Source organism: Stegostoma tigrinum, unplaced genomic scaffold (assembly GCF_030684315.1).
Source record: "Stegostoma tigrinum isolate sSteTig4 unplaced genomic scaffold, sSteTig4.hap1 scaffold_170, whole genome shotgun sequence".
Lineage (NCBI taxonomy): Eukaryota > Metazoa > Chordata > Chondrichthyes > Orectolobiformes > Stegostomatidae > Stegostoma > Stegostoma tigrinum.
In genome coordinates this window covers 454,071-526,159 of record NW_026728111.1, presented here as the reverse complement: position 1 = coordinate 526,159, position 72,089 = coordinate 454,071, and the positions used below count along the sequence as shown (strand labels likewise).

Below are 72,089 nucleotides of genomic sequence, written 5' to 3'. Positions count from 1 at the left end.
TGTTTGACACGGTCAGGGGGCATAGCTTTAAATTGAGGGGTGATAGATATAGGACAGAAGTCAGAGGTAGGTTCTTTACTTGGAGAGTAGTAAGGGCATGGAATGCCCTGCCTGCAACAGTAGTAGACTTGCCAACTTTAAGGGCATTTAAATGGTCATTGGATAAACATATGGATGATAATGGAATAGTGTAGGTTTGATGGGCTTCAGGTTGGTTTCACAACATCAAGGCCGAAAGGGCCTGTACTGGGCTGTTATGTTCTATGTTCGAACCTCAAGATGACTCAAATCCTTTACCAATCTCAAGTTGTGGCCCATTTTTTCATCAAAATTAATGGAGAAATCCTCCCAAATGTAGAACATTTCCCTTACATGGGTCGCTCTCTCTCTTTTAAGGCTGACATCGATACAGAGGTTCTAACATTACGTCCAATCTGCGAGTGGCACCTTTGGCCTCCTAAGGATGAGAATGCTCAATTGTGACATCTGTGCTGATCGCAAGATCCTTGAGTTCAAGGCATGCATCGTTCATCCTCTCCTATATGACTGTGAAACCTGGATAACATCCAGCTGCCACTTCAAGACCCTTTCAGCACAGTTTTGTCATGGATTCTCCACATGAGCTAGGAGGAAAAACCTCCTAGCATCAGCATTGACGCCATGATGATTTGAAACAAACCCCATTGGGCTGGCCATGTACTTTGGATGCCTAAGTTATGACTACCAAAGTAAATTTTTGCCAACTGATTTCAAAGACCTTGAAATGTTCCTTCAAGAAATACTACATCGAGGTCAAAGTATGGGATATCCCCATTCAGAAGAAACCAACTTGGGGGAATCTCCTGTCTAAAGACACATAATTCTTTATGAACACAGGCAAGAAGTTGAAGTGTGGGAAAGGAACTGGAGAAAGGAATGCTAGTGTTCTCAAGGCCAAGACCACTTCCATCACCCTGAAAGACCTGCTAAACGTGTGGCTCTAGTTCAGGCTAATCAACCCGCACAGAGCTCATGACCCGTGATACGGAATTTCCTAGCTGGGCAATCATACTCATCAGCCAGTGATGGCTCTTAATATTGTGCAGAATATAATTTGATCTCAAACAAGTACTGTATGTAGCTTTGAGCATTGCTATGGAAAGACCAGGTTTTATAGAATAATCAGAATGGTGCTGCATGAGAAACTGGAATTAAGAGGAGGTAGGTGATACTTAATTTTTATTTGTTTCTGGGCCACTGGCATCGCTAACTGGGGCAGCATTTATTTGCCATCCTTAGTTAGCCTTGTAATTGTTGAATCATTGTAGTCCATGTGCTGTAGGTAGACTCAGTCAGTCAGGGGTGAATTTCCTGGACTTTGACCCAGTGATAGTGAAAGAACAGCAATATATTTCCAAGTTGAGATGGTGAGTGGCTTAGACACAGGGTCTTGTTGGTGGTGCTGTTCTCATATATCTGTTACACTTGCCCTTGCAGCTGAAATTTGTCATAGGTTTGGAAAGTCCGATCTCAGGATCTTTTGCAGATTTCTCAGTGCATCTCATTAATGGTACACACTGCTGCTAATGAGCACTGGAGGGAGTAGGCTGCTTTTTACTGGATGGTGTTGAACTTATTGAGTGCTTTTGTATCTGCACCCATCTAGGCAAGTGGGGATTATTCCATCATTCTTCTGACTTGTTCCATGTAGCTGGTAGACAGGCTTGGGGAATCAGGAGGTGAGTTACTTGATGCAGTAATCCGAGCTTTGGGCCTGCTCCTGTAGCCACTGCATTTAAATAGGAAGTCCAGTTGAATTTCTGTTCACTGGTAAAACCCGGGATTTTGATAGCGGACAATTCAGTGATGGTTACACCATTGAATGTCAAGGGACAATTAATAGATTTTCTCCTACTGGAGATGGTCATTACCTGGTATTTGTGGAGTATAATTGCGACTTGCCACTTAGCAGCCCAAGCCGAGATATCGTTCTGGCCTTGTTGCATTTGGACATGGACAGGTTCAGTATCTGAGCAGTGGTGAATGATGCTGAATATTCTGCTATCACTGGTGAACATCCCCACTTCTGATCTTATGATGGAGACAAGGTCATTGATAAAGCAGCTGAAGATGGTTAGGCTTAGGACTGTACCTTCAGGACCTCCTGCAGCTGACCTCCAACAACCAAAATGCCTCCCATTAGGAGAGGCGATGACCTAATGGTATTATGACTAGACTATTAATCCAAGCACTCAGGTAATGTTCTGAGGACCTGGTTCAAATTCCACGATGGCACATAATTCCAGATTTTCATTGAATTCAAATTCCATTAAGAGTCTAATGATGATCGTAAATCCATTGCCAATTGTTGGAAAAACCCATCTGATTCACTTATGTTCTTTAGGGAAGGAAACTGGGCTAGGCCTGGTGTGGCCTGCATGGAACTCCAGATATCAGTCAGGCAATTTGGGATGGGCAATAAAAGCTGGTCTAACCAGCAATGCCCTCTTTCCCATGAAAGAATGAAAAAGCATCGTCCTCTGTGCAGATATTATTCGAACCAGTGGTGAGTTTCTGCTGGATTCCCATCAGCTCCAGTTTTGGTAGCGCTCCTTGATGCCACACTCGGTCAAATGTAGCCATCCTTAGCTCACCTCCGGAATTCAACTCTTTTGACCATGTTTGAACAACAGCTGTAATGAAGTCAGGAACTGGTGAGGTAGCAGAATTGAGTATTTTGTATAGGGATCTGAGGGATGTGGCAAATCGAGATTTCCAGAAAGAATTTGACCAGTTGCTGCATAAAAAAGTGAACCAGAAGGTTAGATCCAAGGGGATGAAGGGTAGAATATTGGTTTGAATAAAGGCCTGGCTAACTGACAGATAGCTGAGGGTCAGGATAAATGAGTCTTTGTCCGGATGGTGAATTGTTACGAGTGGGGTGCTGCGGGGTTCAGTTCTCTGACCTCAACTATTTGTCTCTGCTTACATATCATTTGTATATGTTGCAAAGTGTAATGTAACAGAATGCATGGATGATTCTGAAAGAGGTGGGAAAACAGCCTGTGATGTGAAATAGAACATACACAGCTGAATATTGATAGGCGAGGAGAATGGACCAGAATCTGGCAGGTGGTTAATGTGGATAAGCATGAGGCTTGCCTATTTTGTCCAGGAAAAAAAGGGCAAATTATTATTTAAATGGAGGGAAGATTCAAAGTGTGTCAGTGCAAACTTGTCTGGCTGTCTTTGTGCATGAATAGCTGAAAGTTGGTATGCGGGTTAGGCATAGCACAAGGAAGACAGATGGAACTCTGGCATTTATCACAAAAGGACTGGATCATTAAAGTAACAAAGTGTTTTTCCGAACACATTGGGTGTTGGTGAGACCAGAGTCTTGTGTCCAGTTTTGATCCCCTCACTGAGGATGAATGCGTTTGCACTGGAGGCAGTTCGGAGGAGGTTGAACTGATTGATTCCAGGGATGAAAGGGCTGTCATCTGAGAAGTGGCTGAGTAGCTTGGGCTTGGACTTGCTGGTGTTGGAAAGAATGAGCGGGGTGGTTCTGATTGAGGTATATAAAATAGTAAAGGGGTTTGAAAAGATTGGCATTGAGCAAATGTTCTGCATTGTGGGACATTCTTAAACAAGAAGCTGTAGCTATCGAGTGAGGCATGGCATGTACAAAATAGAGACGAGGAGTGGGTTGTGAATCTATGGAATTCATTGCCCCTGAATGCAATGGAGGCAGCACCAATCGACCGATTCAAGAAAGAAATAAATATGTTTCTGATGAAAAATAGGGAGAAAGGGCCATGGGGAGCAGGCAGGAGAGTGGAGTTGAGATCAGGAAAAGATCAGCAACCACGACTAACAAGATAAGTCAAGGACAGGATGAAAGCAAAAGAAAAAGCATAAAATGTGTTGCGGTTAGTGGGAAGCCAGTGAATTGGGAAGCCTTTCGAAAACTAGCAGCGGACAGGTAAAAAGGTAATAAGGGGGAAGATGATGAAATATGAGGGCAATATTAATGAGGGTAATATTAAAAAAAATTGCAGGAGTTTCTTTCAGCTATAAAAGGTAAGAGAGAGGCAAGAGTACAAATAAAGAGAACAAAGAAAATTACAGCGCAGGAACAGGCCCTTCGGCCCTCCGAGCCTATGCCGATCGAGATCCTCTGTCTAACCTGCCATCTATTTCCTAAGGGTCTGTGTCCATTTGCTCCCCGCCCATCCATGTACCTGTCCATAAGACCATAAGACATAGGAGTGGAAGTAAGGCCATTCGACCCATCAAGCCCACTCCGCCATTTAAATCATGGCTGATGGGCATTTCAACACCACCTCCCCGTAGCTTCAAACAATTCTAATAGGCACGACCTCCCCTTACTAAATCCATGCTGACTTGTTTTAATCTGACCCTGCACTTCCGGGAATTTAGAAATGTCATCCTTGACAATGGATTCTAGAATTTTACCAACTACCAAAGTTAGGCTAATCGGCCTATAATTTTCCATCTTTTGCCTTGATCCTTTCTTAAACAAGGGGGTTACAACAGCAATTTTCCAATCATTTGGGACTTTCCCTGACTCCAGTGACTTTTGAAAGATCACGACCAAAGCCTCCGCTATTTCCTCAGCCACCTCCCACCGAACTCTAGGATGTAGCCCATCGGGGCCAGGAGATTTATCAAATTTTAGACCCTTTAGCTTTTCTAGCACTTTCTCTTTTGTAATGCCTACCGTATTCAACTCTGCCCTCTGGCTCTCCCTAATTGTTGACATACTACTCATGTCTTCCACTGAGAAGACTGACGCAAAGTACTTATTAAGTTCTTCAGCTATTTCCTTATCTCCCGTCACAGGCCTTCCTGAATCAATTTGGAGCGGCCCAATATCTACCCTTGCCTCTCGTTTGTTTCTTATGTATTGAAAGAAGCTTTGACTATCATTTCTAATAATACGAGCTAGCCTACCTTCATATATGATCTTCTCCTTCCTTGTTGCTCTCTTTGTTATCCTCTGTCTGTTTTTGTAGCCTTCCCAATCTTCTGATTTCCCAGTGCTCTTGGCCACTTTATAGGCTGTCTCTTTTTCTTTGATATATTTCCTGACTTCCTTTGTCAGCCATGGCTGTCTAATCCCACCCCAGATAATCTTTGTTTTCTTTGGGATGAACCTCTGTCCTGTGTCCTCAATTACACCTATAAACTCCTGCCATTGTTGGTCTACTGTCTTCCCCGCTAGGCTCTGCTTCCAGTCGATTTTCATCAATTCCTCTCTCATGCCCCTGTAATTACCTTTATTTAACTGTAATACCATTCCATCCGATTTTGCCTTCTCTCTTTCAAACTGCAGACCGAACTCTACTGTATTATGATCGCTGCCTCCTACGTGTTCCCTTACTTTAAGGTCTTTTATAAAGTCTGGTTCATTACATAGCACAAAGCCCAGAATAGCCTGTTCCCTTGTGGGCTCCATCACAAGCTGTTCCAAAAAGCCACACTGCAAACATTCCATGAATTCTCTTTCTTTGGATCCACCAGCAACATTATTCACCCAATCCACCTGCATGTTGAAGTCCCCCATGATCACCGTGACCTTGCCTTTCTGACATGCCCTATTTATTTCTCGGTGCATCTTGCGCCCCGGTCCTGATCACTGTTAGGAGGTCTGTACATAACTCCCATTCCAGTTTTTTTTGCCTTTGTGTTTCCTCAATTCCGCCCACATAGACTCCACATCTTCTGACCCTGTGTCGTTTAGTGCCGTAGATCTAATTCCATTCTTAACTAACAAGGCAACCCCACCCCCTCTGCCCACCTCCCTGTCTTTTTGATGTGTTGTGAATCCTTGGATATTTAACTGCCAGCCCTGAGCTCCCTGCAACCATGTCTCTGTGATGCCTACCACATCATAATCATTCAAGAGGATTTGTGCTGTTAATTCATCTACTTTGTTGCGAATGCTAAGAGCATTTAGATGAAGTGTCTTAATGCTAGCTTTCTTATCATTATGAGAGAGGTTGGAAATCCCAAGATGTCTTAAGTTATCCTTCCTTTTTGCTGTATTCCTAGTCTGCCTCGAGCTTAAATCCACCTGTACTCATGCTATCCTGTTGCTTATCTTTCCATTTAACTCCATACTCCCTGTCTCTTTCACTTCCCCTTCCCCCCGACTCACGAGTTTAAAGCCCTACTGACCACCCTATTTATCTTTTTCGCTAGAACACTGGTTCCAGATCGGTTCAGGTGGAGACCGTCCCAACGGTACAGATCCCCCCGGTTCCAAAACTGATGCCAATGCCCCATGAAATGAAATCCCTCTTTCCCACACCAATCCCTTACCAATGTGTTGACTTGCCTAACTTTCTTTTCCCTACACCAATTGGCACGTGGCTTGGGCAGTAATCCGGAGATTATGACCCTTGAGGACCTGTACTTCAATTTCTTTCCTCGTGTTTCATAATCCCTGAACTGGTCCTCTACCCTAGCTTTGCCCATGTTGTTAGTCCCAACGTGGACCACAACAACTGGATCCTCCCCCGCCCGCTCTAATATCCTTTCAACCCGGTTGGAGATGTCCCGCACCCTGGCACCGGGCAGGCAACACACCATGCGGGTCTCCCGATGCGGCTTGCACAGGATACTATCTGTCCCTCTAATTATAGAATCCCCTATAACACCTACCTGTCTTTTTGCTCCCCCCACCCTTGAATGACCTTGTGCCCCACGGTGCCATGGTCAGCTGGCTCATCCTGTCCACAGTCCATTCCCTCAACCGTACACGGAGCAAGAATCTCATACCTGTTGCAGTTGTCTGTCCGGACAGATCTGAAAAGATACTGACGTGTCTGCGTCTACCACCTCCGCTGGCACCGCGTTCCAGGCACCCACCACCCTCTGTGTAGAGAACTTTCCACACATATCTCCCATAAACGTTCGTCCTCTCACTCTGAACTCATGACCCCTAGTAATTGAGTCCCCCACTCTGGGGGGGAAAAAGCTTCTTGCTATCCACCCTGTCTATCCCCTCATGATTTTGTAGACCTCAATCAGGTCCCCCCTAATCACCATCTTTCTCATGAAAATAATCCTAATCTACTCAACCTCTCTTCATAGCTAGCATCCTCCATACCAGGCAACATCCTGGTGAACCTCCACTGCACCCTGTCCAAAGCGTCCACGTCCTTTTGGTAATGTACACAGTACTCTAAATGTGGCTGAACCAAAGTCTCATACAACTGTACATGACCTGCCAACTCTTGTCCTCAATACCCCGTCCGATGAAGGAAAGCATGCCGTATGCCTTCTTGACCACCCTATTGACCTGGCTTGCCACCTTCAGGGAACAATGGACCTGAACACCCAGATCTCTCTGTTCATCACTTTTCCCTAGGACTTTACCATTTACTGCATAGTTCACCCTTGAATTAAATCTTCCAAAATGCATCACCTCGCATTTGCCCGGATTGAACTCCATCTGACATTTATCTGCCACACTCTCGAGTCTATTTATATTCTGCTGTAATCTCTGACAGTCCCCCTCACTTTCTGCTGCTCCACCAATCTTAGTGTCATCTGCAAACTTGCTGATCAGATGACCTACACCTTCCTCCAAATCATTTACGCATATCACAAAACAACAGTGGTCCCAGCACAGAACCTTGTGGAACACCACTGGTCACAGGTGTCCAATTTGAGAAAATCCTTTCTACCACTGCTCTCTGTCTCCTGTTGCCTAGCCCATTTTTTTTTGTGTCCGTCGAGCGAGCGCACCCTTGACCCCATGCGACTTGACTTTCCCCATCAGCCTGCCATGGGGAACCTTATCAAACGCCTTACTGAAGTCCATGTAAATGACGTCTACAGCCTTTCCCTTTCAATCAACTTTGTCATGTCGTCAAAGAATTCTATAAAGTTGGTAAGACATGACCTTCCCTGCACAAAACCATGTTGCCTATCACTGATAAGCTGATGTGCTTCCAAATGGGAATAGATCCTATCCCTCAGTACCTTCTCCAGTAGCTTCCCAACCACTGACGTCAGTCTCACCGGTCGATAATTACCTGGATTATCCTTGCTACCCTTCTTGAACAAGGCGACAACATTAGCAAGTCTCCAGTCCTCCGGGACCTCACCCGTGTCTAAGGATGCTGCAAAGATATCTGTTAAGGCCCCGGCTACTTCCTGTCTCGCTTCCCTCAATAACCTGGGATAGATCCCCACCTTAATGCCTTTTAGGAGACCCAACACTTCCTCCTTCCTTGTGTCAACTCGACCTAGAGTAAGCAAATGTCTATCCCTCACATCACCATCTGTCATGTCCCTCCCCTTCATCAATACCGATGCAAAGTATTCGTTAAGAATGTCACCCATTTTCTCTGACTCAGTGCATAACTTTCCTTCTTTGTCCTTAAGTGGGCCAATCCTTTCTCTAGTTACCCTCTTGCTCTTTATATATGAATAAAAGGCTTTGGGATTTTCCTTAACCATGCTTGCCAGCAATATCTCATGTCTTCTCTTCGCCCTCTTAATCCCTTGTTTCAGATGCGCTCGAAATTCCCCGTGTTCTTCCAAAGCTTCATCTCTCTTAAGTCGCCTCTAATCTATGCTTCCTTTTTGCACTTGGCTAGTCTCACAATTTCACCTGTCATCCATGGTTCCCGAATCTTGCCTTTTCTGTTGCTGATTTTCCCAGGAACATGTCTCTCCTGCATACTAATCAACCGCTCTTTAAAAGCCTCCCATATATCAAATGTGGATTTACCTTCAAACATTTTCTCCTGATCTAAATTCCACAGATGCTACTGAACCTTGGTATAGTTGGCCTTCCCCCAGTTTAGAACTCTTCCTTTAGGACCACTCCCATCCTTGTCCATGAGTATTGTAAAACTTAGGGAATTGTGGTCGCTATTTCCAAAGTCGTCCCCTGCTGTAATTTCAACCACCAGGCAGGTTCATTCCCCAACACCAGGTCCAGTATGGCCCCTTGCCGAGTTGGACTACACACACACTGCTCTAGAAAACCCTCCTGGACACACCTTACAAATTCTGCTCCATCTTGCCCCCTAGTTCTGAGTGAATCCCAGTCAATGTTGGGATAATTAAAATCTCCCATCACCACCACCCTGTTTCTCCAACACCTTTCCATTATCTGTTTACATATTTGTACCTCTATCTCACGCTCGCTGTAGGGAGGCCTGTAGTACAGCCCCAACATTGTTACTGCATCCTTCCTATTTCTGAGTTCTACCCATATTGCCTCAATGCTTGAGCCCTCCATGGGGCCCTCGTTCAGTGTAGCTGTGATATGGTCTTCGACCAGTATTGCAACTAACATTAAATAGTAGACAGTAGATCACTGGAAAAGGAGGCTGAAGAATCAGTATGAGGAATGAAGAAATGGAAGAGGAACTGAACAGGTACTTTGTATCAGACTTCATGGTGGAAAACACCAATCGCATACTAGAACTTTGAGAGTTAGGGGCAGTGGTGAATATAATAGCCGTAACTAAGGAAAAGGTGCTGGGGAAGCAGAAAAGTCTGAAGGTGGACCAATCACCCCTGGACCAGATGGACTGTACTGTAGACTTCTGAAGGAGATAGCTGAAGAAATTGTTGAGGCATTAGTGGTGATCTTTCAGGAATCACTGGTGATAGGGAGGATCTTGGGGGCTTGGAAAATGGCTAAAGCAACACCCCTGTTTAAGAAAAGAGAGAGACAGAAGAAGGGAAATTATAGGTCAGTTAGCCTGACCTCAATCATTGGTAAGATTTTAGAGTCCGTTCTTAAGGTTGAGATTGCAGAGACCTTGGAAGTAAATGACAAAATCGGGCTGATTCAGCATAGCTTCATCGAGGGGAAGTTATACCTGACAAATCTGTTAGAATTCTTTGAGTAGAAAGTGGGCAAGTTAGACAAAAGGGAGCCAGTGAATGGGATTTGTTTGGATTTCCAGAATGCTGTTGAGAAGGTATCAAATAAGATGAGAGCCCATAGTGTTTGGGCAAGTTACTGCCATTGACATTGAGCATTGGCTGACTGGCAGAAGGCAGAGAGTGTAGATAAAGGGGTCTTTTACAGGATGGCAGCTGGTGACGAGTAGAGTCCCACAGGGATCAATGTTGGTACCACAACAGTTCATGTAATACATTGATGATATGGATGAAGCAACTGAGACATTTTTGCTGAGTTTACAGTTGGCACAGTGACAGATGGAGGGAGAGATAGCAGTGAGGAAGTTGCAGAAGGACTTGCATAGACTCTGAGAGTGGGCAAAGAAGTGGCAGACAGAATACTGTGTGGGACACTGTGAGGTTATGTGCTTTGGTAGGAAAAATGGAGGCATAGATTATTTTCTAAATGAGAAAGGGCATTTGAAGTCTGAAGCACAACTGTCCCTCGTTGCCTTTGAGAAGGTACTAGTGAGTTTCCTTCTTGAACTGCTACAAGTACATTTGCTCAAGATAGATACAATGCCACTAGGGAGGGAATTTTGGATTTTGACCCAGCGTGTTATCAGCTGAGCCTGAACATTGTCCAGGTCAATCTGCACAAAACAACCCTTTTTTTACCCCTGGAATTAACATTGTGAACGTTCTGAAAACCGCTGTTGTAAGCATATCTTAATAGGCTTAATAGACCAATACTGTAAGCTTGTTCAAAGTCCTCTTCAGGTTAACATGCAGGTTCAGTTGACAGTTAGGAATGTAAATGCAATGTTAGCATTCATTTCAAGAGGGCTGGAATACAAGTGCAGGAATGTACTGCTGAGGCTGTATATGGCTCTGGTCAGACCCTATTTGGAACATTGTGACCAATGTTTGGCTCCATATCGAAACAAGGAGTCTGCCAGTTCTTTGCCCACTCACCTAGCCTGTCCAAGTCCTTCTGCAGCTTCCCCACTTCCTCACTACTATTTGTCCCTCCATCTGCTGACATTGGAGGGAGTCCAGAGGAAGTTGGCAAGAATCATTCTGAGTATGACGAGCTTGTCTTACGAGGAGTGGTTCAGGACTCTGGGTCTGTACTCGGTGGAGTTTAGAAGGATGAGGGGAGAATGTGGAGAGGCCTGGAGAGACATGGATGTGGGGAAGATGTTTCCATGAGTAGGAGAGACTTAAATCTTTGGGCACACCCTCAGAGTCGAATGGATAACCCTTTAGAACTGAGATGAGGAATTTCTTCAGCCAGTGGATGGTGAATCTGTGGAATTCATTGTTGCGGAAGGCTGTGAAGGCCAAGTCATTGAGTCTGTTGAAGATATGAGTTGGATAGGCTCTTGGTTAGTAAGGGGATCAAGAGTTAGGGGGAGAAAGCGGGAGATTGGATGGTGGAGCAGAGAGTCAGTTGCAACTGCTCAAATATTGAGGCTGGGATTTCAGCAAAGGTAATGTTGAGGGGGGACGGTTAGATGCTCACTTGTCGGAGATGGTCATTATCTGTCACTTATATGGACGTTTTTTTTTGAAAACTCTGTTGTGGATGTGGGCATCACTGGCTCGGCCAGCATTTATTATCTGTCCCTAGTTGCCCTTAGGAAGGTAGTGGTGACCTGCCTTCTTGAACTGCTACAAGTACATTTGCTTTCGGTAGATACAATACGATTAGGGAGGGGATTTCTGAGAACGCTGTTGTAAGCATATCCTAGCTTAATAGACCAAAACTGTACGCTGTGCACCTTGAGTGGCGTCACCAGTCTTGTGTGGAAAGATTTTCACTCCTCCCCTCCTTGAAATAAAGATTTGCACCTCACGTGCCTTCTAAAATACATGCTGTGCATAGAAGCTAAATTTTTGTGCTTCATGTACATGCCTCTTGCTGCGTTCTGCTGGGATCTTTTAAGAATCTAGAAAAGATTACAGCCAATACATCCATTTGGGCAGCACGGTGACTCAGTGGTTAGCTCTGCAGCCTCACGGCGCCAGGGGCCCGGGTTCGACTCCAGCCTCGGGTAACTGTCTGTGCGGAGTTTGCACATTCTCCCTGTGTCTGCATGGGTTTCCTCCATGTGCTCCAATTTCCTCCCACAGTCCAAAGATGTGCAGGCGAGGTGGATCGGACATGCTAAATCGCCGGTAGTGTTCAGGGGTGTGTGTGGGTTATAGGGGTGGGATGGGATGCTGCAAGGGGCGAAGTGGACTTGTTGGTCCGACGGACCTGTTTCCACACTGCAGGGAACCGAATCTAATCTAATGTCTGCAGTCAACTCTTATAATCCTCCATGTTATCATCTAATTTAGTCTGAAGGGATGCCTGACAACTAATGAAGTGAGGGAACAGGTTTTATGTCTGTATTAATTGAGGATGAATTGATTGTGAGTTGGCTGTATAAATATGGGAGCTAGTAATTAGGGGTTGACGTTTATGGAGTATTTTTAAAAGAAATAAAGCTCTGATGGTACGATGTTGGGTTGGACTCTTTGCATACCTGGAATCCAATTCTTCAGGTCCAGGGAACCTATTAACTTAGTCTTCTCAGTTTTCCTCAATGTTTTCTTGAGGATTTCCTTCTCCCTTTCGCTCCCTACTTTTCGCCCATTGGTTTTTTTTTGTATGTTTTCTACTGTGAAATCAGATAGAAAATATTGGTTCAAAGCTTGTGCCATTACCTTCATTTCCCCAGTCTCACCCTCTCATGAGCCATTATTCACTGTATTTACTCTTTTCCTTTTTATAGATTTGTGGAAGCTTTTACTGTATTTGTATTAATGTCTCCCTCATTATTATTTTGGTCATCTTTTGTTCACATCTGAAATAGTTTCAGTTCCACAATTTTCCAATCTTTCTTTCAATTTATACTATCTTTAACTTTCTTAGATAGCAACAGATGGCACCATGGTGCATTCTAGCTGTACATCCTTTCATTCTAAATTGACAATATTTTTGTTCAGAGTTATGAAATATCCCCTGAAACATCTGCCATTGCTTCTCTATGGTCTTTTAAACTATTTTCCCAGTTCAACTCTGCCTTTATACTCCTGAGTTATCTTCAATGAAAGTTAAAGATATTAAACAGTTTCAGACCAAATTCTCATCCTCGTCCTTGATGTAAAATTCTACCACATCCTGATCATTCTTATCCAGAGAATCCTGTACTATGTTATGGTTGATGAGTTGTATCGCAAAACATACTACCAGGTCTAAAATATCTTAAAACTGTGCCACTGGAACCAAGCAGGGATTAAGACTCCAAATGCACTCTATGAATATATCCTGAGGGGTAGATAACTGTTCTTAACATCAAGGTGCCATTCAACCAAATATGACATCAAGGAGCCGTCGCAAAGCTGCAGTCAGTAAGAATCAGGTGAAAAACCCTCTGCCGGCTGGAACCTTACCATAAAGGAAGTGGTTGTGGTTGTTGGAAGTCAGTTGCCCCAACTCCAAAGCATCACTGCGGGGGTTACGTAAATTTGTGCCCTGAGCTCAACCATCTTCAACTGTTTCATCAAATGCCAAATGCCATCCCTCCGTCAGAATGCCATACGTGGGGATGTTCTCAGTTGATTGTGCCATGTTCAGCACCACTCATAGCTCCTCAGATGCTGAAGTAGTCCATGTCCACAGAACATAAGTGATGAGAAGCAAGTGGTAGTTGTGCTGTGCAACTTACGGGCAATGAACGTCACCATTAAGGAGAATCTAACCATTGCCCCATGACTTACACTCCTTTACTGCCAATATGCTGAGGCTTATCAGGTTTCCAGAAACTGAATTGGACCAAACTTGTAATTATTGTGACGACAAGAGCAGGTCAGAGGTTAAGAATTCTGCAGTGAATAATGAGCCCCCTACCTACACAAAGCCTGTCCACCATCTATAAAGCCCAAGTCAGGAATGTAATCTCCACTGGTCAGGACTGGTGCAGCTCCATCAACACTCAGGAAGCTTGAATCATATGGACAAAGCAGCCTGTTGGATTGGTACCCCACCCACCACCTTCAACATCTGTTCTATCATCAGTAATGTATAATTAGTGCACCATGCAAGTTTCCCTCCAAGCCACACACACTATCCTGACTCGGAACTATATCGCTGTTCATTAATAGTCATTGAGTGAAGATTCTGGAGCTTCTTTCTGAACAGCACTACTCTAAGGACTGCAGTTATTCAAGAAGGCAGCTCACCACCACCTTCTCCAGGGTAATTGGGCTTAGCCAGCAACATCCACATCCCGTGAATAAAAAAGAATCTTCCAGGCTATCTGTGCCAATTGGGTTCACAGTTTATGATAACATCTTTCTTACAAGATCCCATTACTTCTTGGTCTATCGACTGTATGCTATCCTGGACTGTACCTTCTGTCAGGGGATCTATGAATCTGAAACTGTCACAGCTGTGACTTCTTTCCTTTGCTGTTCCTTATCTCTACCCAAACTGATTGTCTATTTTGCCTGGGAGCCAGTTGGCTGGTTTGTAATTCAGAGTGATACCAACAGCCTGGGATCCGACACTGTCTGAAGTTACAATGAAGGAATCTTCTTCTCAACCTCTCTCCTCATCTGAGGTGTGGTAACCTTCAATTTCAACCACCTCCAGTTATCTCTCTCGACTGTGAGAGCAGACCTGTGGTCCCAACTGGGACTATAGTGACTTTGAATCTCCAAACCAAGATAATTTCTCACCAATGTATTGATCTCATCTTTGACACAAGACAAAAAAACAAACAAATTAAACCCAATGAGATGAATTTTGGATCACTGGATTACATGGCATAATTGGACAACGAAATGCACTATTGTTAAAATAATTCGGAATTCAACCAGAAAGGCCACTAATGTGAATCCTGGATCTGTGTATCATTTGAAATTATTTAATTGGATAGTTTCAGTATTTGGCCACAGGATGGAGAAATCTGCTGAGGTGATGTACCCAGAAGATAGAAAGATGATAGAAATGTTTGGAGAGATATGGGCCAAGCACAGGCAGGTGGAACTAGTTCAGTTTGGGATTGTGATCAGCATAGGCTGGTTGGACCAAAGGATCTGTTTTCATGCTGTATGACTCTATGAAACTCAAGCTTAATTGTCCGAAACTCACATTCAGACATATCTAACCTTGATCATAATCTTACAGAAAGATAGCCGACTTTATCCCTCAGAGTTGCAGACTCTTCAATTTTACATCCTCAAAGACATTTAGCAGGAATAGCATGGATTATAGAGTGAGTTGAGTAGATTAGTTCATTATTAATTCTTAACTAAATTTGATTTATTTTACATTTTTAGACAACATCAGGTGAAGATGTGCGTGATTTCACCAAGGTGCTGAAAAATAACTTCAGATCAAAGAAATACTTTGCCAAACATCCTCGCTTGGGTTATTTACCACTACAAACAGTCCTAGAAGGTGAGAACCTTGAGATGTAAGTTTATTGATGTGAGATTTACTAATGTATCAATGCCCATTTGGGGGTTGACAAATATTGCAGCATTATTCGTTCTGCAGCTTAGCAGGAGAGTGAGGTTGTCCATTTGCGCCGATATCAGAAGTACACAATACAAGAACAAGAGGGGCTTAACTGATAGCATCGGTCCTCTCGCCTTCAAAACAGTGTAGTTACTCAGAGTGCATCTGCTGTGGACTTGTTGATACTGTCACTAACGTGCAACCTTCCTTGATATCTTTCTCTGTCCTCCAGTTCTGTCTTTTAAAAACTACAATCAATTACCCTCTCCTCAAAAGGAAAGAACCTTTGGCTGAACAGAGAACAAAGAACAGTACAGGCCCTTCGGCCCACGATGTTATGCCGACCTATTATCCCACTCATATCAAACTACCCTGCATACCCTTCATTTTACTATCCTTCATGTGCCGATCCAAGAGTCGTTTAAAAGTCTTGAAATGTATCTGACTGCACTACCACTGCCAGCAGCGCATTCCACACACCCGCCACTCTCTGTGTAAAGAACCTACCTCTGACATCTCCCCTATTCCTTCCTCCAGTCACCTTAAAATTTCTCCCCCTCGTAATAGTCATTTCTGCCCTGGGAAAAAAAATCTTACTATCCACTCCAGCTATGCCTCTCATCATCTTGCATACCTCTATCAAGTCACCTCTCATTCTTCTTTGCTCCAATGGAAAAAGTCCTCGCCCCCCCTCAATGTTTCATCATAAGACGTGCCGTCCATTCCATGCAGCATCCTGCTAAATCTCCTCTGCACCCTCTCTAAAGCTTCCACATCCTTCCTATAATGAAGCAACCAGAATTGAACTCAATATTCTAAGCGCTGCTCCATCCCCACAAACTAATGCTCGATTCCAAATCCCTTTTCTCTTGATGCTTTAAATTCAATGCTGTCTTTCGTGTAATTTCATATTTGAATTCACTGGTCCTGAGCCGCTCGCGGCGATGTGCCCCCGCGGTCCTGCTACAGTGCTTTGAGATGGAAACAAACATGACTGATGAAGGTCCACCAGTTGATGTAGTACGTTTAGATTTCAAAAAAGCATTTGATAAATTACAACTCATAAGGTGACTCAAAAGAAAGCAGCCCATGGGTTCAAGGGTAGTATATTAGGATGGACAGAGGACTGCATCGCAAACAGAAGTAGAGAAGGGGCAGCAGGATGGTAACTTATAACTGGTGTCCGGCCACAGGGCCCCTGCTGCGGAGGCCGTACACCTAATGTTGCCTGGGTTGATTTCGGAAATGGAGGAGGGGATTGCCATGCTTAGGAATGTTGGGCGGATGGGATTTATAAGATTGAGAGAAATCTTATTTTTTCAGCATTTAAGATTCTTAAGAGGCTTGATAGTGTATATCCGTAGAGAATGCTCCCATTTGTGAAATATTTTATGACCAGAGGCCACATTTTCATATTAGTTGCCTGTTAATTCAGGGGAAGAATTACTTCTTTCAGGTGGTAGCAATCTATTCAACACTTTAGCAGAGAAGGTTTTCGAGGTAATGCCATCAATTATATGCTAGGCTGAGATGGCCCGTTTAATTTTCAAATCAAGAAACAACAATAATGAGGAAAGGGTAGTCTTCACAGTGGAAGATACTTCAAGGATCCCCTTATCCCTGTATTCTTTAGTAATGAATTAAATACATCACTACCACACCATCACTACCATTACAGAAGTAGTAGTAGACAATCTAATGGAGTAAAAGCAGATCAGACTCTTTGCCCTGATGGTTTACTTTCTATGATTCCAAACAAAGGAGCTTCAGAGTTGGTGTATGCATTGATTGTAATTTCTGAAAAAGGTTTCGATTCTCGAGAAGCATCTGAGGGCTGGAAAACTGCCGATGTGACATCCCTATTTAAAAAGGAGAGAGGCAAATTGTTGGAAATATGTGGCAATCAACTGTGAAGAAAATAATAGCAGGACATTTGGAAAATCAGAATCTAATCAAACAGAATCACCATAGCCTGACGAAAGAGAAATTATGTCTGGCTAATTTGTTTGGGTTTTTCGAGGAAGTCCCAACCAGAATTAGTAGAGGAAAACCAGTAAATGTGTTGTATTTGGACTTTGAGCAAGCATTTGAGAATGTACTCAAAAGTAATAAGCTAAGAGCTGAGGTTTTGAAGGTAGTATATTGCTATGGATCAGTATGCTTTGCATGGCCAGGAAGGAGAGATCACATCTACAGTGAAATGCACCAAGTGAATAGATATTTTGGGGAATTTGGTGGCAATGTGGTAAGTCAGTGCAGAGGGTATGCTTTTTTTGCCTGATAGTTGGTAAGCTTTTCTTTTGAGACAGGGCAAATTGAAGCCAGAAGCGGGGACCCAGAAGGTGAACCCGGTTCATTGGTTGGTGATAGCTACTGGTTTAAGAATCTATTATCGGTAATTTTCAGATTGAAAGTAAATCGGAGAAATATATACAGGCTACAAACTAATGTTTTTAAATCAAATTAAGATTTAAGTAATTGAAATGGAGATGCCGGGCCAATGATGATTTAAACCTCCATGACGGGGGAGTGGTCAGACACCATACTCCAGCTCAGGGTTGATGAACTGGAATCTCAGTTTCGACCAATCAACAAATCATGCGGGGGAGAGTTACCAGGGAATGCTCTGTTTCCGGAGGCAGTCACACACCTTAGATTAACTACCTGAAGCTCGGTCAGTGGCCAGGGACGTGAGACTGTGACTAAGGACAGGGCAGGTGGAAGGATCCAGGATGTCGTGCAGAAGGAACCTTGGCCTTTGATCTTATCGAACAGGTTTGAGATTCTTTCTTCCTGTGTGGATGAGAGGTCAGGGTATATGGAAGATGAGTAAACTGACTATAGCACGGTGGTACAGGGGGACATTCAAGAGGGGATAAAAAGTGAAATGTAGTTATAATCAGAGGTAGTATAGTTAGCGGAATGAACATTGTTGGTTGTGACTAGGATCGAGAGTCTCGAAAGTAGTGTTGCCTGCCTGGCGCCCAGGTTTAGGATATTCCGTCTTGGCTACCAAGGAATTTGAAGTGGGAGGTGTAGAAATCCAGCTATCGTGGTGGACACAGGTACCATTGATATGGAAGAAAGAGGAAAGAGGTTCTGCTGAGGGATTATGAGCACTGAGGTGCTGAGTGAGAAGGCAGAACCAAAAGGTAATAATCTCGGGATTCTTATCTGAGCAATTTGGCACGGTGTGAACAAAACTGAAGATGTAAATGCATTGTTCAAATGATGGCATGGCAGAAATGTGTTTGAATTCATGGGACATTGGCATTGGTATGGGGAAGGAGGGAGTTGTTCCGGTGGCATAGGCTTGATGAGAATCATATTGGGACAAGTATCCTGGCAAAAGACATAGCTAGGTCTGGGGGTAGGGCATCAAAGTGAAAAGTGTGGAGCGGGTGAGTCCAGTTGCATGGAAAATTATGGAAAAAGTTAGAAGCTAGTAAGTGCTCAGCAAAGTTTCCAGAGCAAGTAATAGGACAAAAAGTATGGAAATAGTCAGGAGTCTCATTTCAGGTGCAGCAGATAAGAAGGGTGGCCATAAATGCCAGACTGAAGGTCTTTTATTTAATTGTAGGGAGTGTATTAAACCAAGTGAATGAGTTTGTGGTGCAGATTGAAATTGACAGATGTATTGTTCTGGGTATCACAGACATGTGGTTGTAAGGGGATAAGTGTTGGGAACTAAATATCCAATGATACATGTCCTATAGAAAGAACAGACAAATGGACAGAGATGCCAGGGTTGGCTTGTGAGTAAGAAATGGGGCAACGCTGAAGGAACCACAGGTCTTGAGCTTGTTTATTAATGACTTTGAGGAAAATGTGAATGTGCTGTGGCTAAATTTGGAGATGACTCAAAAATATTTGCAAAGACAAGGCATGGCACAGAAACAGAGATTTACCAGGATGTTACTTGGATTGGAATGTATTAGCTTTCAGGAGGGCTTGGTGGCAATGTTGTACAATAATAAATGTAATGAGATCAACCATGATCTCACCGAATGGTGGAGGAAATTCAATGGGCCAAATGACTTTTTGAGTGAGTCTTGTTGTTTGACAATGAATTCGTAAAGGTGTTTTTTTTTGTCTCTTGGATGAGATGTAAAAATGAAATGTGTACGCTTCCTTTTCATCTGGCAATAAATAATCGTTCTGAACGATTTCCATTGACTAGTGGCAATCTGACAAGCATCACGATGTAAAGAGATTCTTAGCTTCTTTTTAATTGTCAAGTTATTCTTTGGAATTAATTCAGCATATATTTTTGCATCTCAGGAATTATATTCATCACTGCATCTCAAAAAGTACTCTGTTGTATGATAACAGCATTTTAAAGAACACTCTTCAATGGTTGTGATTTTCAGTTGCCAGAACACACATTAAATTACATTGTTGGCCAATCTGTCCATGATTATTTCATTGTCTTACATTTCAAACAGACAAGGAAATATTGGTGATGCAATGAAGAGTTTGATGATAAAATATAATTACTGTTACGGTTTCCTCTTGGACGAAATATTCTCATCACATTGACTGGTCAAGGAAATGAAACACTGACTGTGAGTACTTTGAGTGTTTAAGTGATTCCTAAAATGAAAATTATGACCTTGATTTCTCTTGCATGCAGATATGAAGAGACTATTTTAAAAATCCTCTCGGTTCATGGTTCAGGCATAAAGGTGTCACATGTATATTTATGTATATACATGTACATGTGTAATCTGAAAAGAAAATGATGATAAATCACTTGTTACAAGGTGAGAATGAGTTATCCAGATAGTAAGAACTGCCAAAGTTGGTGTCTGAGATAACACATTGTGGAGCTGGGGGAAAGCAGGCAGCATCAGAGGCTCAAGAAAGTTGATGTTTTGGGTCAGGACCCTTCCTCCAAAATGGAGGGTGGACGGGAGCTCAGAAACAAATAGTGTGGAGAGGGAGGAGGTGCTGGGGAAGGTAGGTGGGATGGTGATAAATGAGTACTATCCAGATTGGAACAGATTTACCCCAGAAGGTATTGAATACAAGTTCCAAATCACTCTCAAAATCCTAGTGACTGTTAACATTCATGTTTTTTTTGTCTGTGTGTTTCAGTAGTTGCATGTCAGTTTGAATGGTTCATTGAGAGTGAGGAACCTATGGACTCACACACACCATCATGGAATTTAATTCAAAGAGTGACTCCTCTTCAAAGTACTTAGTCGCTTTTAAAATCTTGACCATTTCTGCTGTCTAGTTGAACAAGTGTAGCTGAATACTGCTTCAATAGGAATTAGTGTTTAATAGGAACATATTTGTGAAACTTACAGTTCCTCAAGCTTTAGCATAAACTGGTGGAGACTTTCGGCGCTTGCAAAAAGGCTCACCTCTCTTAATACTGAAGGAAAATTGGAGTTTAAAAGTAAGTTCATCCGCTGTCAGGGAATGAAATGTTAATGTTGACTTGAATATAATTTTTTAAAAAGTAATATATTTGTGTAGCACTAAACTCAAATTAAAATTTGGATATGCCAGTTGACTCCTGTTTGACACTGTATGGAATGGCAGTGACATCAGATTCAGTGATGATTGAGAATCTAAAGAATATGAGGATAAGATTTAACATCCAAATATCATTGAACTCTTCAAGGAATGTATTACTGGAAAAGGGGGAAAGCATGTATGTCTATAAGAATTGAATACACTCTGAAGGCGGTGGCACAGATGAAACAGATCTGTGTGCTAAAACTTATCACAAATTTCACATTGAATGGAGCAGTTTAAACAGGCTGGAGGAAGCAGACATGCCAGCGCAAACTTTTGAATTTGTGCATTCTGTTCATAAACATCAGCAAAATTGTGGGAACCTGTTTATTCTTTCTCTTTTATTGCACAGAACCATACGATTACACTAATTTTGATTAGGAATTTAAAGATTATGAGCCCTGTCCGTTTGACTCGCAGTTTGGTACCATAGGTTGGTACGATCTTCGTTCAAGAAGGAAGAGGGATGTTCCAGACACAGAAAATCGTCAAACCATTTACTACAAAGTCTGTTTCTGCTTAGTATTAATTAATGCAGTTAACATTTTCAGATCGACATGATTGCAGAATGGAGTCAATAAAACAAATTCCATCTGATATTCAACATAAATTTTAAGTTTGGAATAACAAGCTCACAAGAAAGATGACCTGGTTTTAGATATCACTTGGGACCACAGACTAACAGACAAAGGAACAAAGCAAAACGACTCTGCGATTTGATGTAGAAACTCCTGACTCCGAAGCCTGCAGCCGCCCTCCAATTCTCAAGTCAGAAGTGTGTCAATGATGGTGCAGATCCAACAACACTGGAAACGATCTTGAGTCTAGACCAAAGCAGCCCCTTGATTGGCACCGTATCCATTCTCTCCACAACCAACTCCAAGACACAATAATGTGTCCATATACAAGATGCACTGCCACATTTTTTTCCAACTATTCTTACACCCGCCTTTCCAGACTTAGAAAACTCATCTTCAAGGTCAAGGACATCAGACATGGTAGCACTAATCCCAGTAAAAATCACCTCCAAGCTACTCTCAAACTGATTTGGAAATGAATGATTGTTCCTGAGTCAATATTAGTAATCTCTTTTGGAACAGCATTGTGGGTCTGTGTACAGCAACATGAAGCTGTTCAAGAAGTCAATTTGTGCTGGACAATTAGCAACAGCTATGTCTCATTAAAGAATAAATAAATCGGAAAGAAATCCATCTGAGAGTCACAAGCAAATGGGTAACTTTTTTTTGTTCACTCTGCAGCTCGTGGGCTATTACCAATTTTGACAATGACAAATGAAGCTTTTGTTTGGTTTGCTATTGATAGCAGCTGTCCACAAAATAAAAACAATTGGCATCAGAGATAATGGGAAGTGCAGATGCTGGAGAATCCAAGATTACAAAGTGTGGAGCTGGATGAACACAGCAGGCCAAGCAGCATCTCAGGAGCACAAAAGCTGACGTTTCGGGCCTAGACCCTTCATCAGAAAAGAGGGAGGAGGAGAGGGCTCTGAAAGAAATAGGGAGAGGGGAAGGCAGATTGAAGATGGATAGAGGGGAAGATAGGTGCAGAGGAGACAGACAAGCAATAAGGAAGGGGAGGATCAAATACGAAGGTAGGCTAGCTAGTCATATCAGAAATCATAGTAACAGCTTCTTTCAATACATAAGAAACAAACGTGAGGCAAAAGTAGACACTGGGCCACTCCAAATTGATGCTGGAAGGCAAGTGGTGGGAGATAAGGAAGTAGCTGAAGAACTTAATAAGTACTTTGCGTCAGTCTTCACAGTGGAAGACATGAATAATATGCCAACAATTAGGGAGAGCCAGGGGGCAGAGCTGAGGATGGTAGGAATTACAAAAGAGCAAGTGCTAGAAGAGCTAAAAGGTCTAAAAATTGATAAATCTCCTGGCCCCGATGGGCTATATCCTAGAGTTCTGAGGAAGGTGGCTGAGGAAATAGCAGAGGCTTTGGCTATGATCTTTCAAAAGTCACTGTAGTCAGGGAAAGTCCCAGATGATTGGAAAATTGCTGTTGTAACTCCCTTGTTTAAGAAAGGATCAAGGCAAAAGATGGAAAATTACAGGCCGATTAGCCTGACCTCGGTAGTTGATTAAAATTCTTGAATCATTGTCAAGGATGAGATTTCGAAATTCCTGGAAGTGCAGGGTCAAATTAGAACAAGTCAGCATGGATTTAGTCAGGGGAGGTCGTGCCTGAAAAACCTGTTAGAATTCTTTGAAGGGGTAACAGGTATGTTAGACCAGGGAAACCCAGCGGATGTTATCTATCAAGACTTCCAACAGGCCTTTGATAAGGTGTCTCACAGGAGGCTGCTGAGCAACGTGAGGGCCCATGGTGTTCGAGGTGAGATACTGGCCTGGATTGAGGTTTGGCTGTCTGACAGAAGGCAGAGAGTTGGGATTAAGGGCTCTTTTTCAGAATGGCAACCAGTGACGATGGTGTCCCGCAGGGTTCAGTGGTGGGGCCGCTGCTGTTCACCTTATATGTTAATGATCTGGATGAAGGGACTGGGGGCATTCTGGCGAAGTTTTCCGATGATACGAAGATAGGTAGACAGGCAGGTAGTACTGAGGAGGTGGAGAGGCGGCAGTAAGATTGAGACAGTTTAGGAGCGTGGTCCAGGAAATGGCTGATGAAATTGAATGTGAGTAAATGTGAGGTTTTTCACTTTGGTAAAAAGAATAGAGACATGGAATATTTTCTAAATGGTGAGAAAATTCGTAAAGCAGAAGTACAAAGGGATCTGGAATTCTTGGTCCAGGATTCTCTAAAAGTTAACTTGCAGGTAGAGTCCATGATTAAGAAAGCGAATGTAATGTTGTTTATCTCAAGAGGGTTGGAATATAGAAGCAGTGATGTGCTTCTGAGGCTTTATAAAGGCCTAGTTAGGCCCCATTGAGAATACCGTGTCCAATGTTGGGCCCCACACCTCAGAAAGGACATACTAGCCCTGGAGCGTGTCCAGCGGAGATTCACACGGATGATCCCTGGAATGGTAGGCTTGACATACGACGAACGGCTAAGGATCCTGGGATTGTACTCATTAGAGCTGAGAAGGTTGAGGGGAGATCTAATAGAAACTTACGAGATAATGTGTGGCTGAGAAGGGGTGGACGCTAGGAAGTTGTTTCTTTTAGGCCAGGAGACTAGGACCCGTGGGCACAGCCTTAAAATTAGAGGGGGTAAATTTAAAACGGAAATGAGACGACTTTTCTTAAGACAGAGAGTGGCGGGCTTGTGAAATTCATTGCCACGGAGTGCAGTGGGGGCCGGGACGTTGGATGCCTTCAAGGCAGAGATCAACAAATTCTTGATCTCACAGGAATCAAGGGCGACGGGGAGCGTGCAGGGAAGTGGAGTTGAAATGCCCATGAGCCATGATTTAAATGGCGGAGTGGACTTGATGGGTCGAATGGCCCTACTTAGACTCATATCTTATGGTCTTAAGTTAAAGGGTCGGACATGAAGCCAATAGAGGTGAGTGTAGGTGGGGAGAGGTCAGTCTGGGGAGGACAGACAGGTCAAGGGGGCGGGAAGCGGTTAGTAGGTCAGGAATGGGGGTTTGGCTTGAGCTGGGAGGAGGGGATCGGGGAGAGGAAGAGCAGATTAGGAACGTGGGGACGAGCTGGGCTGGTTTTGGGATGCAGTGGTGGGAGGGGAGATTTTGAAGCTTGTGAAGTCCACATTGATACCATTGGGCTGCAGAGTTCCCAAGTCTCAGTTAAGGAAGGACAATAAACACTGGTCAGTCAGTCATACATCGAACAAAAAAAGTTTATTTTTTAAAAAAAATAGGATGCATCTGTCAATCAAGTGGCAAAGTATTATCGAGTTTTGAGAAGATTTTTAGCTCAGGATTGAGGTTTTGGATGTAAGATTGCTCACTGAGCTGGAAGGTTAGTTTTCAGATGATTCGTCACCATTCCAGGCAAAATCATCAGTGAGCCTCCAGTGAAGCGCTGGTGTTCGGTCCCGCTTTCTATTCAAGTGTTTAGGTTTCCTTGGGTTGGTCATGTTATTTCCTGTTCTTTTTCTCTGAGGATGGTAGATGGATTTGGAGCCAATGTGTTCTCCCTAGTGTAGTTTGTGTATGGAATGAACTGCCAGAGGAGTGCCAGAGGCTATTATAATCACAGTATTTAAAAGTCACCTGCATGGACACATGAATAGGAAGGGTCTGTAGGGATATGGGCAACATGTTGGCAAATGGAACTAGTCATTTACGACATCTGGTCGGCATGGAGGAGTTGGACTGAAGGGTCTGTTTCCCTGCTGCACAACTCTACGACTCTGTCTTCGTCTCTTTGTGTCTCTCTCTCTCGCCTTCGCTCCCCCCTCCCATTTTCTCCAAACCCACCCCTCGCCACACACACAATCTCTGTCTCTCCATCTTTCTGTGTGTGCCTCACTCTGTGTCTATGTCTCTCTCTCTCTCTCTGTTGTCTTGTCTCTGCCACCTCGCTGTGCACTTCTGTCTCTCTTTCTTTCTCTTTCACTCTGTCTCTTGTGTGTGTGTGTGTGTGTGTGTGTGCGCGCGCGCGCTCCTCTCTGTCTCTCGTCTTGTCTCTGCCTCCCTCTGTGTGTGTCTCTGCCGTTGTCTCTCCCCTGTCTCTCCGTCTCTCCGTCTCTCCCTGTGAACTTCTCCCTCTCCCCTGCCCCCACCCCCGGCGCTCTGTCTTTCTCTGTGTCTCTCTTCCTCTCACCGTGTGTTTATCTATCCGTGCATCTCCACCCGCTCAGCAGGGAGCATTGAGTTTTTTTTTAAAAAGTTTAAAAATCTGTTTAAACCCAACCCATCCGCAATCAGACTGCATTTCTAATTCTCTCTCTCACACACACAGTCTGTCTCTTTCTCCCTCTCAGTCAATCCCCTTCCTCTCCTGTTCCTACTCATGCCTTTTCCCCCCACTCTGCCTCGGTGACGAGTCCACTGTCTGGAACCCTTTTCGCGGGAGGGGACTGAGGACCCAGCTGTTCTGCATCGGGATCAGCGTACCACTATCCCGGACCCCTACAGCCTCCAGCATGACCACTGGGCGAGGAGCAGACATCCAGGCTGCTGGAGCGCTCGCTGCTCAGTGGCTCGGCCCTGCGCCGCCTTGGCCGGGAGCGGGGATCCGAGGTGGGAGAAGGCCTCTTCGCCCGGCTCCTGGGCACAGCTACCTGCCTGAACAATAAAATGTGAGACTGGATGAACACAGCAGGCCAAGATCTTGGATTCTCCAGCATCTGCAGTTCCCACTATCTCTGGTACCTGCCTGAACAGCTGCCTGGCACCGAACCCACCCCCTCTCCTCCCCTCCTCTCTCCCCGCCCCCTCCTCCCTTCCCCACCCGCCCCTCCTCCTTCCCCCCAACCCCCTCGTCCTACCCCCCGCCCCCTCCTCCTGCTCCCTCCCTCCATTCATCCATTCCTTCCTCCTGTCAGTCCTCGCTCCCTCCCTCCAGCCATCCATTCCTCCCTCGCTCGCTCCCTCCAGCCATCCATTCCTCCCTCGCTCCAGCCGTCGCACCCTCCCTCCCTCACTCCAGTCAGTCAAAACAACAAAGAAAATTACAGCACAGGAACAGGCCCTTCAGCCCTCCAAGCCTGCGCCGACCAAGATCCTCTGTCTGACCAGTCACCTATTTTCTCACGGTCTGTGTCCATTTGCTCCCTGCCCGTCCGTGTACCTGTCCAAATATATCTTAAAAGATGCTAATGTGTCTGCGTTGCCCACCTCTGCTGGCAATGCGTTCCAGGTGCCCACCAACCTCTGTGTAAAGAACTTGCCATGCATATCTCCCCTAAATTTTCCTCCTCTCGTCCACGTCCTTTTGGTAATGGACACAGTACTCTAAATGTGGCCGAACCACAGTCCTATACAACTGCAACATGACCTGCCAACTCTTGTACTCAATACCCTGTCCAATGAAGGAAAGCATGCCATATGCCGCCTTGACCACCCTATTGACCTGCATTGTCACTTTCAGGGAACAATGGACCTGAACACCCAGATCTCTCTGTTCATCAATTTCCCCCAAAACTTTTCCATTTACTGTTTCGTTTGCCCTTGAATTTGATCTTCCAAAATGCATCACCTCGCATTTGCCTGGATTGAACTCCATCTGCCATTTATCTGCCCAACTCTCCAGTCTATCTCTGTTCTGTTCTGTAATCTCTGATAGTCCCCTTCACTATCTGCTTCTCCATTCCTCCCTTGTAGTGCGATTAGGCAAGACTTAGGAGGCATAGAATGGGTTAGCAAAATGCAGGGGATGGGGACAATTGAATTGTGGAGCTGGTTTAAGGAACAGATATTGCATGTCCTTGAGAGGTACGTCCCTGTCAGGCAAGGAGGAAGCAATAAGCTAAGGGAACCGTGGTTTACTAAAAAAATTGTATCTCTTGTTCAGCAGAAGAGGGAGGCTGATGTGACGATGAGACCAGATGGTTCAGATGAGGTGATGGAGAGCTACAGATTAGCTAGGGAGGATTTAAAGAGAGAGTTAAGAAGAGCAAGGAGGGGACATGAGCAGACATTGGCTGGTAAATAAAGGAGAGCCCTAAAGCTTTCTATAGGTATGTGAGGAATAAGAGGATGACTGGGCTAGGCAAAGGGCCAGTCAAAGACAGAAGTGGGAAGTTGTGTGTGGACGCTGTGGAGATTGGAGAGGTGCTAAATGAATATTTCTCATCTGTTTTCACTGAGCGACAGGAGAATATTGCAGAGGAGGTGACTGAGTTACGGGCTACTAGAATTGAAAAGGTTACGGTTAGTAAGGATGAAGTGTTATCAATTCGACAACGTGTGAAGGTAGATAAAACCCCTGGGCCTGATGGGATTTTTCCGAGGATTGTCTGGGAAGCTAGGGAGGAGGTGGTGGAGCCTTTGGCCTTGATTTTGGAGTCCTCATTGTCTACAGGTTTCGTACCAGAGGACTGGAGAAGTGCAAATGTTGTACCCTTGTTCAAGAGGGGCAGTAAGAATGACCCAGGCAATTAAAGACCTGTGAGCCTTACGTCTGTTGGAGGAAAAATTTTGGAAAGGATTATAAGAGATAGGATTTATAATCATCTAGAAAGCAACAATGAGATTGGAGATAGTCAACATGGATTTGTCAAGGGCAGGTCGTGTCTCACAAACTTCATTGAGTGTTTTGAGAAGGTGACCAATCATGTGGATGAGGGTCGGGCAGTTGGCGTGGTGTACATGGACTTGAGTAAAGCCTTTGATAAGTTTCCCCATGGTAGGCTATTGGAGAAAATACAGAGGCACGGGATTGAGGGAGATTTAGCCATTTGGATTAGAAACTCGCTTTCAGTAAGAAGGCAATGAGTGGTGGTTGATGGAAAATATTCAGCCTGGAGTCTGATTACTAGTGGTGTGTCTCAAGGATCTGTTTTGAGACCACTGCTGTTGTCATTTTTATAAATGACTTGGATGCAGGCATTGGTGGATGGGTTAGTAAGTTTGCAGATGACACTAAAGACAATGGAGTGGTGGACATTGTGGAAGAATGTTGCAGGTTGCAGGGAGACTTGGATAAACTGCAAAATTGGGCCGAAAGGTGGCAAATGCAGATTGATACGGATAAATGTGAGGTGATTCACTTTGGGAGGAATAATAGGAAGGCAGGACACCGGGTCAACAGAAAGATTCTTGGTAGTGGAGATGAACAGAGGGATCTTGGTGTCCATGTACATAGGTTCCTGAAAACTGCCCCCCAGGTTGACAGTGCTGTTCAGAAGTCTGATGGTGTTTTAGGTTGCATTGGTAGAGGGATTGAGTTGCGGAGACGTGATGTCATTCTGCAACTCTACAAAACGCTAGTGCGGCCTCGCTTTGAATATTGCATGGTCGCTCCATTACAGGAAGGATGTGGAATCGTTGCAACAGGTGCAGAGGAGATTTACCAGAATGTTGCCTGGTCTGGAGCGAAGGTCTCATGAAGAAAGGCTGAGGAACTTGGGTGTGTTCTCATTGGAGAGAAGGAGGCTGAGAGGGGATTTAGTAGAGACATACAAGATGATCAGTGGATTAGATAGGGTGGACAGTGAGAGTCTTTTTCCGAGGATGATGACTTCAGCTGGTACAAGGGGGCACAGCTACACATTGAGGGGTGATGGATTTAAGACAGATGTCAGAGGCAAGTTCTTTTCTCAGAGAGTGGTACGGGGGTGGAATGCTCTGCCTGCCAATGTAGTTAACTCAGCCACATGAGGGGCATTTAAACAGCCCTTGGATAAGCAAATGGATGCTGATGGGATAGTGTAGGGGAATGGGCTTAGATTAGTTCACAGGTCAGCGCAACATGGAGGGCCAAAGGGCCTGTTCTGCGCTGTGTTGTTCCATGTACTATTACAGTTCACAAATCACATTTAACACTAAAATGAGTGGTAGAGTAAAGAGGATAATGAAAATCTGCAGATGGACACAAAGTTGAAGTGAATGGACAAGGGTCTTGCAGATGGAGTGCAATGATGGTAAATGTGAGGCTATCCATTTTGGTAGCAATTAGGGCAAAATGGAGTATTACTTAAATGGTGAAAAATTGTAGCATGCTGCTATGCAGAGGGAGCTGGGCAACCTTGTGTATGAATCACAGAACGTTTGCAGATGCAGCTGGTAATTGAGGCAACAAATGGAATAGTGTCCCTTATAGCTCGAGTGATGCAGTTTAAAAATCGGGAGGGGATGCTCCAGTTGTATAGGGTGCTGGTAAAGCTTGATGTAGAGTAGTTTGTACAGTTTTAGTCTCCTCACTTTAGAAAGGATGTGCTGGCACTGGAGGGGGTGCAAAGGAGCTTCACAAGAATGATTCCAGAATTGAAAATGTTGCTGTATGGGGAGAGATTGAGGAGACTAGGATTGCACTCACTGAAACTTCGAAGAATGAGGGGTGTTCTAATAGCAACTTTTAAAATGATGAAAGAAATAGATAGGAAAGATACACGGAAGTTGTTTCCACTGATGGGTGAAATTACAACTGGGGGGCACAGCCTCAAAATAAGGGTGAACAGATTTAAGACTGAATTGAGGATGAGCTGCTTCATCCAAAGGGTTGTGAATCTGTGGAATTCTCTGCTCAGTGAAACAGTTGAGGTTCCCTGATTGAATGTTTTAAAGGCCAAGACAGATAGATCTTTGAACAGGTAAGGAATTGAGGGTTATGGTGAATGGCGGGGTAAGTGGAGCTGAGTCCGCACAAAGATCAGCCATGACCTTATTGAATGGCGGAGTGAGCTGAAAGAGACAGATGACCTACTCCTGCTTTATTTCTTATGTCCGTATGTCCTTAGATTGCCATCCTTGTCATTCCTCCTTCCCTGGAATAGGCCAGTTCTAAACGCTGATCAGTAGGTCTTTAAATAACTCCCGCGTATCAAATGTCGACTTGTTCAATAAAAGCTCCTCCCAATGAATACTACTCAGCTCCTACCTAATACTCCTTCCCCCAATTTAGTAGCTTCCCACAAGTTCCTAATTGTTCATAGCTATCTTAAAATGTAAGGAGAGGCGATCACCCCGTTTGAAGAAGCTCCTGGTTCAGTGTTTTTCCCCATGTGGGAGTCAGCTACAGGTTTTCTTGTTCCAAGATTGGGGAGGAAATGGCCCAGTGGTGGTATTGCTGGACTGTTAATTCAGAGAGTTAGATAACATTCTGGGGACCTGTGTTCAAATCACAGCACAGCAGATGGTGGAATTTGAATTGAACATAAAAGAAAATCATGAATGAAGAATCTAATGATGACCATGAATCCACTGCCAAATGTCAGAAAAACCCAACTGCTTCACTGATGTCCTTTAGAAAAGCAAACTGCCATCCTTACGTGGTCTGGCCTACTTGTGACTGCAGACCCACAGCCATATGATTGACTCTGAACTGTCCCCTGGGCAACGAGGGATGGACAATAAACACTGCGTAGCTAATGATGTCCTCCTCCCATTAACAAATAAATAAAATTGGATTCTACATCTTCTGATTGAAGATTGTTTCTTGTTCTCTCAGTAATTTCATCGCTTACAGTCAGTTTCCCTCCTGCCTGTCTTTTTGGAATGTCACGTAGCCCTGCACATTTACCTCCAGTGTTGATCTCCTTATAGCCATGTCTTTGTAATAGCTCTCAAATCATGCCCGTCAACCTGTATGTGTGCTCTTAATTTGTTGATTTTGTTCTGAATACAATGAGCACGCAAGCAAAGAGTCATTAATTTAGCTTTATAACTTTATTTGACCTCTTGACACTATTTACAGCTGTTTTCTGTTTCTACATGCTGTCCTTTCCAGTCCCATGCTGAGTATTGTTATCCCAATAGTTCTTTAATGTCAGTGTGTGTGTATTCCTGGGCGAATATGCTCGTGTGGTCTACGGAGTTGTGGAGGTCGCAGTTCTAGGACAGCCATTTCATAGGCCTCTGCTGCAGCTAAGAAGAAAAGACAATCTCTTGCTCTGAGCTCTGCAAACCAGGGCGATGTCAAAAAGAAACAAGGTCAAAAGAGTTTCAACAAGAATCTCAAAATTAACTGCTGAATTCATATCAGCATTACAGGGATCGCCCAACTTAGTGGCCACAACATCCCACTTTCTATTCTTCACAAACAATCCAAATTCTGAACTATCCGTATCCCTCTTAACTTTTATGTTTTTTGAGCGAATTTCTTGTGTCTAACTTGTGCATATTTGTGGTGCCTTATGACTTCTTGCGTTTAGCAATTGATAAACTCTCTCTCTCTTGAATTGAGTAAAACCTAGTTTTATAGGATCCCCAGTGTGGAAACAGGCCATTCAGTTCCACAAGTCCACAGCAACCCTACAAAGAGCATCCCACCCAGACCCATCCCCATTCCCTACTCTATCCCTGTCCGCCTGCATTTCCAATGGCGAATATACCTAACCTACACATCCGTGGGCAATGTGGGTAATTCAGCATTCCCAATCCACCTAACCTACATGTTTCCGAACTGGTCAAAACAATGATTCGATATGAATTAGTTAGAATGCAGCTGTTGACTGTCATCTTCCATCCCTGTGTTGGAGCGAGATTTAACATTCAAGATCAAAAATGAAACACTTGAACAAGGTAGTTCAAATTGCGGTTGTTGACTTGCTCGCCGAGTTGGCTTGTTTTCATTGAGACGTTTCGTCACCATGATCAATGACATCATCACTAGAGCCTCCAACAAAACAATGTTACTCTACTCTGTCTGGAATTTATACTGTCCGGTCTGTTACCATGAGTACTGTCATTTCAGGTTTTGATCTGTATGGGTTTGTATGTGGGGGCCCAATTGTATCTGCTTGTTGGTTGCATTATGGGTGGAGAATCACGCCTGTCATACAAAACTGGGACAAGGTAACCATAGTAGCCCAAGCCAAGCATAGACATGCAGAGGAATCCTAGAGGCATGGTTCTCAACCCATTCTCCAGCCTCACATTCTTGGACTCTTCTATTTGAATATGATCACTCAACCATATCCTTTATGACAAACAACAGAGTCTTACATCACAAAATCTTCAGACAGGACTGTCCAGACAGATCCACTTGTTCTCATGATATCATCTTTTGCTGGAGGGATTCCGAAATGTCTACATTCTTCCTCAACTGAGCATCCTTGCGTTTGTGGTTGACAGAGATCTCAGCCATGTCCAACCCATGTCCTACACTTTGGCCTCACCCCTGATGAGGTACCCTGGTCCTCAATGACCAACCCATCAATATCCACATCGAGAAGAACATCAGCCACGATTTCTAACAAGAACCCACCACCAAGCATATATTCCCCTCCCCTCTCTTGTCAGCCTTCCGCAGGGACCATTCCGTTGGGACACCTCGATCCACTCCTTATCCATTCTCAACAGCTCCCCATAACCCAACAGCACTTTCCATGCCACCACAGAAGGCATAACATCTGCCCATTTACTTCCTCCTGCTTCACTATCCAAGGCTTCCAGGGGAAGCAGCGATTTACCCACACTTCACTCAATCTATTCTACTGTATTCACTGCTCACAATATGGTCTCCTTCTGCATCGGGGAGACGAAACACAGACTGACCAACCGCTTGGCAGAACACCTATATTCTGGCCGTAAGAATGGCCCCAGGTTTCCAATTGCCTGTCACTTGAGCGCCCCATCATGATCCCTGTCCAAAATCTCTGTCTCAGGCTTGCTGCAGTGCTCCAGTGAGTGCAAGCTAGAAGAAAAAAACCTCATGTGTGCTTTGCAGAACACCTCCGCTCGGTTCGCAGTAAACAGCAGCACCTCACAGTCGCGAACGGTTTTAGCTCCCCCTCCCATTCCTTAGACGACATGCCCATCATGGGCCTCCTGCAGTGCCACAATGATGCCACCCGAAGGGTGCAGAGGAACAGCAACTCATATTCCACTTGGGAACGCTGCAGCCCAATGGTATCGATGTGAACTTCACAAGCTTCAAAATCTCCCCTCCCGCCACTGCATCCCAAAACGAGCCCAGCTTGTCCCGCCTCCCTAACCTGTTCTTCCTCTCACCTATCCTCTCCTCCCACCTCACGCTGCACCTCCATTTCGTACCAACTGACCTCATCCCATCTCCTTGACCTGTCTGTCCTCCCTGGACTGACCTATCCTCTCCCGACCTTCCCACCTATACTCTCCTCTCCACCTATCTTCTTTTCTCTCCATCTTCGGTCCGCCTCCCCCTCTCTCTCCCTATTTATTTCGGAACCCTGTCCCCATCTCCCTCTCTGATGAAGGGTCTCGGCCCGAAACGTCAGCTTTTGTGCTCCTGGGATGCTGCTTGGCCTGCTGTGTTCATCCAGCTTCACACTTTGTTATCTTGGATTCTCCAGCATCTGCAGTTCCCTTTGTCTCTGAATAAAGGAGAAGGTAGGTGAAGAGGAGACAGACAGGTTAAAGAGGCGGCGGATAGAGCCAGTAAAGATGAGTGTATGTGGGCAGTTAGGGAGGGGATCGGTCAGTCCAGGGAGGACGACCAGGCCAAGGGGGTGGAGCTGAGGCTGGTAGGTAGGAGATGGGGGTAGGGCTTGAGGTGGGAGAGTGGATAGGTGGGAGGAATGACAGGTTAGGGAGGTGGGGATGAGCTGCGCTGGTTTTGGGATGTAGGTGGGGAGGGGAAATTTTGAAGCTTGTGAAGTCCACACTGGTACAAGTAGGCTGCAGGGTTCCCAAGCAAAATAAGTGGTACTGTTCCTGCAACCTTTGAGTGGCATTGTTGTGGCACTGCAGGAGGCCCAGGATGGGCAGATGGAATTATGGTGTTGAAGGTGGAGATGTGGTCAATAAGTAGGAGCTTGACGTAGATGCCCTTGTTATCTGGACGTTCCAGAGATGTGTGTAAAGCCAAGGAGAGGGCATCTGCCATGGATCTGCTGCATCAGTAGGTGAATTGCAGTGGATCAAGGTAATGTGGGAGGCTGGAGTTGATGTGACCCATGACCAACCTCTCAAAGCACTTCATAGTGATAAATATGGATGTCAGAGCCACTGGGCAGTCGTCATTGAGGCTTTTGAAAAAAATTGCTGACATTCAGTGCGGGGATCTTAAAGCATTCGCACGAACATCAGAAAATTGGAGAAGCCTCGAGCATATGAGCACAGGTAGCTGAGGGTAGGAGGGCGTGAATTACAGAAATCAAAGAGGGCAAGATACAGAGAGAGAGAGAGAGAGAGAGACAGAGATCATAGTGAACAAATGATTGGCCTGGTAGGCAGTGGAAAATACATGATTTTACATGGAACATGCAGATATCTTCGAAAAACAGGACATTGAGTTTTGGAAATTAGCGTTATAGTTGATTTGGAGTGAACCAAGTTACTGTTCAGTTTGGTTGTGGCTTTTGATGAAGGGATGGTCCATCTGAGATGGAAATTGGAGGAAGATTTCAGGATTTTTTCATGTTCTTGTCTTTCTGTTATGCCCCGAGGTAAAAAGCATTGGAAATGCTGTTAATTTTTTGCACGGCGAGCTGCAGAATATTGACCAGTCTCACACCATTGCCATCACCTTGCCCTTGCAGATGCGGATAAAGTTCTCCAAGCTGACAGAAATTGAAAGCACTCGCATCCTGTGACGATGGTAAGTTTACTTTCTTAAAAAAAAATGCTTGCAGCTTAATGAGCATAATAAAGAGCACAGGGGCTCTGGTTAACACTGCTGCCTCATGGCACTAACAACTTGGGTTCAATTCCGCCCTTAGGTCACTGTCTGTGTGGAGTTTGCACATTGTCCATGTGTCTGCATGGGTTTTCTCCGGGTGCTCGAGTTTCCTCCCACGGTGAAAAGATGTGCAAGTTAGGTGGATTGGCCATGCTAAATTTCCCAAGGTGTTCAGTGATGTGTAGGTTAGGTGAGTTATAGGTGGATGGGTCTGGGTGGGATGCTTTGAGGGGCAGTGTGGACGTGTTGGGCTGACGGACCTGTTTCCACATTGTAAGGATTCCCTGAATCATGATTCTATCATTTTACTGAGCGCAAAGGTACAATATTAGCCGGTCATATTTGTCTCACCTCTTTACACATTGACAAGAAAGCTTTAATTTTAGTTTCTATGCATTTGCAAAGTGTCTGCTGTCTCTAACAAGGCTGACTATATCTCCTTCTCTAATGGGCATCTCCTGTCCCCTAACACCAAGAGGTGACACTTGCTTTTCGTTTCGTACAATCAGTAAAACAATAGCCTCCATATTACAGCCAGCGGCTTCTCTTAATGCTCACACACGGTTCTTTTTTTCCTCCAGGTATTGACCACTCATCATTTCTTATTCCTCATCTCATCTCTCTCTCACGCACTCTCTCTCTCTCTCTCTCTCTCTCTCTCTCTCTCTCTCTCTCTCTCTCTCTCTCTCTCTCTCTCTCTCTGTCTGTCATTATCTCTCCTCTCCCTGTTATCCCCCATCACTTGACTCACAGGCACAAACAGAAGTTCACAGTCACACTGTGTTGCACATGCATATCCTATCCCTCATGCTCAAACATACTATCCATACACACACAGAACCAGGAACACAGTCTCTCACTCACACATTCTGTCACATTCTCACTCATTCATACTCCGTACTGTCACACAGTCAAGCACGGTCTTGCACACATGCTGTGGCATACTTGCATGCACTGTCGCAGGATCTTTTGCCAATGCTCATACTCTCAAGTACGCACAGACACACACCACCACCCCCCCGACAAATCTCTCCCTCACACACTTATGCTTGAAAATTTGCTTGCTCTCAAAGTCACTCGCTCTCACAGACACTCTCACAGCCTCATGCATGCTTGTAACACTCCCTCCTTGTGCTAATTCTTTTCACACACTCTCAAGCACAGACACTGGCGCACACATTCTGTCGTGCGCACACTCACACTTTCATGCACCATCTTTGCACTCTTGAACACAATCATATGCTCACCTCTCTCTCGCACACAGTCAATTTGATTTGAGTCATCATTGTCACTTGTGCCTTGGTACACTGAGAAGTTTTCTTATGCATGCAGTACAGACAGATCATACCATACAAAGTGCATTCGTGAAATGGAACATTGTACATCTTCTCTGTAGCTGTCACTGAGAGCGAGATCCAAGTTAGATCCAAAGGGCCTGTTCTGTGCTGTACTGTTCTATGTTCTATGTTCTAGATTTAAAATTTTAAGTGTTCTATTCAGATCCCCAATAACAGCGGTGAAGATGCAGTTCTTGAATCTTTTCACACATGTATACAAACTTTTTTACATCTTCCCTTCAGTCAAAGGTAGAAGAGAGTGTAATTGTTGGGTGAGAAGGGCCTTTGATTTTGTCAGTGGGTTTCCCGAGGCAGTGGGAAGTACAGGTGGAATCAATGAATGGAAGGCTGGTTTGCATAATGGACTATGCTGTGTTCACGACTCTGTAGTTTCTTATGACCTGAGGAAGAGCTGTTGCCAAACCATGCTGTGATAGGTTGCTTTCTATGGTACATCAATAATTGTTGTCCTTGTGGACACACTGAATTGCCTTAGCCTCTTGGGGAAATGGAGACATTGGTGTGCTTTTTTGCCCATTGTGACGATCTGGGTGGACCAGGAGAGATCGTTGGTGATCAACACTCTCAACTATCTCCACCTCGGCAACATCTCTCTCACTGTCTGATGCAGGCGCGCTCACACTCACATTCTGTCGCCCATTCTGTCTGTCTGTCTGTCTGTCTCTCCCTCATCGCCCACCTCTCTCGCTCTGTCTGTCGCGCGCTCGCTCTCTCCAATTCTGCCTGGAAGAAGAAAGGCAAGAGCCATAATAAATAGGGATTGTTCAGCTAGAGGAACCATGCTGTGATATGCATCCAGATAGGATGCTTTCTCTGGTACATCAATGAAAGTTGTCTTTGTGGACACACCAAACTGCCTTAGCCCCCTGGCAAGTAGAGACAAATGGTGTGCTTTTTTGCCCATTGCGACGATCTGGGTGGACCAGATTTTGCACAGTCGTACCTGTGACTCCATTGTGGCATATTAACCAGGTCAACAATGTCATTAAGGGGATCCTGAAGGAGGAGGACCCTAAGACACAGCTCGATGCACACATTGGTAAGATGAGTGATTTGGTTTGGGGTAACGCTTGCACCAAGCGTTCTGAGAGCTAGGCAGTGGATTAAATAGCAGGACCTGTAAAGTTGTAATCTCTGGATTATTCCTGGTGCCACATGCTGAGAAGGCAAGAAAAAGGAGAAGAAAACAGATGAATGCTTGGCTCAAGTGTTGGTGTTTGGGGAGGGATTTAGACTCCTGGATCTGAAGGAGAATTTGTGAGGATGGTATGTCCTCTACAAGTGGGCTGGTCTGCAGCTGAAGCAGAAAGGAACCAAAATCCTTGCACAAGGGTTTGCTAATGTTGTGAGGAATTTAAGCTATCGGCCTTGCAAGCAGTGGGCAGTTGAAGAGCAGGGAATTCACTGAGGGGTGAGAAGCTAATAAAATAATAATTATATTCTGGGATTTCAACTGCACAACATTAATTGAGATTAGACAAAAGTTTGACTTGGGAAATAATTCTTTAAATACATTTGATAGATTATTTTACATGAACATGGAGATGAGCTTGTAAGGGACAGTGCAATGCTGGATCTATTTCTGGGACACAAAGCCAGTGTTCCTTTGGCCCTCGATGTTGCGCCGACCTGTGAACTAATCTTAACCCATCCCCCAACACTATCCCATCATCATCCATATGCTTATCCAAGGACTGTTTAAATGCCCCCAATGTGGCTGAGTGAACTACATCAGCAGGCAGGGCGATCCTTATCGCTCTCCGACTAAAGAACCTGCCTTTGACATCTATCTCAAATCTATTATCGCTCAATGCGTAGCTCTGCCCCCTCAGACAAGCTGATGCCATCATCCTCAGAAAAAGACTCTCACTGTCCACACTATCTAGTCCACTGATCATCTTGTATGTCTCTATTAAATCCCCTCTGAACCTTCTTCTCTCCAATGAGAACAGACCCAAGACCCTCAGCCTTTCTTCCTCAGACCTTCGCTGCAGAGCAGGCAACATCCTGGTAAATCTCCTCTGAACCTTTTCCAATGCTTCTACATCCTTCCTGTAATGGGGTGACCAGAAATGCACGCAGTATTCCAAGTAAGGCTGCACTAGCTACATCTTTTAATTTACTAGCACAGAGTACATCGCGTGCAGGATACCTATTGACCTTTAGCCCCATTAGTTTCCCTAGCACCTCTTCTCTGGTGATATTTCCTGTCTTCTTTTTGCCCCTTGTTAATTAAGTAATTTTGAGATGCTATTTGTGTCTTTTGCTGTGCAGACTGGTATAAAGTATTTATTTGTCTCATTTGCTATTTCCTGATTCCCCATTATTATTTTTGCCGCCTCCATTCTTTAAGGGATCTGCTTTCACTTTGACCTCTTCCTTCATTTGTTTAAATAAGCTCTTATTGTCTGTTTCTTTTCTATTTCTCGGCTTTGAAATCTTTCCTTATTTCTGGTTTTCTACTAACCTTGGGCACTGACTGTTGAATTGGCAGAACATTGGAGAGAATGCTTAGGATATGAAATTTTTGGTCTGATAAATAGTACTCGACATGGTGCTGTTGCCTCCGCTCCTGCTCAGGTCTCTCCCAGTTGAAATGCCAAATGTGAGCCTGCCCATGCTCTTCACAGCTGCCCTGCAGCATTAAATGGCTGGAGGCAGGACAGCGGGCACCCTCTTGGATGGAAGTTCTACCTTGTAGAACTCCTGGCCACTTAGAGCCCAGAAGAGTCTGAAGTTGCTGATGGCTGGATGGCGGGTCCCCGAGGGTTGTTAGGGGTTTTTAAAAGGTTGGATGAGAGTTTAAGGGCATGAAGTGCCTAGGATCAGGCCAAGGGGCCTGTGAACGATGTTCCCCTACCAACTCACTTTTTCTCGACTGGATTGTGCATGTAAAGCTGACTGTCTTTCTGATTGACATCTATCTCCTGACACAATAGAGGGGATCCCTTAAATTGCCATCAATTAGTCTCAGGAGGTCAAAGGATAGACAGGCTGCTTGACAATTCCCCAGAACTTTCACACATGTACGCACAGTGCCCTCCAGATTTTGTGTGTTCTTCCCACCTTCGTATCTGTGGGATGGGGCTGTATAATCGAGCTCATAAGAAGTTATCCTGAGCCTTGAAATAGGACTGGAATGATGCAGCCAAATCTGGTGACTAAACTTCAAGACTAATAATTTTGGTAGTCTTGAATAATAATAATGAAATTTACCCAACTTGTTTTAAGAATGTGACATTTTATCATCAAATTTAGCTAATGCTGTTTTCATTGGAGTACAGGGGATTAATAAGTAGTTAATCGAGACATTAGGGATTACGATAGGTTGCGATAAGATAAACGTGGAAAAGCTGTGTTCCCATGGCTAATGGATGATGATACAAGGAGAAGGGAATGCATTCATGTTTTGGGGAAAAGATGTAGGGGGGTGTAAAGAGGAATTTTTTTTTAAAGCAGTGAATGTTTCTGCCTGGCATTCGATGTTTTGACAATGTTTGCCAGATTTTGTTGGCATCTTGTGAACTAACATTGAATTGATACTTGCTTAACTACTAATTGTTTTTGGTAGACACTGTAGAACATACCATATGTATGGCAAAATAGCAAAATTACAAGAGAAATCTAGTTCAAAACCTAGGTAACAGAGCACCTTTTTAAACTTAACAAGAACGTGTCATTAACACATTTAATAGCTGCGACATAGTGTGATTTAAAAGAATGCTGATAACCCGAAGTGAAATAGGGGTTGTAAGATCCACTGTTGGAAACAAGTGAAGAGCCAATTAGATTGTACTTTGGATTTGGATGTAATGAGAATGCACGCCGGTTGAAAGAGATGGATGTTTTAGGTTAAATTGTTCTGAGTGCTGCTTCATAAATATCAAGGAGGGCTTCATAACATATAAAGCTACTGTTCCTCCACCATTGTTCCACAGAAATTACTGAAGCAAACAACAGAATATGACCAGCATCACTGACGGTTCCCGAGTTAGATTTGACATTTTACATTTGAGAAGGAAATGGCCTGTTTCCATCATTCCAGAGTACTTTTGTGAATCATTGTATTTATTTCTAGGCCAAATAAAGGAATTAATTTTGTTTAATAGATCCAATAAGTTAAAACTGTAATCAAAGTTAGTTTTCTTCCTCCTTTGTAGTGGATCTGTTGGAGTTGCACACAGCACAATGTGTCTTCGATCAACACAAATTGACACAAAACGAGCAACTTCTAAATGTGACTGAAGTAATCAACTGTTCAACGACCATTTATGATGGTTTGGAACAAAATCACAAAAACTAGGTCAATGTGCCACTCTCTGTCGACATGTATCTGAACTGGCTGCTGAACGTCTTTGATACGTATGTATGATTTACACTTGAATGTAGTATGTTTAGATTGTCCTAAGGTGCATTAAACTGCTTCCTGCATATTGGATTTTGATATATGCATGATCAGTTAAGTAAATGTGAAGATTGTCGACTGATTAAAATCAACCCTGGCATTGTTGACAGAAAGTTTCAGTGTGTTCTAATTTCATTTCAGTGAAAGAAATAAAGTAGTTGAAAGTTTTAGCGACTTTTGTTTTAAATCATAAAATTGAAACTGATATACTTTTGATTCCTTTTGGTCAGATCTGTACAGGATCATGTAGACATCGCGACACTCTGATTGCAATGCTCTTCACGGTTACAAATGTTAGTGCTGGAGAATGACGTGTATAATGCGCACAATATGCACATCATCCAGTTAATGTCAAGGAATAAACGGCCAGATGTTGAATAAAATTTTGTGACCGTCAATCTCGTAGAGTCATACAGCATAGAAACACCATATCTATGCCTACCGACAAACACCAAACTGCACTAATCTCATTTATCTACACTTGGTCCAGAGCCTACTTTGACCTAGCATTTTAAATGCTCATCCCAGATGCTTTTTAAATGTTGAGAATACCTGCCTCTACTTGCCCTCTCAGGCAGCGTGCTCCATACGTCTACCAGTTTTGACATGAAAAAGCTTTTCCTCAGACTTCCTCACCTTAAACTTGTGCCATCTGGTTTCATCCTCACCTTAAACTTGTGCCATCTGGTCTTAGACACATGTGCCGTGGGGAAAGAATTCTCACAATGTATTCTGCCTGTGCCTGTCATAATTTTCTATGCCTCAATCAGATCAGAGGAATTGAGTATAAGAGCAAAGTGGTCCTTCTGCAGCTGTACAGGGCCCTGGTGAGACCACACCTGGAATACTGTGTGCAGTTTTGGTCTCCCAATTTGAGGAATGACATTCTTGCTGTTGAGGGAGTGCAGCGTAGGTTCACAAGGTCAATTCCCGGAATGGCGGGACTATCATATGTTGAAAGATTGGAGCGACTGGGCTTGTGTCCTCTCGAGTTTAGAAGGATGAGAGGGGATCTGATTTAGGCGGATAGGATTATTAATGGATTGGACACTGTGGAGGCAGGAAGCATTTTTCTGCTGATGGGTGAGTCCAAGAGGGAGAGAGAAAACAGGAAATTGTAGACCGGTTAGCCTGATGTCAGTGGTGGGAACGATGCTGGAGTGAATTATAAAAGATGAAATTACAACTCATTTGGATAGCCGGAACAGGACAGGTCAGAGTCAGCATGGATTTACAAAGGGGAAATTGTGCTTGACGAATCTTCTGGAATTTTTTGAGTATGTAACTATGAAGATAGACAAGGGAGAACCAGTGGATGTCGTGAACCTGGACTTTAAGAAAGCCTTTGATAAAGTCCCACATCGGAGACTAGTGAGCAAAGTCAGGGCACATGTTATTGGGGGCAAAATACTGACTTGGATTATAAATTGACTGGCTGACCGGAAACAAAGAGTCGTGATGAACGGGTCACTTTCGGAATGGCAGGCAGTGGCCAGTGGGGTACCACAAGGTTCGGTGCTGGGACCACAGCTGTTTACAATATCCATTAATGATAGAGATGAAGGCATTAAAAGTAATCTTAGCAAATTTTCCAACGACACAAAGCTGGGTGGCAGTGTGAAATGTGAGGAGGATGTTATGAGAATACAGGATGACTTGGATTGGCTCGGTGAGTGGACGGATGGCTGATAGATGCAGTTTAATGTTAATAAATGTGTGGTTATCCACTTTTTTGGTAGCAAGAACAGGAAGGCAGATTACTATCTCAATGGAGTCAAGTTGGTAAAGGGGGAGTACAATGTGATCTTGGTGTTCTTGTACATTAGTCAATGAAAGCAAGCATGCAGGTACAGCAGACAGTGAAGAAAGCCATTGGCATGCTGGCCTTCATAACAAGAGGAATTGAGTATAGGAGCAAAGACGTCCTTCTGCAGCTGTACAGGGACCTAGCTTAGAAGGATGAGAGGGGGTCTGATTGAGATGCAGAAGATTATTAAAGGATTGGACACTCTGGAGGCAGGAAGCATGTTTCTGCTGATGGGTGAGTCCAGAACCAGAGGTTCTGTTTAAAAATAAGGGGTAAGCCATTTAGAACAGAGTTGAGGAAAACCTCCTTCACTCAGAGAGTGGTGGATATATGGAATGCTCTGCCCCAGAAGGCTGTGGAGGCCAAGTCTCTGGATAGTTTCAAGAAAGAGATGGATCGATCTCTTCAAGATAGTGGAATCAAGGGTGATGGGGATAAGGCAGGGACAGGATACGGATTGTGGATGATCAGTCATGATTATAATGAATGGTGGTGCTGGCTTGAAGGGCCGAATGGCCTACTCCTGCACCTGTTGTCTGTTGTAAAAGTTAATTGTAGAAGAATGATTAAGATGGTCCCATATATATGGTGTTGGCAGCTGGTTCACATTGGGAAAACAACATGGTTGATCTTGATTCTACTCCTACTTGTTACACAGAAGCCTCTTCGAGCAACAATTCTTGAATGCCACAATGATGCCACCCGAAGGTTGCAGGAACAGCAACTCATATTCAGCTTGGGAACCCTGCAGCCCAATGGTATCAATGTGGACTTCACCAGCTTCAAAATCTCCCCTTCCCCCACCGCATCCTAAAACCAGCCCAGTTCGTCCCCTCCCCCCACTGCACCACACAACCAGCCCAGCTCTTCCCCTCCACCCACTGCATTCCAAAACTAGTCCAACCTGTCTCTGCCTCCCTAACCTGTTCTTCCTCTCACCCATCCCTTCCTCCCACCCCAAGCCGCACCTCCATCTCCTACCGACTAACCTCATGCCACCTCCTTGACCTGTCCGTCTTCCCTGGAATGACCTATCCCCTCCCTACCTCCCCACCTATACTCTCCTCTCCACAAACTATCTTCTTTTCTCTCCATCTTCGGTCTGCCTCCCCATCTCTCCCTATTTATTCCAGAACCCTCACCCCATCCCCCTTTCTGATGAAGGGTCTAGGCCCGAAACATCAGCTTTTGTGCTCCTGAGATGCTGCTGGGCCTGCTGTGTTCATCCAGCCTCACATTTTATTATTCTTGAATGTTGATGGGACGTTGAAATGCAGGTAGATTATCGTGATCACTTGTTGAAAATGGATAGCAGCTAGTAGTTCTCTTTCGTCTCAACTAGTGACCAGTAAGCAACGGTCAAACAGTACCTAACCCAGAGGACACAAGCTCCTCTGAGACATGATGTTAGTTGATTCTCATGAATAACTACCTGCAGATGGACTATCTGCAGATAAAGCATGGTATTAAATCTCACATATACTGCTCTCAACCGTTTTAATCAAAGTATTTATCACTCATTGCATAGAAACAGATCACAAAACTGAAATGGCATATGCACAAATGCCAGCATAGAAGTTCTATACAGTAGCATTTTGTTTAAAGTTGTATTTGTAAAATAAAAGGGTGAAGTATTAACTTTCACAAATCATATTAACATGCTGTAGAAATCTGTGGAAGTGAGAAATTTGTTTTTTGATTCAATACATGTCTGACAAATGACAATTCAAAGAGATCTTTGTTTCAGCTGCAGTGGGTTGTGGAGTCGACCTCATTAGGGGCATTTAAGTGACTATTTGACAGGCATATGGGTGTTAATACAAGATGGGGTGGAGGTTAGATAGACCTGAGGTTTAGGGTAAAAGTTCAGCACGACATCATGGGCTGAAGGGCCTGTACTGTTCAATGTTCTATGTATCTTATGCTGTATTCAAATAAGTAGTCAGTCAGTGGCATTCTGTCACTTCCTTTTCCAGGGGTAGGAGTGGAAGAATCAGAGTGTTTCTTTGAAAATTGGCTTGATGTGTCTGTCCAAGGGTCATCTGGAGGAAAAAATACAAGTGTAAGTACTAAATCTATCATTGCCGATACACATGTAAACTGTAGATTTAACTGTACGTAAACTTTGTTTAACAAACTAGCCCACTCAATAAACTGACAAAAATTACACACCAGATGTTTACTGTATTCTCATCATCTCTGTGATGTCTGGTGAGGGTGCAAGTGAGAAGGCTCCCTGCCAGTAAGTTTGAGTTAAGGCGAAGTTGCATCATTGCTGAAGTTATTTATGCTGTAAATGAAGGAGAACAGTAATGTGTATATCCCATGCGTTATGTTCCTGTTATTGAGTGTGTGTTTTTTGTGTGTGTGGGCCTATTGATCAACTGGAATTTTTGATTATTCAGCCCATTCCTGGTACCACGGGTACTGTTTAACAAAAGGTTTGCTGTCTTAGTATATTTCTCTATTTAGTCACTGCCACTATTAATGTTAAGTTAGAGCGTGGTCTTTGCAGAATCTGCACAGTGTATTCCTGCTGGATAAATGATGCACTACATCTGTATGATGCCATTGCTTCTCAACGACACCAACTTAGCAGCTGTTTTTGTTACCAATAATGTCCTGTTCGGTTACCAATAATCAATGATACCAATAATCATTAGAATACTTGGAAAATATTCAGAAGTGCTGTATGACTCGACTGCTCACTTGCAGCAGTGATCACACTTAATGTGAGGTCATGTTTTTCCCCATTTGATGTTGTGTTGTCAACAATGTATCTCACAACTAATGGGCATATTTCATTGAAACCTGGTCTGTACAGGTATGGTCCAAGGAAGAACTGATTAGTTTTTGACAGATCTAGATTTATTTCTCTATTTTTTAAAAACACCAGTTAAAATTCGTTGGATAGGCAAATGATCATCTTTCTAGAATATTGTTGATTGATTTCGAATGTTGTGGATTGTGACAGCCCTGATAGTAGAATTTTTCATAACTATCAAAATATGAGCAGAATTTTCAGAGCAGATTATCAAATTGGCCTGAAGCTTTCTCAGTGAGATGGAAGCTTTTAATAAAAGGATTTATTTTGTCGGCCTTGCATTTACAAAGAATCAGTCAAGTGGAGAAATGCCTCAAAGAAAAGCTGTGTAATTATAGAGTCATGGATGTTTGTTGCACAGGAGGAGGCCGTGTGCACTGTCGTTACTGCACTGCTCAACAAAGATCTGTCTACATTGAACTCACAGTACATTGATTTCCTTTTTGATTGTTTGACCCATAGCCCTGGAGCCTACAGCAACAGAAGTGAATATCTAAATACTGCTTAAATATTCAGACACTTTCTGAATCAGCCACACTTTCCGTCAGTGAGTTCATGTCAACTAATGGAAAAAGCAGCTTCCAGTTATCCTTTCTATGCCCTTCAAAATCTTAAACACCTTTTACCAGGTCCCCTTGTCTGCTCCAATCTTCTCGTCGGTCAGATGGGCAGGTCAGTGGCAGATTGATATAGCCTGAAGAAGGAATAAGATAAGAGAGTACTTAATGTGGCAAAGCCTGTCGTGCCCGATGGAGGTCAGCAACGGCAGTCAGCAGTGAAGTCCACTGGCAAGGATGGGCGGGTTTTAGCCCAGCGCAGGGAATACAAACCATCACGGGGGAAGCCTCGTTCAGAGTGTCTGCAAACTCGTGGCTTAGGAAAGGACTGTAATAGAACATAGAACATAGAACCGAACAGGACAGCACAGAACAGGCCCTTCAGCCCACAATGTTGTGCCGACCATTGATCCTCATGTATGCACCCTCAAATTTCTGTGACCATATGCATGTCCAGCAGTCTCTTAAATGACCCCAATGACCTTGCTTCCACAACTGCTGCTGGCAACGCATTCCATGCTCTCACAACTCTCTGTGTCAAGAACCCGCCTCTGACATCCCCTCTATACTTTCCACCAACCAGCTTAAAACTATGACCCCTCATGCTAGCCATTTCTGCCCTGGGAAATAGTCTCTGGCTATCAACTCTATCTGTGCCTCTCATTATCTTGTATACCTCAATTAGGTCCCCTCTCCTCCTCCTTTTCTCCAATGAAAAGAGACCGAGCTCAGTCAACCTCTCTTCATAAGATAAGCCCTCCAGTCCAGGCAGCATCCTGGTAAACCTCTTCTGAACCCTCTCCAAAGCATCCACATCTTTCCAATAATAGGGCGACCATAACTGGACGCAGTATTCCAAGTGCGGTCTAACCAAAGTTTTATAGAGCTGCAACAAGATCTCATGACTCTTAAACTCAATCTCCCTGTTAATGAAAGCCAAAACACCATTTGCTTTCTTAACAACCCTGTCCACTTGGGTGGCCATTTTAAGGGATCTCTGTATCTGCATATCAAGATCCCTCTGTTCCTCCACACTGCCAAGAATCCTATCCTTAATCCTGTACTCATCTTTCAAATTCGATCTTCCAAAATGCATCACCTTGCATTTATCTAGGTTGAACTCCATCTGCCACCTCTCAGCCCATCTCTGCATCCTGTCAATGTCCCGCTGCAGCCTACAACAGCCCTCTACACTGTCAACGACACCTCCGACCTTTGTGTCGTCTGCAAACTTGCTGACCCATCCTTCAATCCCCTCATCCAAGTCATTAATAAAAATTACAAACAGTAGAGGCCCAAGGACAGAGCCCTGTGGAACCCCACTCACCACTGACTTCCAGGCAGAATATTTTCCTTCTACTACCACTCGCTGTCTTCTGTTGGCCAGCCAATTCTGTATCCAAGCAGCTAAGTTCCCCTGTATCCCATTCCTCCTGACCTTCTGAATGAGCCTACCATGGGGAACCTTATCAAATGCCTTGCTGAAGTCCATATACATCACATCGACAGCTCGACCCTCATCAACTTTTCTAGTCACATCCTCAAAAAACTCGATAAGGTTTGTGAGGCATGACCTACCCCTCACAAAGCCGTGTTGACTGTATTTGATCAAGCCATGCTCTTCCAGATGGTCGTAAATCCTATCCTTCAGAATCCTTTCTAACACCTTGCAGACGACAGACGTGAGACTTACTGGTCTGTAATTGCCGGGGATTTCCCTATTTCCTTTCTTGAAGAGAGGAATTACATTTGCCTCTCTACTCTCCACTGGAGTCATACCTGAGGACTGGAATGTTTGACTTTTTAAACTTTTGTTTTTATTCTTCTACTGTTCTAATAAGAAGACTGTAGTGCTGAACATTTTAACTTATTCATTTATTTTTATCACATGGAGCATGGAACGGTACAGCACAGTACAGGCCCTTCAGCCCACGATGTTGTGCCGAACTTTTACCCTAATCCTGTGGTCAATCTAACCTCCGCCCCTCCCTTATACTATCATCCATGTGCTTGTCTAATAGCCGATGAAATGCCCCTATTGAGGCTGACTCCACTACCCTCTCCGGCATTGCATTCCACTCCCCTACGACTCTGAGTAAAGAAGGATGGATAAATTTTGTACTTCTGCAACTAAAATTGCGTACCAAAGTACTTTGTACCTGAGATGGCACCGTCTAAGGCAACTTTGTACTCTTTTCTTTGTACTCTTGTACCCTGTATTGAATGCATGTGATAATAAAATCTCAATCTAATGCATAGCAGGACACTGGGAAGCTTAGAGGAGAAAAGGGATCCTGGAGTGCTTGTTCATGAATTCCTGAAGGGGTCAGGTCAGGCTAGTAAGGGTTGTTACAAAGACATATGGGACACCTCCCTTTATCAGTTGTGGCATAAATTGTAAGAGTGGGAAGGTCACTTTGGAGTTGTTTAAAAGTTTGGTTAGGCCACAGCTGGAGTCGTGTGTGGCATTTTGGTCACCACCCATTAGGAAGGATGTAATTGCACTGGAGGGAATGAAAAGGATGTTGCATGTGTTGGAGCATTTTAGCTGTGAAGAAAGACTGGAAAAAATCACATTATTTTCTGTGAAGCAGAGAAGGTTTGGTGGGTGAATGGAGGTCCTGACAGAGGCATATAAGATTATGAGAGGTATAGATGGGTTGAATAGAAAGCATTGTTCCCCTTAGTTAAAGCATCAATAACAATAGGGCATAATTTTCAAGAGAAAGACGGGAATATTTTAGAGGTTTGAGGAAAATCGTTTTCATCCAGAGTGTGGTGAAGGTCTGGAGCGCATTGCCTGGGCGGGAAGTTGAAACAGGAAACCTCACAACCTTTGAAAAGTACTTGGATGAGCAGTTGACATGTCGTAATATTTAAGAGAATGGTCCAGTGTGTAAAAATGGGACTAGTATATGTTGCAGTGTATTTTTAGAGGTACAGCCTTAGTGGGCCATAGGACCCCTTCTGTACTATATGATTCCATGACAACCCCCAGCCCAGGCAGCTGTTTTTTTCAGTCATCTCCAGGATTACACCCTTCGTAGTGTGATCCCTTGCGTTGTTCGCCCTCCCAAGTTCATTAGCTCACACTTTTCCTGGTTGAGTTCAATTGCTGTGCTCAGCTGACCAGTCTGTTGATCTCCTCCTGAAGTTTATTCTTCCTGTCTGTCAACCAATTTTGGATCCAGTGTGCCACTTTGCCTTTGATCCCATGGCTGTTATTTACATGGCCATTCCATCGATATCCTCCTCACTAAATTAGCCATTCGCTAGCGATACAGTCATACATCCTGTGTTTAAGCCCAAATGATGAATTAACTTGACAAATTTCAAGGGTCCTTATGGAAAGCCCTGCACAACCCCACTCAAAGCAAACATCCTGCCAAATAGATATCCCTCTACCATCAATCACCCTGTGCTCTTTGCCTCAGCCAGTTTTGGCTCCAGTGTGCCTCTTTGCCTTTGATCCCATGGCTGTTGTTTTCTTGCTCAATCTGCCAAGGGGGACTTTACTAAGCCCACATCAAATGCATAATGTGACCTCATCTTAACAAATCCATAGTGTTTATCCCTGATTATTTCTTGCAAGTACATTCTACCCCTAAGAATGCCTCTTTATAGCTTCACCAGTGCTGAGATTATTCTGACTGGCTTTTAATTTCCGGGTCTGTTCCTCTCTCCGTTTGTTAATAGTGGGGCAATGTTAATAGTGTTTCATTACTTCACGTGCGATTGACAAGGTTTTGAAAATTACTGCCAGCGGCCCAGATATCTCCTCCCTCACTTCCCCCGCTAGCTGGTATACATTTCAGTTCGCCCTGTAGATGTATCCACTTTTAAAGTTGCTCAACCAGCTGCATCTCCCTGTCTCTCAACCTCTGATGCTCCGAGGTCCTTTGCCCTGATATCTTACTTGCAGTGTCCTTTTCCATTGTAAAGATTGACACAAAATATTCATTGAGGACGGTGCCGATGTTTTCCAGGTCCACACAAAGATTACCTCTGTGAAATGAACGAGGAGATATTAGAGAGGTTTGAGATTTACAATCAAGAAAGAAATTGACAAAATGACTTCCTTGGAGAATCATACAACATCCATTGTCCATTGTTGTAAACAAACAGAAGTTTTTGTTTCCACAGTTGTTTGCAAATAGCCAATCAAGGTAATAAAATAATGTTTTAAGATAATTTACAAAGCAAGGCAATTGAGGAAGATGTATTGGATGTATTGAACTCTCAACTACCTCCCTTAAGTTTAGGAATGTCAGTATTTTTCTTCTGGATAACTTTTGCAGATATCTTCAAACAAGTAGCTGAACCCACAGATTTATGTGACCAACGAAGCCTGAACCTTTTGCTTCATGATGCAGTCCAGATCCCTTGGCAGCTGGGTGAGGTAGCTTCATTTGGAGGCAGCACCATTGAACCAAGTGTCCGCAGTTGCTTCCAACATCTAAGTGTGCTCTGCACCAATTCATATTGTCAAGCGGGTCTACTTGCCAGTATGAATTTTGAGCTCATTTTCGTTTTGTTCACCTGCACATCTGCCAATGTGGTATATCGTATCCATTGCACCCGGTGTGGCCTCCGCTACATTGGGGAAACCAAGCAGAGGCTTGGGAACCACTTTGCAGAACACCTCCGCTTGGTTCGCAACAAACAACTGCACCTCCCAGTCGCGAACCATTTCAACTCCCCCTCTCATTCCTCAGACGACATGTCCATCATGGGCCTCCTGCAGTGCCACAATGATGCCACCCGAAGGTTGCTGGAACAGCAACTCATATTCCGCTTGGAAACCCTGCAGCCCAATGGTATCAATGTGGACTTCACAAGCTTCAAAATCTCCCCTTCCCCCACTGCATCCCAAAACCAGCCCAGTTCTTCCCCTCCCCCCACTGCATCTCAAAACCAGCCCAGCCTGTTTCTGCTTCCCTAACTTGTTCTTCCTCCCACCCATCCCGTCCTCCCATCTCAAGCTGCACCTCCTTTTCCTACCTACTAACCTCATCCCACCTCCTTGACCAGTCTGTCTTCCCTGGACTGACCTATCCCCTCCCTACCTCCCCACCTGTACACTCCTGTCTACCTATCTTTTTTATCCATCTTCGGTCCGCCTCCCCCTCTCTCCTTATTTATTCCAGTTCCCTCTCCCCATGCCCCTCTCTGATGAAGGGTCTAGGCCCGAAATGTCAGCTTTTGTGCTCCTGAGATGCTGCTTGGCCTGCTGTGTTCATCCAGCTCCACACTTTGTTATCTTGCACTATCGATATGGACTGGTTTGTCACTAGAATTTATGACCCAGGCAAAGTGTGTCACGACTTCAGTTGATCTGAGCTCTTATCAGCAGATGGAGCCTCTAGTTAATGCCTCTTCTGAATGCTGGCATCTCCGACAATCCAAATTCCTCAGTACTTCATTGAAGTATTACCCTAAAAATTATGCTTAAATATAAATTACAGCTTGAAGCCATAGCCTTCTAATTTATTGTTGAGAGCTCTACTAGTTTATGACAGAACTAGAACAGACCTGGAATGGATACGGGATGGTTTTCTTGAGCAATATGTTGAGGAACCAACTGGAAAGCAGTGCATCTAAGACTGGGTGCTGTGTAATGAGAAGGGAATCATTGCCAATCTAGCTGTGCAAGATTTCTTCGAGATGAGTGGCCGCAACATGATAGAATTTTTTCAGTCAAGATGGAGAGTGTGAGAGTTGATTTGGAGACCAGGGTGCTGCATCTTAATAATGAAAGCTGAAGATATGAGTCATGAAATTAGCCTTGATAGATCACAAAGAGTTGCTTAAAGGGATGACAGTGGATACGCAATGGCAAACATTTAAGGAGCACGTGGGCGGACTGCAACAACTGTTTATTCCTGTCTGGCATGAAAGCAAAATGGGTAAGAGGACCAATCCATGACCTAACAAAGGCAATTAGCGATAGTATCTGATCCATGGAAACAACATTTGAGGATTGGCAGCATAGTAGAATTTAGCAAAGAAGGACCAAGGGATTGATTAAGAAGGGGTAAATGCAGTAAAGTAAGCATACAGGGAACATAAAGACTGACACAGCGTTTCTATAGATACGTGAAGAGAAAGAGACTGGTAAAGACAAATGTTAGGAAGGGGGTTGACCAGTCAAGGGAAGACAGACAGGTCAAGGAGGCAGGGCTGACGCTGGTAGGTAGGAGGTGGGGTGGGGTTAGGGTGTAACCCTAACCCGAACTCTCACCCTAATCTCCACCCCACCTCCTACCTACCAGCATCATCCCCTCCTCCTTGACCTGTCTGTCTTTCCTTGACTGACGAACCTCCATCATAACTCCCCAACAACACTCACCTTTACTGGCTCCAGCGCCGCCTCTTTGATCTGTCTCCACCTATCTTCTCCTCTATCCATCTTCTATCCACCTCCCCTTCTCTCTTTATTTATTTCAGAATCCCCTTCCCCTCCCCCACTTCTGAAAAAGGGCCCAAACCCGAAACGTCATCTTTCCTGCTCCTCTGATACCGCTTGGCCAGCTGTGTTCATCCGGCTTCACACCTTGTTATCTCAGATTCTCGAGCATTGGCAGTTCCTCCCATCTCTGAAATGGTCTGTTGGCCTTCGTTCTGAGAGGTTTCGAGTACAGAAGCCGGAATGTGGTGTTGCAGTTACGCAGCACCTTGGTGAAGCCGCACCTAAAATAGTGTGTGCAGTTTTGTGCTCCTTTTCTGCGGAAGGATGCTGTTGCTCTCATAGTTTATCAGTGCAGCGCATGTTTATCAGCCTGTTTCCGGGAATGGCAGGTCTGATGTATGATCAGAGATTGACTCGGTTAAGATTGTTTTCGCTGGAATTCAAATGAATGAGGTGACTTATAAAATTCGAACAGGACTGGACAGGATAGATGCAGTTCCCAGTGGTGGGTGTGTCCAGAACCAGGGGTCACAGTATGAGGATTCAGGATAGACGATTTCGGAGGTATTTCTTCACCCAAAGAATGGTGAGTCCGTGGAAATCATTACCAAAGCAAGCAGTTCATGTCAAAACATTGAACGCATTCAAGATATGGCTAGATATAACACTTGGGGTGAATGGGATCAAGAGTTCTGGAGAGAAAGCAGGATTAGGCTGTTGAGTTGGATGATCAGTCATGATCATGAAGAATGGTGGAGCAGGCTGAAAGAGCCATTTGGCCTCCTCCCTGCTCCTAGCTTCCATGTTTACAATAGTCACTCTCTGAAATGCAAATCTTGAGCAATTGTGCAACTTTGAACTGGGTGCTGGTAGTTTGGTCAGTAACGAAGTTAGGTAAGGCTCAGCAGGACAGTGCTCATTGTTGTTTCTAACATTTTCACCGTGTAGGACTTAGTCCTTGCTCTGCTTCAAGCGAAGAAGTGAGCTAATTGGAGATATCTACAACTTGTTAAGGTTCCAAAGGTTTAAAGTGATGTGGGGATGTGTGGTATTGTTCATAAAGTACATCATGAAGATAAATAAGATAAAAGATAAAAGAATGACGAGAGTAAGATGAGGGCCAATCAAGGACAGTAGTGGGAAGTTGTGTGTGGAGTCAGAGGAGATAGGGGAAGCACTAATTGAATATTTTTTGACAGTATTCACTCTGGAAAACGACAATGTTGTCGAGGAGAATACTGAGATACAGGCTACTCGACTAGCGTTTTGTACAGTCACGGGATTTATAGGGATTGACTTCCGGAGCCATGATGTCATGCTCCAACTGTACGAAATGCTAGTGCGGCCTCATTTGGAATATTGCGTGCAGTTCTGGTCGCCCCATGACAGGAAAGATGTTGAAGCATTGGAAAAGGTGCAGAGGAGATTTACCAGGATGCCGCCTGGTCTGGAGCACAGGCCCTATGAAGAAAGGCTGAGAGACTTGGGTTTGTTCTCATTGGAGAAAAGGGGGGATTTAATAGAGACATATAAGATGATCAGAAAATTAGATATTGTGGACAGTGAGAGTCTTTTTCAGAGGATGATGATTTCAGCTTGTACAAGGGGGCATAGCTACAAATTGAGGGGTGATAGATTTAAGACAGATGTCAGAGGCAGGTTCTTTACTCAGAGAGTGCTATGGGCGTGGAATGCCCCGCATGCCAAAGTAGTTAACTCAGCCACATTAGGGGCATTTCAACAGTCCTTGGATAAGCATATGGATAATGATGGGATCGTGTCAGGGGAGGGGCTTAGATTAGTTCACAGGTCGGCGCAACGTCGAGGGCCGAAGGGCCTGTTCTGTGCTGTATTGTTCTATATTCTATGTTCTATAATGGATATCACAAGTAGATGACTGATGTGTATAGTGTGCATTGTCAAATGGTTCAAATTTTAGAACTGAAAAGTGCCTGGTCTACCTCAAATTGCCATGGAAAACCAAAGCTTCTCAAAAGTTTGAGCTTAAGCAAGTAAATCATGCTGCTGCTGTATAGTGGTTATGTGAATGGTATTTTCCCCTAGCAGTATGCTGTTGTCAGTCCAAAAATAATTCTCATTGCATTGACCAACATTGTCTATGAAATTTGCAGCCAGTCTTATGCCAGACATATAGGTCATATGTGATAATGATTGGCCGACTGAAAACTGCTTGTTTGTAATGAGCAGAGCACACCGCACCGGCATGTGTGAGATGCTTTCTCTTTTCCACAACCAAGGACCCCAACATGGTTCGCAGAACTTTCACTTTGATCCATTTCACAAAATTCGGCCCTCATCCATTCCACCTATCCCAGAATCATAAATTCTCCTTATTCTCAGCTTGTCCCTCCATCAACCTCTGCGTTCAGCAGATTATCTTCCAGCATCTTCACCAGTATCCCCTTTCAGCATTCCAAAGTGACCATTCCCTCTGTAGTCCACTCCTCAGTCACCAAGCAAGGTCCCAAATACACTTGTAAAGTGAAACAGCGATTTACCCGTACTTCATCTGTTCAAACATACAGGTATATTCAATTTTTCCAGTGTTTTCTCTGCAAAGGGGAAATGATACATTGATTAGGTGATTATCCTGCGGTACACCCTCATTCAGTCCACAAGCATGACCTGAGTTCCTGTTCCTTGCTGTTTTCATTTTCTATTTTGCTCCCACTTGGACCTTGGCTGTTCATCCTTCCCCTGAAGAATTTCATGCAATTTCATGAATATTCACTACATTCTCCAAATTCCCAAAGCTACCTCAACCACACTTCCACACATATTGTTTCTTGTAAGGTCTCCCTTCCATCTTCCCTGATTCTTGGCCTCTATCACATCTGTCCTGACAAACAAACAAGCCTTCACTTGCAGAAGTCCAAAGTGAAACACCTGCTATTAGCAGGGGCTGTTCAGTCATGACCAGTTTAAGATAAACAGTTGAACTTTTAACGGGGCTCATTTGCACCTGCTAGAAGTGACATACATTGACAGTTCTATTTATGTGTCTAAGTTATATTTATTCACTGCTTCACAGTGGAAGGACACAGTGGAAGGATGGCAAAATGGTCAACTCAAGGATGAATCTTGGGGATGTTTACTAATAATTGCACAGTGTTTAGCATCAACAGCAAGATGTCGATAATACTCGGGCTTGGACTGATGAGTGCCAAATAATGTTTGCACCACAGAGGTGCCAGGCAATGATCATCTCTAACAAGAGAGAATCTCACCATCTTCTTTTGTTGAGTTTCAACACTGAAATTCTGTTATCAACTTCATGGGTGTTACTACTGACTTGAACCTGCATGAGATAAGCCATATAAATACTGTGGCTACAAGAGCACGTCTGGGAATCATGTGGTTAGTATCTCCTCTCCTTTCTCCCCAAAGCTTGTCCATCTCTGACAAGGCAAAGTTGGGAGTGTGATGGAATATGATTGCCTGGATGCCGCAGCTCCAGTAACACTCAAGAAGCTTGATGCCATCCATGCTTGATTGGCACCATTTCCATCACCTCAACATTGATGTTTGTCTACTGCTGATAGACAATGGGGGCATTGTGTACCATCTACAAAATGCACTGCAATAACTCATCTGACAGCAGTTCCCACTAGAAAAACAAGGGTAGTTCACCTGTATTGGGTACGTGTGACTACAATAAATCAAATAAATCAGATCAAATGCTGGGCCAGAATCCTGGCCATTCCTATCTATCAGCCTTGTGCAGGGTATCTATCCCAGATGAACACTTGCGGTCCATGAAGTTCGTTCAGTGCCTTTGCAACAGTGATAATGTGTGACCAATGTATGCTGGCCTTGCGCAGGACCAACAGAGAGCCATACAAATGATATAAACCAGAAGGGAGCCATTCAGCCATCTTTGTCCATGCTGACCCATAGACATCTGATGCCTTTTTTAATCCCAAATTGTTACAAACGTACATGGACCTGCAGCACTTAAAGTGCAGATCCAGGTACTTCTTAAAAGAGTTTAGAATCTCTTAGTCCAACACCAATTCAGGCAGCAAATTCCTGACACCCATCACCCTCTGCATAAAACGGATTTTCCCACATCCCCTCTAACCCTTCTGCCACTTAGCTTGACTCTGTAACTGCTGATTTTTGAATTCTCTGCCAAGGGAAGCAGCTTCCTCCTGTCTACACTAACTCTACCCTATCGCTGCCCTTCACTGTTTTGTATACCTCAATCATGTCATCCCTCAGACTTTTCTGTTCCAAGGAAAACAGCCTTATATTTACAATTCTCCAGCTTTGGCAATATTTGAGTAAATCTTTTCTGCACTGTCTCCAGAGTTATTATATACTTCCTGGATTGTGATGAACACAACTGCACACACTACTCCAGTTGTGGCATCATCAGTATCCTGTACAGTTTTATCATGATGTCCTTACTTTGATAATCTACACTTTTCCCAATGAGGCAAAGCATTCCCTGTGCCTTCGTCAGAACATTACTGACCTGTAGTGCTACTTTTAGGAACCTGTTCACTTCCATGCTTAGATCCCCCACTTCATCTACCCCTCTCAGTATGTTCCTATTTATTGTGTATTCCCTTTATGTCCTCATGAAAAGCAATGCATCACACTTGTCAGAGTTGTGCTCCATCTGTCGCTTTCCTGCCTTCTCCGCCAACCCATCGAATATCATTTTGGAACTTGGAGCTATCCTCTGTCCTATCCACCTTACATCCAATTTTTCAGTTGTCTGCCAATTTACCAATTGTGCCCCCCATGTTCAAGTCTGAATCGTTCATCTATAAAATAAATTAAAGGGGCCCCAAAATCAAGCCCTGTGAAACACCAATGGAAATTGCTTTCCGTTCATAAGCACAGCCATGAACAATTACCCTTGTTTCCTGCCACGAAGCCGATTAGTCAACACATTACTCCGTATCCCATGACCCATGAGCTTTCACTTTTTTGCACTTCTCAGGTGGGACGTTATCATTTGCTTTGCTAAAATCCATGTCGACAAATTCATTGCGCAACCCTCATCGATCCTCCTTGCCACTTTCTTAAAGAATTCAACTAAATTTGTAAGTAATGACCTTACCTTGACAAAGCCGTGCTGACTACCCATGACTAGTCCATGCCTTTCTCAGTTAGTTTATTTGATCTCTCAGATCGATTTTAAAATTTTCCCACCACTAACATAAGACAAGCAGGCTTTTAATTGTTTGGCATTTCCTTCGTACCCTTTATAAACAATGGAACCACATTTATATTCCTTCTCTAATTGATTTAAAACAAAATTTGCCCTGAGGATGATTAGTTTAGTCTTGCATGTGCTGGTGCTACCCTCCTAATGGAGGAAGGGGGACTTTTCATCCAAATTCCCTACTTGTTTCCTTTGTTTTAATTTTCTTTTCTTGTAAATATTTCACCCAGTTCCCTTTTAGGTGAAGCACTAGATTTTGCTTGAATAGTCACTTGCAGTAAAAGCATTCCCTATTCCATTATATGGAAACTTTTCCTCTAACTTTCCCATCATTGTTGTGTGAACAAATCCTGGCCTGAATCACAAGAAACAAACTGTGTCTCTTCAGAATTTTTTTTTGTTTGTTAGGGGTCTTACCTCATGAAAAAACAAAAATCAAGCTCTGTTTTTCTGAAACTGGAACAGCAACATTAGAAGCTGCAAGTTCTTCAGTATGTTTGGGAGATCTAGAGTGAATTGTCCCGGTAACCAGATGTTCCACAACATGGTTCTGTACTCGTGACCATTGGCCTTGAGATTGGTCTCATCTGTCCAGTATTGGAGAATCAGCCTTTGCCTGCTAGAATAGACCAATCATAAAGTCACCAATTGTAAGAGATGCAGTGTTTACCTTCCCTGCATTTGACCTTACTATTGAAATTTTTTTTACAATTATGTGGCTTCTGTCAGATGCTAGTAACTATTTGGAGCCACAGGTGAGAGCTGGTGAAGGTGAGGATGAACCCAGCATGAGCTGCTCAAAAAAAGAGTGAATCAAACAATTTTTTTTGCCCTCTCTCTTAGTCACTCCAAATCCTCTTGAAGCATCTTTGTATCTTCCTCTCAATTCTCATTTCCAACCAGTGATGTGATTTGTCAGTCACGGTGTTTTTCTGTAAATATGCCCATCTTCATCCTTTGTCCCCATCCACAGATTAGCACATTTAATATGAAGAACATAATATGAAAAACATATAGACCACATCAGATGAATTTCCCTCTTCAACACTTCTGATATCTGATAAATAGAGGCCTTCTAATGGGCATTAACATGTTGTGTCAGCATTGCTTGACTGATGCTTAAGGTTGCGGTGGTAATTAGTCTTTCTGCATTAAATATACTTTCAATATTAGAAACTTAAGTGATTGACTACTTCATTGGAACCTAATACAATTATCAGTGTTCTTTTTTTTTGACAGTGCTGATTGATTGGATTTATTAAATGGAAATGTACAGTGTTGCTTTCAAATGGTGATAATTTCTTAATGGAATTTCACGTGCAGGCACTCAGACATGAACTAATGGATAAGGAGGAGACAATCATAACTGCTTTGGATTCAGCCCATAGAAGGGCCAGAGGAGTCGCGCTGACACCTTCATGTTTAAACAGGTCAGCCACTTAATCTATTGCAGGAACAACCACTTTTCTGCAGAACACTTGGCTTTATAGAGCAGTAAGAGATTAGAAATAAAGTAATGCTAAACTGGAGAGTGAGAAATAATGCAGGGACTCGTATGTTATTTAAAGAAACATGTTACAGCGCATGACAGAAGATTCTGTGACAGTTACTTAGAATTGTATGTTGTGGGAACAATTGAAAATGTTTCCACTCACCTAGTGATTGTGGTAACTTCAAATTATTAGAAAATTTATAGATCAGCATCTTGAAATATTTTTTTTTCATTTTCACAAAACGTTACATGACTTTACGTTCTGCAATGTGTTCTTAATTACCATATTCAAAAGCAAAAAGCATGTGTTTACTGTCCTACCATATTTTGGTGATGTATTGATGTGTCTCATTTTCAGAGGACACTTTTCTGCGTGCCACTAGATGTATATCAGCCATACCAAAATGCTGCCTTTGCCTGAGACAGGGAAGATGAAATGACTTTGGGGAAATGGAGAATCATTCATGAATCCAGTTACTTTCTGATCTGACAGCTTTGTGGCATCTGAATGGATAACAATTTGATCTGGTAATCTCAATTGATAGAGTGCAAATGTGTAGTGATGCATTTTGGGAGCTCTGGTAAGTGAAAGATGTTCACAATGACTAGTAGATCCCTAGAGAGCACTGAGAAACAAAGGGACCTTGGTGTCCAAAAGCAAGAGTTCATGCCCTCTGCTTCTGGCCTTTCAGGCAATGTTGGATCCAACACTCCACTGAGCCTTAGATCCCATGAGCTCTTGTTTTGTTGACCAGTCTGCTATCACTGACCTTATCAAAAACATATAGACCACATCAGATGAATTTCCCTCTTCAACACTTCTGATATCTCCTCAATAAAAATTAGATAAAATTTGCAAACCATGGCATTACCTCAACAAAGCCATGCTGACTATCCCCGAACATTCCATGTTTCTCCAAGTGCAGCGACATTTTGTCCCTTAAAATTCTTTCTGATAACTTCCCTACCACCAAGGTTAGACTGGCTTGTAACTTCTGGATCTGTCCTTTCTTCTTTTATATACAAGTATGAGCGGTCCTCTGGCACCTTAGCTGTGGCCAGAAATGACTTGAAAAATCTTTGCCAGGACCTTTGATATCTCCTCCCCTGCTTCATAAAGTCATGCAGTATAGAAACAGGCTCACTTGATCAACATCAATGCCAACTAACAAACATCAAACTACTGATCCCATTTACCTGCACTGAGTCATTACCTACCATACCCTGGCCCTTTAAATGCTCATCTGTTGCTTCTTTAATATTGCAAGCGTATCTGCCTTCTCCACCTTGTCAGGCAGCATATTACATGTTTGTATCGCTTTTGGTGAAAACACTTGCCTCAGATCCCCTCTAAATAGCTGACAGTTCACCTGAAATCTATGCCCCCTGACTTAAACTCGTCTACTGGTTCTCACAATCAATCTATGCCTCCTCATAATTTTGAATACGTCGATCAGATTTCCCCTCAGCCTCCTCTGCTGCATGGAAAACGCACTTAGCCTACCAGTTTCTCCTCATAAAACTTGCATTCAATCACAAAACAACACCCTGAAACATATACTATCAACCAACCTGGCCAACATCTCTGTCTCCGGCTTGCTACAGTGTTCCAGTGAAGCCCAGCACAAGCAGACAGAACAACACCTCATTTTCTACTTGGGGACCTGACAGCCCTCCAGACTTAATATTGAGTTCTGCAATTTTAGGGCCTAAACTCTCCCATATCCCAGCGCCCCCACCCCACACACCAGGCTTTGTTACCACGCAGCCTGCCACTACACACTCCCTGTTGTTAGTGACTAACAGTCCCCATTGACAACTTCCCAGCCTGATCGTTAGCAACTCCTTTATCTGTCCACCTGTCTTTCTCTCTCTTTGGGCTCTATCCTATTGTTTACTCCCTCCCCACCCTCCTCCCTATTTTCGGCATAGAAACTGATGTTTTCCCAGCCACCATCAGTTCTGAGGAAGGGTCACCGGACTGGAAATGTAAACTGTTTTTTCCTCCAACATATGTTGCCACACCTGCTGAGCTTTTCCAGCAACTTTGTTTTTGTTCGTTGTTTACAGCATCCGCAGTTCTTGTGGTTTTTATCACTAAACCTGTCAGACTCATCAATGCTCTCTAATGCTCCAACTTGTTGCTCAAATTGCTCCAATAAGAGGCACCTGCTGTACACATGGTCATGCAGACCAGCAGGAGCACTCAGCATTTGACATGTAGCGTCGGATGTACCAATCATGGGTCAGATCTTAATTCCAGGCATACCTTAGCTCAACAGAACACGGATCTTTGCTTTTAATTTACTCATTCTCCTGCTTAATTGTAGGGGACAAAAACCGGTGTTCACTCTCAGGTCTCTGCTGGTATGCCTGCTTTTCAGGGAGAGCCTTATCTCACCCACTCCTCTCAATAACATTCTCTGACTGTCACTGGGCCAACCCTCTGCTCTCAGTAACACTGTCTGCCCGTCACAGGGCCCTCACCCCCTCCTCTCAGTAATACTGCCCGTCACAGGGCCCTCGCCCCCTCCTCTCAGTAATACTGCCCGTCACAGGGCCCTCGCCCCCTCCTCTCAGTAACACTGCCCGTCACAGGGACATCACCCACTCCTCTCAGTAATACTGCTTGCCACAGGGCCCTCACCTGCTCCTCTCAGTTATGCACTGACTGACTGTCACAGGGCCCTCACCCCCTCCCCTCAGTAACACACTCCGTCACAGTGCCCTCAGACTGTCACAGAGCGCTCACCGCTCCGCTCAGTCACACTGCCAGTTACAGGGCCCTCACGCGCTCCTCTCAGTAACACTGCCTGTCACAGAACCCTCACGCGATCCTCTCAGTAACACTGCCCGTCACAGGGACCTTACCCGCTCCTCTCAGTAACACTGCCCGTCACAGGGACCTTACCTGCTCCTCTCAGTAACACTGCCCATCACAGGGACCTTACCGCTCCTCTCAGTAACACTGCCCATCACAGGGACCTTACCGCTCCTCTCAGTAACACTGCCCGTCACAGGGACCTTACCCGCTCCTCTCAGTAACACTGCCTGTCACAGGGCCCTCACCCGCTCCACTCAGTCGCACTACCTGTTACAATGCCCCTACCCGCTCCTCTCAGTAACACTGACTGTCACAGGACCCTCACCCGCTCCTCTGTTACACTGACTGACTGTCACAGGGCCCTCACCCGCTCGTCTCAGTAACACTGACTGATTGGAAAGGGCGCTCACCCACTCCTCTCAGTAACATCCCCTGACTGTCACTGGGCCCTCACCCGCTCCTCTCAGTAACACTGCCCGTCACAGCGCCCTCACCCACTCCTCTAAGTAACACAACTGTCACAGAGCCCTCACCCACTCCTCTCAGTAACACTGCCTGTCACAGGGCCCTCACCCGTGCATCTCAGTAATACTGCCTGTCACAGAGCCCTCACCCACTCCTCTCCGTAACATTGACTGCCTGTCACAGGGCCCTCACCCTCTCCTCTCAGTAACATTGACTGACAGTACAGGGCCCTCACCCCCCCCTCCTCTCATTAACACTACCTGTCACAGACCCCTCACCCGCTGCTCGCAGTAACACTGACTGACTGTCACAGGGCGCTCACCCCCTTCCTCAGTAACACTGTCCGTCACAGGGCCCTCACCCACTCCTCTCAGTAATACTGTCTGCCACAGGGCCCTCACCTGCTCCTCTCCGTTACACTGACTGACTGTCACAGGGCCCTCACCCCCTCCTCTCTTTAACACAGTCCGCCACCGTGCCCTCACCCCCTCCTTTCAGTAACACTGCCAGTCACAGGATCCTCACCCGCTCCTCTCAGTAACATTGACTGACTGCACAGGGCCCTCACCCCCTCCTCTCAGTAACACTGACTGCCTGTCACAGGGTGCTCACCCGTTGCCCTCAGTAACACTGACAGACTGTCACAGGGCCCTCAGCCGCTCCTCTCAGTAACACTGCCCATCACAGGGCCGTCACCCGCTCCTCTCAGTAACACTGCCCGTCACAGGGACCTTAGCCGTTCCTCTGAGTAAGACTGCCTGTCGCAGGGCCCTCACCCACTCCTCTCAGTAACACGGCCCGTCACAGGGCCCTCAACTGCTCCTCTTGGTAACTCTGACTATCTCCCGGCCCTAAACCCCTCCTCTCAGAATCACTGACTGACTGTCACAGGCCTCTCACTCCCTCCTCTCAGTAACACTGCCTGTCACAGAGCCCTCATCCGCTGTTCTGAGTGACACTGGCTGACTGTCACAGTGCCCTTACCTTGCCCACTTATCTGAATTAGAGACAATATCAATGTGGTTGCTTTATCAAGAACAAATACGGAGAGAAATTAATGTCACAATCAAAGTGAACTTGATTGGTAAGAGAATGTGATGGAATGTCTTTATTTATTTAATATAAGTATGTTATGACTGATTTTATGACCTGAAGTCATAGCCGTATTCAATCAGCTTCCCTGTCTATATTTGCAACTCATTGATATAAAGTATTTAGTGACGTTCAAAATTGATCCCAATGTTTCCTAATCAGATTTTTTGAAAAGCCAGTGCCAGACTTTGTGAATAACAATACCTGACACCAGGTTTATAGCCAAAACAAAAGATTTTACAGTTTATGAACAATATAGTATCTTTTTTTAAAAAAGTTAAGCAAAAAGGTATTCTGACGAACGCCTATGACTTAAACATCATCTTCTTTGATTCTAGCCCCAATTCTAGCAAAGACAGAAAGACACACAAACAGATATAATTAAGGAATGTATCAAAGGGAAAAAACTAAATCAAGTGTAACTGGCCAGTTTACTTAACCAGACTGCATGATCTTTAAAATGGAAAGAACTGTGGATGCTGTAAATCAGGAACAAAAACAAAGCTGCTGGAAAAGCTCAGCAGGTCCAGCAGCATCTGTGAAGGAAAAAAAGAAGTAAGATTTCAGATCTGTCAACCCTTCTTCTGATCAGCTCTGAGGAAGGGCCACCAGATCTGACATCGTACCTCTTTTTTGCCTTCACAGATGTTTTCAGACCTGCTGAGCTTTTCCAGAAATTTTGTTTTTGTCCATCATCTAAAATCTCAGTCAGATGAGATTGTATGTTAAGTTAAAATCTGAACAATCTACAGATGCTGTAAATCAGAAACAAAAACAGAAGTTGCTGTAAAAAACCAGCAGATCTGGCAGCATCTATGGAGAGAAAACAGAGTTAACATTTTGGGTCGTATTACCTTTCCTCAGAATTCCTTATTTCTAAGTGTCACAGGATCTGAAATGTTAATTCTAACTTCTGTCCATAGATGCTGCCAGACTCGCTGAGCATTTCCAGTAATTTTTGAGCTTCTGTCTTGGTTTCTGAAAACATTGAGCTATGCAAATACCTTTCAGTCGGCTTTGGGGGATATTTAATTATTACTTGTAACAGAGGACCTCTTAACTTAGAATAAGTTGATCATGGGAGGACAACCAGTTGGCAATCAAACGTCTGTCCTGTAGCTTTTGCAGGGACAATCCTTCTGATTTAAAGACAGTTCAATATTGGTTTCTCTTTGCTCGTGACTCATCAACAGAGTTTTCTTGGAAGAAGAATTGACCTGCAATTAACCTCCAGACCTAGCCTCATAAACAAATATCAAATTGTTTCTTCTATTTTCACATAAGCTGCTGCTCACAGTCCAAAGGTCACTCTCAGCTCACAGTTCACAGCTCCAAACCAAAAATGATAATGAACTTAAGTACTAGGAGGAGTAAGACAGTTCAGCTCCTCGAGCCCCGCTGTTTGATATGATTGTGGGTGATCTTATCTCTGCTGCAACTTTAGTTTCCTACCTGCTCTCCATAATTCTTGAACCCATTATGAACTCAAAAATCGTTCTATCTCCTCTTCAAATTTGCTCCATGTCACAGCCCTCCAATGCCTTCTCAGGGAGTGAATTCCTGAGATTCATGACCCTTCCGGTGTAGAAATTTTTCATCATCCCTTTAAACCTTCTTTCCCTATGCTAAAACTATGACCTCTTGTTCTATTGCCCACATGAGGAACCATCCTTTCCACGTCAACTTTATCAATCTGCTTGAACATATTATATCCCTCAATTAGATCCCTTCTCATTGTTCTGAACACCTGAGAATGTAGGCCGAAACTACTCTGTCTGTCTTAAGACGCATTCTCGTCTCTGGAATCATCCTGGTGAACCTCCACTGGACTGCCTCCAATACAATGACACCTCTCCTTAAGTAAGGAGACCAGAACTGTACACAGGGCTCCAGGTGTGGACTCACTAATGCCTTGCATAGTTGCAGCAACCTTCTTTTGTATTTGTATACTCTCTTTCTTGAGCAACAAATGCCAAAATTCCATTTCCCTGCCTTAATACCTGCTGTACCTGCTTACTGAGTTTCTGTGATTCATAAAACTAAAAAAAATGAAGGTTTCAATGCTGTTAAAATGAAATCCATCCAAGTAAAATTAAAATAATGATAAGAGGACATTAATAGAAAATGAAAACATTTTTCTCTCTCTGGAGAGCAATATTGAACAGGCTTCACATAATAATGTTATTTGTGAGCTTGGATTCTATACTGGAGGAATGCTGCGCAAGTTTTAAGTTTGAATTGTACACCTATACCGTGTGTAGTGAGAAGGACAAGACGTGGGTTTTAATCTAATAATTTTCTGTGTTCTTCTGTTATAAATATACATAGGCATCCGCTTGTGAGCATTTTCAGTAATTGAATACCACAGTAAAGAGAATGAAAATTTATCTCACCCTGGAATCTGAATTGTCCAGTATCACCATCAACTGGGATCATTACACTTGTCATTTCAAAGGCCAAACCTGATATTACCACTCGATTCCTCAACTAAAATGGAATTTGATTCATTCAATTGTCATACATGAATGACCTTGATAGTGTGTTGTAAATTATAAAGTGAAACAAAATAGCCCTTCACCATTTTTCTTGTAAAGCAAATCCATCATATTCGATTGTTGTAGTGGTATAAAACACTAGTAAGTCACACATTGCAAAGTCCTCCTGAATGTGAGCCAGACATTTACATAGATCTGTGGTTAACCTCAAGAGGCAACCCAATCTTGTATTTGTTTCCTTTTTAGGCCACTTTTCTGACAACAAAGACTTCACCAGTCTCCTTAAACAGCTGAGATCAGACTAATTACAAAGCTCTATTTTGTCCATAACCTACCCTTGATCAATGCTAAAGAAGATAGACTAGCATTTAAATAAAATTGTATCTATAGAGTCATAGAGTGATACAACACGAAACAGACCTTTCAGTCCAATTAGTCCATGCTGACCATAATCCCAAACTAAAGTAGTCCTGCCTGCCTCCTGCGCTCGGCCATATCCCTCCATTCATGTACTTACCTGGATGTCTTTTAAATAGTGAAACTGTACCCGCATCCACCAATTCTTCTGGAAGTTCATTCCACATATGAACAATCCTCTGTATAAAAATATTGCCCCTCATTTCCTTTTTAAATCTTTTTCCTCTCATCTTAAAACTATGCCCCATAGTTTTGAAATCCTCCACAGTAGGGAAAAGACATTTGGCGTTCACCTTATCTAGATCCCTCATTATTTTATAAACATTCATCGGGTGACCCCGAAACCTCCTAAGATCCAGTGAAAAAAGCCCCAGTCTATTCTCACCTTAAATCTCAAAACCTCCATTTCTGGCAACATCCTGGTAATTCTTTTCTGAACCCTCTCCAGCTTAATAATATCCTTCCTTGAACACCGACCAGAATTGGACACAACAGTGTAGAAGAGGCCTCACCAATATCCTGTACAACTTCAACATGGCATTCCAACTCTTCTCCTCAAAGGTCTGAGTCATGAAACACCTTCTTAACTACCGAAAGAACTACAGATGCTGTAAATCACGAACAAAAACAAAGTTGCTGTCAAATCTCAGGAAGTCTGGCAGCTTCTTTGAAGGAAAAAACAAAGTTAACGTTTCAGGTCCGGTGACCTTTCCTCAAAACTGGCATTTCCCCTCTTTGCTGTGCACTGTACCACCGATTTTGGTATCATCTGCAAACTTAATAACCAGGCCTTCTATATTCTCATCTAAATCATTTGTATAAACGACAACCAAAAGCAGACCCAGCAATGATCCCTGTGGAACACCGCTGGCAACAGGCCTCCAGTATGGAAAACTTCCTTGCATCACCACTCTCCATCTCCTGCCTTTTATCCAATTTTGTTTAGTTTCTACTTAATTAATATTCCAGTGATAAACATCCCTGATGATCTGCGGAACGGTCACCGCACCCGAAACGTTAACGCTGTTTTTGTTTTCCGTCACAGATGTTGCCAGACCCGGTGAGCTATTCCAGCAACTTTGTTTTAGTTCCTGATGAGCTGCGACTTTGTACTTGACTGATTTCCAACATCAAAAGTTCTAAATGTTGGAAGAGATTGGTTTACCTTGACTTCCTAGCTTGAAAATGTGCCTTTTATGCAAAGAAACTGTACTCTGGGACAGTGGTTTTGCAGATTTACCTGCAGGTCCAGCTGTGAATCGGAGTTGAAGTAGTTGCAAGCACTGATGAATAGGCAGCTATTTAGCCTCTGGATGTAATCCTGTGGAAGCGACGAGGGTCTAGGCCATTGACTCGAGAACTGATGAGGGAACGGCTTGCCCCAACCAGCTTCCCTTCAGGGGAACGCCAGCCTCAGGTCGCTCCCCTCAAGGGGTACATCATCCTGACCTTGCTCCTCTCATGCGTAGGCAGCTACATCTTTCTCCCCTCTGGCACATAATAGACCGGCGGCAAACCTGGTGGGATGCCACTTTCCATGAGCGGTTGGCTAACCAGAACCCAGCAGGTGTAGTAAGCAGCAGTGTCACTTGGGAGGTGATGATCTCTGTTACCATTGGCAACCAACCTACGATTATTGCTCGATCTCGGGCCAGGATTGAGTGAAACACCATTAGCACGCCACTTCCCCTTCTTGATGTTGCACATTGAATGCCTTTGAAAGCCTGTTACATTTCTTAATGGTGACACCCCTGCCCACTGTTGAGTCAATACCAGTTGTTGTGGGATGATGTATGTGTACGTCAGTTGCTCAATTGGGGACTTTAACTCGCAATGAAGTTGGGAAGTTATGCACAAGTCTTCTCACCATGGATTTAATCTGGCTCTAAGCAGAATTGTAGGTGGTGCCATCCTTCCACCTGATTAAATGTCCTCCATTTTCAAACTTGCCACAAGGGAAAGTACAAAATCCCGCTGTTTTTGTTATCAATTCATGGTTTTTAATTTTGCAATCAGTGTCGTAAGCAGCAGATTAGTTCAGTCCTTGTGAAATTGAAGGCAATGCAACACTTTAATTGGTCACTTTTTAACATGGTAGGTTCTCAGACTGAGGAAATGGTGAATGTTGTTGATCTTTAATGCAATATAATGGAGGAGAGAAAAATCTGGACTACAGAGCCCACAGGAAGAAAATTATAATCTGTCAGTGCTGCCTCCATTAGAACAATGCCAAGTAAATACCCGTCCCCAAAGCGAACAATGGAAGTTTCCTGCATATCAGAACATACCCATTGAGTGGGGAACTGATGAATAATGCAGGAGCACCATCGGATTGAAATACTTTTATTCTAAGAATTTCAGAACATGCTGGGATTTTTATAGCAAGCAATACTTGTGATGGAATATTCTTTTAATGTCAAAATACTGCAACAGTTTGGAAGAACCAATATTAAATGGATATTATTGCAGATAATATATGTGAATTAAATAAAATTGTTTGCTTAAAGTATTTTGTAATTCAAATTGAATGTCGCATTTTTGTTGTATCTTAGTTGTCTTCTGTTTCTACTTTTTCTTATTTTTATAGAGCAGGTATTGTCCTGGTCACTTGTAATGCTGCCAATTCAAGATTAACTACATGGATGGTCTCTATCAGTTGCTTAATCCCCGATGTCAGTTTGCAATCCTGAATCCAAGATTGTCACTTCATCTTTCAATTCTGTGTTTAATCAAAGTCTGAGATCAACAGCTTTCATTTTACTATCTGGAAGTCAATCAGTGCAGATTTTGTTTGTAAACCAGCGTTCTGTCTGTAAAACTGCTTCGTTTAATTAGATTAGTTAGTTAAGATTCATTTTAATGAAATGAATCATAACTAAGCTTCATCTCTTCCTCATTCTGAACACATGGTATGTCACGCAATGGCAATTCAATTTTGCATTGGTGCCGGTTCAAACCATGTGTATTCCAACTACAGATTGATACAGATGAAATTGTACCATTTCCTTTTTAGTACCATTCTCACCATACAGTGTTTCTGTTCATTACGTTTCTGTGTACAGTTCTGAACCAGTCCCCTTGCCCCTGAGCTTGCCAAATGTCTCAATGTTGTCGTGACATTGTCAAAGAATTCATTTCTTGGTAGATTCAGAGATAAATTAATGTAAACTAGTATGTGTTAATGCCTCTGCTGTAATCGGGCGAAACACTCAGGCCATTGTCTTAATTTTTCTCTCTTGTATTTATATTGAAATGTTGACCATGCCATTTGCGCCACTTACTGGAATTGGACTTGTTACAGAAGTGCTGAACGTCAACTTGCCAAATACAATTGGATGAAAAGTATGAGGCCAATCAGTCTCTTGAAACACTTTCTCTATGCAATCAACATAACAACATTCATTGACAATGAAAAATTACGTACGTGCTTAAGAAGATTAGATTTGAAACAGAGATTTGTGAATATGAATGGAGCTATATATGTCCCCATCTCAGGCACCCACCTCAAGTTCACCTGGACTATCTACAACACCTCTGTCACCTTCCTGGACCTCTCTGTCTCCATCTCAGGTAACCACCCAGAAACCGATATCCATTTCAAGCCCACCGACTCCCACAGCTACCTAGAATACACCACCTCCCACCCACCTTCCTGCAAAAATTCCATCCCCTATTCCCAATTCCTTCACCTCCGCCTCATCTGCTCCCAGGATGAAGCATTCCATTCCCGTACACGTCAGATGTCCTCGTTTTTCAACGACCGCAACCCCCCACCCCCCACCCAACCACACACAGTGGTCAAGAACCATGTCTCCCACATTTCCTGCAACTCATCCCTCACACCCCATCCCCGCAATAAGCACCAAAAGAGAACCCCCTCATCCTCTCATACCACCCTACCAACCTCTGGATACAACGCATCATCCTCCAACACTTCCACCATCTGCAATCTGACCTCACCACCAAAGACATTTTTCCATCCCCACCCTTGTCTACTTTCTGGAGAGACCACTCTCTCCATGACTCCCTTGTCGGCTCCACGCTTCCCTCCAACCCCACCACACCCGACATTTTCCCTGCAACTGCAGGAAGTGCTACACGTGCCCCCATACTTCCTCCCTCACCCCCATCCCAGGCCCCAAGAAGACTTTCCACATCAAGCAGATGTTCAACTGCACATCTACCAATGTGGGAACTGCATCCGCTGTACCCGCTGTGGACTCCTCAACATCGGGGAAACCGAGGAGAGACTTAAGTGTTCTGCAAAGCAGTCCCTATGCTCGGTTCACAACAAACAACTGCACCTCCCAGTCGCGAACAATTTCAACTTCCCCTCCTATTCCTTCGACGACATGTCCATCCTGGGCCTCCTGCAGTGCCACAACAATGCCACCCGAAGGTTGCAGCAACAGCAACTCATATTCTGCTTGGGAATCCTGCAGCCCAATAATATCAATGTGGATTTCACAAGCTTCAAAATCTCCCCTCCCCCTACTGCATCCCAAAACAAGCCCAGCTCGTCCCCGCCTCCCTCACCTGTTCTTTCTCCCACCTATCCCCTCCTCCCACCTCAAACCACACCCCCATTTCCTTCCTGCTAACCTCACCCCTTGACCTGTCCGTCCTCCCTGAACTGTCCTATCCCCTCCCTACCACCCCACCCACACTCACCTCTACTAGCTCCACCTCTTCAACTTGTCTGTCTCCTCTCCAACTATCTTCCCCTCTATCCATCTTCGATCCACCTCCCCCTCTCTCCCTATTTATTTCAGAATCCTCTCCCCCTCCCCCTTTTCTGATGAGGGGTCTCGGCCCAACATGTAAGCTTTTGTGCTCCTAAGATGCTGCTTGGCCTGCTGCGTTCATCCAGCTGCACACTTTGTTATCTCTGTATCATGTAACAACCTCATTGAGTGAGTTCTAGAGCGAATTGTGCAGGGTAGACTTCGGGTTTATCATTCTAACTTGCCAGTCCTGAAAGATGAAACTTGGTTTGTGTTGGATGTTTGTTTTAATAGCTATGAAAGATATCCTGAAAGGATATGTCAAATCTTTTGTTGAGAATTTTACCCATTTAGTCACTCTAATCTTTTTCCTTTTTTAAAGTTTCCTTGGTAGTCATAAATTTCAAATATCTGCACAATTTTATTTGGCTTTGTATTGGTTCTCTGAGATTCTCTGTTAATGGCTCCGTGACCTGCTAGCTCATGACAGAATTTATCATTGATGTGCCTGTAACAAAATCTTTAGTCTTATACTATATATTCCCAATTTCAGGCTAAAGTCCAGAGAGACCTTTTAAAGGAAAGGGGTTTCGAAAGAAAACTTCAGTTCCATCGATCAAAGTCATGAATAGTTGATAAATTATTTGCATTTCATATTTCCAGAACCTAACCCGGAAGAGAGAGCCCAGAGAATTGCCAAAGCTGTCCTCAAACAGTCAATAGAAGTGAAGGAAAATTGGGAGCAATTGAAAACCCATGCAAGCAACTGGCAGAAACAGGTGGAAAAGGCATTGGAGAAACTTCAAGAACTGCAGAAAGCTCTGGATGATCTTGAGGCTCGTGATAACAGCTGAGGGGGTCCACACTGATTGGCAACCTGTGGGTGACCTGCTTATTGACTCATTGCAGGATCACATTGATAAAACCAGACTAAGTGCAA

At 43.9% G+C, this 72,089-nt stretch overlaps 1 long non-coding RNA gene across 1 annotated transcript; it reads left to right on the top strand.

Annotated features, from left to right (window-relative positions):
• Positions 1-34,591: 34,591 nt before the first annotated feature.
• Positions 34,592-60,133, top strand: LOC132207822 (uncharacterized). Its single transcript, XR_009443873.1, has 4 exons — positions 34,592-35,002; positions 44,630-44,715; positions 58,964-59,070; positions 59,491-60,133. It is a non-coding gene; the product is annotated as an uncharacterized LOC132207822 (long non-coding RNA).
• Positions 60,134-72,089: the final 11,956 nt, after the last annotated feature.